At 50.0% G+C, this 63784-nt stretch overlaps 1 protein-coding gene and 2 long non-coding RNA genes across 4 annotated transcripts in view; 2 read left to right on the forward strand and 1 right to left on the reverse strand.

The window, feature by feature from the left end:
* LOC133361738 (uncharacterized) overlaps positions 1-218 on the forward strand; it is a 1791-nt gene extending 1573 nt beyond the window's left edge. The window contains exon 2 of the long non-coding RNA XR_009757414.1: positions 1-218. This exon is cut by the window's left edge and continues 128 nt beyond it. This is a non-coding gene — a long non-coding RNA (uncharacterized LOC133361738).
* Positions 219-26189: 25971 nt separating this feature from the next.
* Positions 26190-44523, reverse strand: LOC133361740 (uncharacterized). The gene is made up of 6 exons (XR_009757415.1): positions 44372-44523; positions 29675-29792; positions 28437-28620; positions 27803-27956; positions 27151-27287; positions 26190-26547 (listed from the first exon to the last, which is right to left on the reverse strand). It is a non-coding gene; the product is annotated as an uncharacterized LOC133361740 (long non-coding RNA).
* Positions 44524-44617: 94 nt separating this feature from the next.
* Positions 44618-59941, forward strand: LOC133361739 (coiled-coil domain-containing protein 68-like). 2 transcript variants are annotated; one of them, XM_061580737.1, is made up of 10 exons: positions 44618-44771; positions 46901-47071; positions 48328-48612; positions 49365-49611; positions 50009-50159; positions 50941-51094; positions 54911-55078; positions 56164-56316; positions 56772-58337; positions 58793-59941. In XM_061580737.1, the coding sequence occupies exons 1-9, from the start codon at positions 44703-44705 to the stop codon at positions 56838-56840; spliced, it is 1467 nt and encodes a 488-aa protein (XP_061436721.1). In that variant the 5' UTR covers positions 44618-44702; the 3' UTR covers positions 56841-58337; positions 58793-59941. The 2 variants fall into 2 exon arrangements, with proteins under 2 accessions (XP_061436721.1, XP_061436722.1); XM_061580738.1 differs by having other exon boundaries at positions 50941-51013.
* The last annotated feature ends 3843 nt before the right edge of the window (positions 59942-63784 follow it).

The following is a 63784-nucleotide window of genomic DNA, read 5'->3' on the forward strand; positions in this document are numbered from 1 at the left end:
CATATCGACTGACACACACACACACACATCGACTCACACACACACACACATGGACTTACACACACAATTACATACGGACTTATACACACATATCGACTAAGACACACACACACGTGGACTTACACACACACATGGACCCATGCACACACATCGACTTACACACACACATCGACTCACACACACTGCCCTACACACACACATACACATATGGACTCAAACACACAGACATCGACTTAAAATACACACACATGGAGTTACACACAAAGACAAAGATCCCCCGTATAGCAACAGACTGTAGGGGCAAGTGCTGTTAGCAAGCACCTATAAAGGCCGGAATAGCACACGAGGGGGTGGGTGGCCAGCACCACGCCCGGCCGGCTTTGTCTCCCCAGTGGCGATGTTTATGCACTGCACCAGGTACTCATTTCAGGCTGAGTCGACCTAGGGGAGGCCCAGGACTGGTTCAGATAATCGTCACTGGTGTTGGCCATGAGCGGGAATTGAACCCGGGTCGCTAGGTTCATAGCGCAGCGCGCTGCTACACTACCGCTCCCCACACAAATAGACAAATATCCCCAGTGTAGCCTTAACAGACTGTAGGGGCAAGTGCTGTTAGCGAGCACCTATGAAGGCAGGCACGGCACACGAGGGGGTGGGGTGGCTAACACCACGCCCGGCCGCCTTTGTCTCCCTAGTGGTGATGTTTACACACCGCACCAGGTACTCATTTTAGGCTGAGTCGACCTAGGGGAGGCCCAGGACCGGTTCTGACAACCGTCACCGGTGTTGGCCGTGAGCGGGAATCGAACTCGAGTCGCCGGGTTCACAGCGCAGCGCGCTACCCGCTACACTACCGCTCCCCACACACACACACACACAAACGTACACACACACATCGACTCACACACATATGGACTCATCACACACACATACACATCGACGTACACACATATCAACTGACACATATGTAATATAGCTCGCAGAGACGGCGTCGTCTCTTCTATTTGTTTATTATCAAATAAATATCAACCAATAACTCAACGTGCAACTACGAGTGACTATATACACACGGGTGTTTCACACGACACGATTCTGGGATAACATAACTTCCTCTTGTAAGACAACTCGCGGACGATGAAGACGGCCCGGACCCAGAGCACGACGACGCAGTGCCCCACACCAAGCACAACCCTGAACCTTCACTCACACTGCTATTTATCCTCGCCGGGCCCGACCACACCCTATGCCTTAATACAATTTGTTCCCGTCTAAGGAATGCTTATTAACTCGTCCTTCCCTACCATTGGCTCCCGTCGCGTGAATGCTCATGAACTCATTAGCAACCATGGTCCCGGTAATCCTTCCATTAGTGACCATGGTCCCGGGGAGCCACACCATCCGCCATCGCCCCACACTGTCATTACAACACCCCCCCTTTGCAACGTCAGTAACGTCTTCCGAACGCCGAGATGTAATAATTTGGTTTCGTGTACCACTTGAGTCAACGCACCCCGTAAAACCGTAAGAACCACCAGGCCGTAGCGTTGAAACCCTCATCCCATCTCATAAGCAACCCGTCCCTCAGCACAATCTTTGAGGACTTCGCCAAGCTAGGGTTCGTTAGTTCCCGCTCCGCACGCCCCCAGAGTCACAACAAGGACGCGTGATCCATTTGCAACCGACCCCATTCGGCAAGCGTGAGGCCCAGTATTCCAGCTACCGGTGCAACGTTACCAATGGGTGCTGCGCTCTCCACTGACGCCACTACCCCAGATGGCTTCGCGCCCCGTGGCTTACATCGTCCTGCGCCCGTTAAACAAGCACAGCCCTCCCCCGTCGGCATTCCTTTTGGTTAAATCACCCGAAATGAAAATTCCTGTAATATCTCCAAGCAACGTGACAGTTGGCCCGAAGGTTGAACCACACGCAAGGAGTATTGAAGGGCCGCGTGGTCCGTGTGGACCACGAATTCCCTACCGTACAGGTAAGGCCTGTACTGTTGCACAAAGTGCACCATGGCCAAGAGTTCCCTCCTGGTCACGCTGTAACATCGTTCCGCGGATGACAGGATGCGGCTCCTGTACGCTACCACCCTTCCAACGCCGTTCTTAACTTGGGACAGGGCAGCCCCAAGACCCGTGTCACTGGCATCTGTATCTAAGGTAAACGATAGGGGAAAATCCGGCTACTCCAGGGGAGGCGCATCGGCATGGCTTTTGCGCAGTGTAACAAAAGCGGCATTCTCCTCCTCTCCCCACCTAAACTTTTGGCCTTTAGCCATTAAAGCATGAAGAGGCGTAGTGATCATCGCGAACTGCGGAATGAAACTTCGGTAATAGGGCGCGAAACCGACAAAACTGTGCACCTCCCCCACCGACTGAGGAGTCGGCCAATCGCGCACACACGCCGTCTTGTCGGGATCCGTTGCTATTCCGGAATCGCCCACGATGTGACCCAGATATCGCACAGAGGTTTGCAACAGGTGACATTTCGCAGGTTTCAACTTAAGGTATGCCGACCGTGTCCTCAACAACACGGAATGCAACCATTGCAAATGTTCCTCGAAAGTGCGGCCAAACACAATCATATCGTCAAGGTAAATGAGAAGTGAGTCCCATTGCAACCCCGCTAGGACTAGTTCCATCAACCTCTGGAAGGTGGCTGGGGCTGAGTGTAAGCCCATGGGAAGGCAGTTGAAATGGTACAATCCTTGAGGTGCTCTAAATGCCGTTTTTGGTTTGGATGACTCATCCAGGGGAAGTTGTCAAAATCCCGACAAAAGGTCTAAGGTGAAAAACAATCTGGCCCCCGATAGCGCATCCAACGAGTCGTCCATACGGGGGAGTGGGTACGCATCTGCGACTGACACTTTATTCAACTTGCGGAAGTCTACGCAGAACCCGCACCATGCCATCAGCCTTTTTTACCAACACTACGGGAGCACCCCAAGGACTCGGCGAGGGGGAAATAATATCTGCCGCCAGCATTTCCTCCACCGCCAGTTGCACGCTTTCCTTTTCCCCCGGGCTTAACCTATACAGATTCTGTCGAATGGGGGCAGCCGTTCCCGTGTTAATATGGTGTTGCAGAAGGGAAGTGCGCCCAATATCAAACTTACCCTTACTGAACACCTCCGAATATTCACGTAGGAGGGATCACAACACGGCCCGCTGCTCCATGGACAACTTCGGGTTTTCCCCACACAGCTTTTCTATCCATGCTTCATCCTCTCCCCCTGTCTGCACCACTCCGCCTCCCACGGCATCCCCGGTGGCCTTGAGGGAATCTCTCCCCATCAACATTGCATGGGCTAACACCGTTCCCGCCTGAACCACCACCGGCTCTACCCGAACATTGCGGACTTGTAAGAACGGCTCCTGACCAACTCGCAACAGCGTCAACGCACCCACCAATGTAAGCCCCCGGGATACCGCCTTAGACAGGGTAAGGAGGACACCTGCCTCCAGGTCAGACAGGTCCAACCGTCTACGGTAACGCAGCGGGACCAAAACTTGAGTACCGGGCAGAATCTCCAAAGTTTCCTTAACCAGAACCTGGACCGACAACCCCTGTATTTCGCGTCGATGCGGGGAATAAAAAAAAAACAACCGCCGCCCTGACGGCATCTGAACACAACTTGTTCGGTGAAAATCAGTAGGGGCATCCTACTAAAAAAATCCGTTCCCAAAAGGCAGGGAACTGCTAATGTTCTCGAAATTAATACTGGCCCTGGTATCTCAATCTCCCCCAATGAAATGTGAGTATCTATTTGACCTACAATACCCATACTTCCCCTGTACGCCGCCACGCACACGTCAACCACCGGCACCACACGATGATTCGCAAAAGGCAACGTTTCAAAAACAACCTCCGATATGATAGCAGCCGATGCGCCCATGTCAACCAGAACCCAAACGTCCACCCCTTGTACGCGCCCGACGATAACCGACGTGCCTGCCGCCCCTGATACCACTCTGTGTGCCAGCTGTCGCCATTGCGTGCGCGAGTTTGGCCACCCCTGCATTGACCGTGCCAATCGATCGTTGCCCCCAACTAGAGAGCCCCCTTGTCCCGAAGCGTAAAATCTGGGCGATTCCTAGCTGAAACCTGATTCTCACCACCATCTGGCACAGAAGAATTCCCTGATCAAAACACTAAACCATAGGGCCCCACTGCATTTCTGACCAACACCACCTAGCCAGTGAACTGGAACACGTACACTAGGCCCTGAAGATGAATGGATATTCGGACCGCATTATCCGCAAAGCTGTTTCTCCAACCATGGAGAAACAACCCCCTGAGACGCCGATCAAAACCATCACGTTACCATACATAGCAGGCGTTACCAAAAAGATTTCCAAAATCTTAAACAAACACAAGATCCAGGTCCGATTCAGGACAGTACACAAAATCCGTGATCTAATCCCATCTGTGAAGGATGCGATTCCTGACATGCAATATCCTGGAGTCTACAAACTTGTTGTACCTGTGGTTATGGGGAAACGAAACGTCATCGCTCGGACCATGTTAGCGAGCACAAGGCAGATCTGAAACACGGCAGAACTAATACCTCCGCCGTGGCTGACCATTGCTATAACGCTGTGGGCTCTCATGATATTGTTTTTTACTGAGACCAAGGTGCTCTGCAAACCTTCGGGCAACTATCAAAGGTTTGTTCATGAAGCCATCCAGATATATAAACATAGAAATAACTTCAACTGGGAAGATGGATACAGATTGAGCAATTTGAAGGATGTTATTAACAGAGGTGTAAAGTACTTGAGTAATTTTACTTGATTACTGTACTTAAGTATTATTTTTGGGGATTTTTACTTTACTTGAGTACGAATAAAAATCAATACTTTTACTTTATTACATATTTTTAGAATAAAAAAAAGTACTTTTTACTCCTTACAATTTTATTTAGTCAAAAAGTACTTATTTTTTGGAGATCACTTCATCTATTTTCCCTTGCTATTACCAAACCAATTGAATTGCGCTGATGCCCAGTTTAATTTAAATGTTATGTATTCTGCCTATGAAAATCGTTTTCACATTACATGAAATTGGTCAGACATGTTCATTGGTCATTTGGAAGTGACGTCATGTCACATCTATAACCACAATGCACAGCACCTTGACCTCGAAATTAGAGAAATTATAACAGTCAATCAGTGGAAGAAAATGGAGGAAGAACGTGATTCAGCTGCGAGCACAGTCCAAAATCAGCCAAAGGATCAAGAGCACCCGTAGCCGTATCTTAGCGAATTCTTTTCTTTTAGTGGTATTATTAAGGATTCATTCAAGATGAAATGTGTCCTTTGTCTCCTGCTTAATAAGGAAATATCGGCCTTCAAAAGTTCGTCATCAAACTTAAGGAAGCATATTGAGGTAAGTACGTTAAGTATTTTGTTTTACTGATAGTTTTTTTTTTGTGCATGTTTTGACCTTGACGGCGCGCCTTTTATATGTGTAGTAGGCCTATTTTCACTAATGCATGCGATTGACAATATAAGGCTCACGTAATAAAATGCTAAAATGCATTTGTAATTGTCTGTAAATTATTTGCTATGGTAACGTTAGGTCCACGGGAAATGTGGCGCCTATAGCAGTATTGCTTTGAATCATCATTATCGTTCCGTGCTCTCATTGTGTTTGAATTCATGCACAACACAAGAAAACCAAGCGAGAAATTTTTTATTTTTAATAATTACCAAACCATCATGTTGTATTGTCAAAACGGTAACACTTTACAATAAGGTTCATTAGTTAATGTATTAACTAACATTAACTAACCATGAGCAATACATTTGTTACTGTATCTGTTAATCTTTGTTAACATTAGTTAATAGAAATACAGCTGTTCATTGTTTGTTCATGTTAGTTCACAGTGCATGAACTAATGTTAACAAGATTTTAATAAAGTATTAGTAAATGTTGAAATTAACATGAACAAAGATTAATAAATGCTGTATACGTGCAGTTCATTATTAGTTCATGTTAACTAATGTAGTTAACTAACGAACCTTATTGTAAAGTGTTACCGTCAAAACTAATGAAATCAATTCACCCTGTCATGTCAGCCTTACAGTCCTGTGTTTTTGTCAATATAATCAGAAATAAAATGAATGTTTGATAGTCACTAAATGCTACTGTATTTCTAAAATCAACAAGTATTTAACATTATAAAGTGTGCAATTGGATGCAAATGTCAGTTTTATTAATGCTGTAATTGTTACATTTATATTGAATATAAATATTTATTTGTTGTTTTTACAGAGAATGCACCCAAATCACCTCAAAAACTACTCTAAATTGACAGCACGGAAGAAAAAGATCGGGACCTCCACCCATGCTTCCAGCAGTAAGCAACTGAAAGTTGACTCAGTTTTCCTAGTCAAACATGTGTCTCCAGTCACTGTGAACAAAGCTATATTAAGGTACATCATTCAAGGACTTCATCCTTTCAGCACTGTTGATCTGCCATCATTTAAAGAGCTGATTAGTACACTGCAGCCTGGCATTTCTGTCATTACAAGGCCTACTTTACGCTCCAAGATAGCTGAAGATGCTCTGATCATGAAACAAAAAGTGACTGCTGCCATGAGTGAAGTTGAATGGCTTGCAACCACAACGGATTGTTGGACTGCACGTAGAAAGTCATTCATTGGTGTAACTGCTCACTGGATCAACCCTGAAAGTCTTGAAAGACATTCCGCTGCACTTGCCTGCAAAAGATTAATGGCCTCTCATACTTTTGAGGTACTGGCCAGTGCTATGAATGGTATCCACTCAGAGTATGAAATACGTGACAAGGTTGTTTGCACAACCACAGACAGTGGTTCCAACTTTCTGAAGGCTTTCAGAGTTTTTGGTGTGGAAAACAATGATATCGAGACTGAGGCAAGAAGGTGTGAAAGTGATGACACTGATTCTGAAGGCTGTGGTGAGGGAAGTGATGGTGTGGAATTCCAAGATGCCTCTCGAGTCCTGGACCAAGACGATGGCTTCGAATTCCAGCTACCAAAACATCTAAAGTGTGCCTGTCACTTACTTATCCTAGTCTCAAGCGTTGATGCCCAAAAAGCTCTCTCAAATGAACACTACAAGAAACTCTACAGCTCTGTCTTTGGCAAATGCCAAGCTTTATGGAATAAAAGCAGCCGATCGGCTCTAGCAGCTGAAACTGTTGAAGCAGAAAGCAGGCTTCAGCTTTTAAGGCCAAACCAAACGTGGTGGAATTAAACTTTTATGGCTGTTGACAGAATTCTTCAAATTTGCAAAGAAGCAGGAGAAGGCGCACTTAGGAATATATGCACCTCTCTTGAGGTTCCAATGTAAGTGTTTTTCCCCTCTATTGATGTAAACAATGTGGGTTGTTGTTGTTGTATACTCTTTGATTATGCCGATTTCTCCTGTAGGTTTAATCCAGCAGAAATAATGTTCTTGACAGAGTGGGCCAACACAATGCGTCCAGTTGCAAAAGTACTCGACATCTTGCAAGAGAAAACGAATACACAGCTGGGGTGGCTGCTGCCTAGTGTCCATCAGTTAAGCTTGAAACTTAAGCAACTCCACCATTCTCTCAGGTACTGTGACCCACTTGTGGATGCCCTACAACAAGGAATCCAAACACGATTCAAGCATATGTTTGAATATCCTGAGATCATCGCAGCTGCCATCCTTCTCCCTAAATTTCGGACCTCTTGGACAAATGATGAAACCATCATAAAACGAGGTAAAATGAATGCAAGCAACATACACTTGACGAATTCTAATCTGGGCAACATTTGAGCCATACCAATATTTTTTATTTTTTTGCACTTTTTAGGAATATTATGATCCGATCTTTGGCTGTGATCTCAATATGAATATTGATGTATAGTATTCTTGCAGCAGGTTGTAGTTATCCCCCAGTGTTTCTTGAAACAAAACTCTCGTATCATTTGTGGCTTGGAAATGCTGTTAGAATGTATGCTAAAATAAGGGATTTGCATGATTTTAGACATTTAGATGTAGATGACTGCACGTAAATGTAGTTAATGACAAAATCCATAAAATTTGTTCCCAGTCAGAAGCCCCTCAACCAAACCTTTCTTTGTGTCTGCTCACTCTGCTTGTAGGTATGGACTACATCAGAGTGCATCTGGAGCCTTTGGACCACAATAAGGAATTGGCCAACAGTTCATCTGATGATGATTTTTTCGCTTCTTTGAAACCGACAACACGTGAAGCCAGCAAAGAGTTGGATGGATAACTGGCCTGTGTTTCAGACACCAGCGAGTCTCTGCTCACGTTCCCTGCTATTTGCAGCCTCTCTATCAAGACTAATACACCTCTTCCTGCATCGGCTGCCTGTGAGAGGATTTTCAGCACTGCAGGATTGCTTTTCAGCCCCAAAAGAGCTCGGCTTGACACTCACATTTTTAAAAATCAGCTTCTGCTTAAGTTAAATCTGAGGTTTTACAACTTTGAGTAGCATGTTGCATACTGGCATTACATAGACTTATAGTTTGATAATTAAATACAAACAGTTCTAAAGCAGGATAAAACATTGTATGCATTTCATTTAATGTTTTTTGAGATTAAAAGCTTAAACAAGAATCTCTAGTTTTCATTCTTGCTGTTACTTTTACTTCTTTAATACTCAAGTACAATTTTAATGTGGTACTTTTTTACTTTTACTCAAGTAAGATTCTAGCCAGATACTTTTACTTTTAATTGAGTAAAATTTTCCCTCAGTACTTGTAGTTTCACTTGAGTAACATTTTGAGTACTTTTTACACCTCTGGTTATTAACCAGGTGTAACGGGTTCCGGAGACACTTGTAGAGGTAACTTCTTTATTACAACACAACACTCCAACAGTCCTGGTACTCTGCTACAGCTTAGGTACACAGCCTAGCTACACAGCCTAGATACTCTACTCTGGCTACGCTCCGGAACTCGCCCTCACAAGGTCGTAGCGTCGGGAGTTCCAGAGTCCCAGCGCTGGCTCTCACAGCATCCCAGGGTCTTCAGATGGCTGGTCGTGGGTCTTGGGTCTTGAGTTACAACTGGGCCCCGATCGTCCAGGGAGCTCCGCTTATATGCCCAGTCCCCAACGAGGGGTGGGGCCGTGTGCGCCACCAGACATCCCACAGAGCACACACAGCCCCCCCGTTGGCGGCGCCCAGAGGCTTAAGCGTCTGGACCTCCTGGGAACCCAGCGCCTGGCGCCCAGGGGATTACGCGTCTGGACCCACCTGGGAACCCAGAGCCTACAGTAGCCCCTCCCTTCTTATGTCACTACATTACCCCCCTCTACGTAGCCTCCAGCCGTCCCGGCTGTCAATAATTAGAAAGTTTAAATTAACGAAAGGGAGAGAAAGAAAAAAATATGCGAGCCTCAACAGGAAAAGAAAAGAGAACAAGAAAGCAACCATAAAAACCATAACCAACCTGTACAACTCTACACTATATACAAGCATCAATCAACAAAAAGGTGAAGCAATAACACGTGAACAAACGACCCGCGGCACACCTAGCCCTCCTCGGGATCTGCATAGAAAACGGGGAATTAACAACAAATATACAGATTCCGACGCGTTGGATGCACAACCAACACCGGTAATCGAACCGAAATCACACAACCACCGCATGGATGGCAGGGATCCACACCACTCTGCCAGCCTCCCATCCGTCAGGTGGAGAGAAGGCGAAGACCAACATGTCGAGCATCCCTCTACATACACTTATCCGGACGTCTGTCTACGTCCCGGGTCGAGAAGTCGTACTTCAGGGCCGACCCATGTACTGGGCAAAGAAGTCGCACTTCAGGGCTGCTCCAGTATCTACATTTTTAAATATATAAAATTTACATGACACAACCAAAATAAATCTGCCTGCTCCTGTCCATAAATGGTGGCCGCACGCGCGAACCGCATCTCCAAGGCATCCCGTGCTTGCGTCCCAGCAGCCCTCAATGAGGACCACCACCGACATTACATGTCAACCGTTTGCACCCCCCGCCTTTCCAACGTGGCGTCTCCATCCTAAAACCGCGCACGTCGGCCATATCAGGGGGGACTTCAACCCAGTCTCTCTCCAAGACTCGCATCGCAGCATATAGCTGTACCGACCGATCTGAGACCCAATCTTTCTCCAAGACTTGCATCGCAGCATATAGCTGTACCGACCGATCTGAGACCCAACCTCTCTCCAAGACTCGCATCGCAGCATATAGCTGTACCGACCGATCTGAGACCCAACCTCTCTCCAAGACTCGCATCGCAGCATATAGCTGTACCGACCGATCTGAGACCCAACCTCTCTCCAAGACTCGCATCGCAGCATATAGCTGTACCGACCGATCTGAGACCCAACCTCTCTCCAAGACTCGCATCGCAGCATATAGCTGTACCGACCGATCTGAGACGACCCATTGTTCACTCCCTGCACAACATGCACCCTGACAACCGAGGGATACAGTCCCAACGTAACGGGACAGCTACACCTGAACACCACGAATCTCCAGCCCACTGTTTCAACGCGCCTCGGAGTGTTTCAATCTCCGGGCCGTCAGGGCGAGCCTACAGCTCCAGACGTACCACGGAGGGTCTCAACCTCCGGGCCGTCAGGTCAAGCCGTCAGCTATTCTATGACGGGACCACACTCTCCGAGCCCTGTGAGCGTGCAGCCCACTAGGCTAGACATGCCACGGAGTGTTTCAATCTCCGGGCTGTCAGGTCAAGCCGTCAGCCATAGCATGACGGGACCATACTCTCTGAGCCATGTGAGCACACAGCCCACTAGGCTAGACATGCCACGGAGTGTCTCTATCTCCGGGCTGTCAGGTCAAGCCGTCAGCCATAGCATGACGGGACCACAACTCTCGTGTTAGACACGCAACACCCGCTGGGCCAGTCAACATCTGAAGATAAATGCCCCATACAGTATATACATCGTTAACAATGACAGCACAAGCTATACATTAACAATCACGAACAAAGCTCAATACAAACCATACATTGTTAACAATCACAAGCAAAGTTTCGCACACACATTGACAACACTCACGACCAAAGCTCCACACAGTTTACCCAACAACAGTCACGACTCCCCGACGACAATGAAGAAAATATCAACAAAAAAATCATTAATCCGGAGCGCGTAAAATGTACGAAGTGTCAGGGGCCTGGTCTCCAGACCTCCAACCTTTGGCCAGAGCAGCACAGGCGGCGAGCAGCGAGCCGGTCCATGTGCCGGCCCCGGCGCTGGTTACAGTAAGAATGGCGCCCTCACTGTCCGGTCGCAGCGCTGATGACGCGGTATGCTTGGTTGAAGCCAGCTGTCACCCGGCGGTGAGGGACGCAGCGCTGATGACGCGGCGTCGTCGGGTTGGCACACGCTGGGCCCGGAAGTGACGTCGCTCCCAGCGGTCACTGCTCCTCTGGTGGAAGTGACGACACACCCGGAAGTGTCCCTCACATCCGTGGGGGGAATGGCGGCGGCGGGCTCGGGCGAGTGCCGCGCCGCCTCTCTCCCTCCCGCCATCGGCCGCGAGCACCGCAGCTCGCCCAGGAGGGAGGCGGTGGCGCAGAGCAGCTCTGCGAGGCGAAGCAGCGCCTCCTCTATCTCTGCTCCCGACGCTGGAAAGGGGACGGTCGGCGGAGCAGACAGCTGCTCAGCCGGCGGTGCGGCTTTGTTGTCGGCCGGCGGTGCAGCGTTGTTGTCGGCCGGCGGTGCAGCGTCGTTGTCGTCCGGCGTTGGCTGTCCCATCGCTGCCTGCTCCTCTTCATCGCCGTCAGGACTGAAGGTACGTGGCTTACTTCTTGTCTCCATAGCCACTTCTAACACCAAATGTAACGGGTTCCGGAGACACTTGTAGAGGTAACTTCTTTATTACAACACAACACTCCAACAGTCCTGGTACTCTGCTACAGCTTAGGTACACAGCCTAGCTACACAGCCTAGATACTCTACTCTGGCTACGCTCCGGAACTCGCCCTCACAAGGTCGTAGCGTCGGGAGTTCCAGAGTCCCAGCGCTGGCTCTCACAGCATCCCAGGGTCTTCAGATGGCTGGTCGTGGGTCTTGGGTCTTGAGTTACAACTGGGCCCCGATCGTCCAGGGAGCTCCGCTTATATGCCCAGTCCCCAACGAGGGGTGGGGCCGTGTGCGCCACCAGACATCCCACAGAGCACACACAGCCCCCCCCGTTGGCGGCGCCCAGAGGCTTAAGCGTCTGGACCTCCTGGGAACCCAGCGCCTGGCGCCCAGGGGATTACGCGTCTGGACCCACCTGGGAACCCAGAGCCTACAGTAGCCCCTCCCTTCTTATGTCACTACACAGGTAAAACTATAACTGCTTTTGGCCTGCCTTCATATCCGCATCTCCAGTTTCCTAATCCTCCCACTCCCAGCCCCGCCCACTTCTCCTCCCCACCCTGGCATTTTTTGCCTTGCTTCTAATCCTTCGAGCAGCGCTCAATTCCCTTACCCCACATCCCCCTCTCTATCTCTCCTCCCTGGCTCCTCCCCGATCTCTTACCTATATAGTCTCTCGTCACGGCAGCCCTTTTGCCCACTTCAGCAATTGTTTTTTGCTGTGGTTGTCCCACCTGATGACGGACGCTTGTGTTGCGCCCGAAACGTCGTGATTTAATGTATTTTATTTTATACCTACGTGACTTTACCGAAAGAACCAAAGAATATGGATCCCTGCAGTCACGAAAACTGCAAAACGAGATTTAACACACACACATCGACTGCACACACATCGACTGAGACACACACACATGGTGGCAGACACGCACACGGACTCACACGCAGACAAGAACTTAGACACAATAATACATATATTAATACTGACCAAGTAATTTTTTTCGAAATATTAGTTGTCAGCACACAAAAAAAATATTTTTAGATTCCCAAGGTGATATTATCACAACCCACCCCCACCAGCACCTCCCCTTCCTTACAGGGCGTCGCGGTTTAATAAACACAATCCTGTGGAGCTGGTAGAAACGTTGGGTTGCTCGGTCAATGGCCAGGGTCAACGGCGGCGTGGTGTATTCCGCAAATATGGCCGACTGAGGGCGGGCACAAGCCGGCGTGAATAGGTTAAACGTTGAGTTTTATAAGGGCACCACGGGGTGACCAGCCCCTCCCCACCCAGCCCCACCCCTCCCACCCCCACCCAGCTCCCCCCCCCACCCTCCTCTCTCCACCCAGCCCCACCCCTCCCATTTTTGGATGCACGACGGACGGACACAATAATCCCTTGTGGGCTGGTGTAACCAGGAGGTTCCTACCAGTATAAGCTTTACTACCCGGCTTCGCCCGAGACTTGGATTCTTGTCTTGGATTAATACACGGCCTATGCGGAGGGTTTGGGGGGTGGGGATGCGTGACATCAGCAGACACACTGTAATGCTTCCGCATGTGGGTGACATCACAGATGTGACGTCACCCCTGACTTGCCGTGCAAAATATATCCATTATTGCGCCCCCCCCCCCCCCCCCCCAAAAATACAAGAGTCTATTTATATATTTTTTTCATTGTGTACAGTCGGGAAGCTACCCACATGCCAAATTTCAAGTTATGCATGTTAGGAAGTATGCTAAACATTTCGAACAGACACACGTATTCACAAATTTCCCTTTTATATATATGTAGAGGTGTTACATAACGGGTAGAAACAGGCAGTTACACTGGGGTGTCTACATCCACGTCCGCAAACGGTTACCACCCTGGGGGGCTGTGTCGGGGGGGAGGCTGGGATCCCACACAGCCCCACCCCTCGAGGGCATGTTGGTATATAAGGCGGAGAGCGAGAGAGCTCGAGGCAGTCGTTGGGTACAGATCAAGATGAAGAGCCAGTGAAGACTGAAGGCCAGCTAGCTAGACCTGGAACTACCCTGACTCGCTGTTCTTGTAAGAGCCGAGCAGGGCAAGCCAGTGGGCGACCTAAGAGCAGCGAGGTCTGATGTCCTTGTGTAATGCGAGCAAGGACAGGGTGGGCGCTGCCTCCGCACCACTCACACGGGCCGGTGTATTGGAGAGGCGGAGCCTGGTCGTCGGGGTGAGTGGGGGCGGAGACAGGGGCAGTAAGAGAAGGTGGAGTTTGGGTCACGTGAGAGAGGGGATATAAGGAGAGAGCCGGAAGAGGAGGGAGAGAAGAGAATGAACCACGGAGGGAGCCACGCTGGCAGTGGAGGGAGAAGTGGCGCCATTGCCACGTGGTCGGGGGTCATAGGCGCACTGGGGTCCAGCGTGCGCGGGGCAGCGGAGCGTGCGGGACCGCACGGAGATAGAGAGAGCCAGCAGCGTGTGCGAGGTACCCGAAGGGTGGTGTGGCCCGGGCGGGTGAGGAGAGAGCACACGGAGGGGCCGGAGAGACGGCGTGGCGAGAGCCACACGGAGCGTGCGCGGGGCGCACGGCGACGGAAAGAGAGAGCCACACGGAGCGTGCGCGGGGCGCACGGCGAGGGTCGGAGCGAGGACCAGCGGGTGCGAGGAAAGAACCCAATAAAGGACCAACGGAGAGCGACATTGTTGTATACTAACCCTTCTTCCAAAATTGAGATTAATAATATTTGATGATATTTTTATATATTATCTTTTTACTTGTTTTTTTAATGAAGGAAACACACCAAAGCGCAGCAAACTGCAAAACACCAGGTGTTGTTAAGTAATGAACTGGAGGAGGGCTAGGATGGCAGAATTTGCAACCTTGCTTGAAGGAAAGATAAGGCCTGATGAACGGGCACATGTCACCCGTGCAGGCGGCAGAGACAGTGGGAGTGTCAGCCAGACATAGTTAAGGCAAAAAGCCCAACCATCCTGCATGGTTTTAAAGTAACGTCAAAATTCGAAATTCAACAACAGAGTAGGCTAAATTATCGATCCTCGCGCTCGCTCAAATTGGAGACCAGGCTGCGAGCTACATCAATGAACCATTGCCCATTTGCTAATCCAATACTGAATGTTAATATTACTGAAGTCAAAACGAATTCTATGACCTCAGCACATGGGCAAATAATAGGGCAGTGTCGACTCAAAGGCAATGGAAGAAAGCAGAGGCGCCTTTGTCTAAATCACAACCACAGAAAGCCAGGAATCATCACTGATTGTGTGTTTAGGGATTCCGAGCTAGTTGGAACACGTGCACACAGGGGGGAGGTAGAAGTACGCCTTGTCCTCCTGCAGCTGAGGGAGCAAAGATAAACCCAAAAAGGCCAAGGAATTAAATTATTAAATCCAGGGTGAGTGGTCAAATGAAGTGGGTCAGCTCAAGGCTGTGTGCACAGGGGAGGGAGCTGATTTAAACAACCCTGCACGTCTGAACGTGAGGGGGCCTTTGACCTGAAATTAAGAATAACACTCCCAGAGCAGAAGGTTGGATGGCCACAGTGAGACGAGAATAAGAGTGGTGTATATCTCTCAAGGAGGCAGACCCAGCTGAACAACAAGGCTGCGGGGGTCACCAGAAGTTCGCGTTCGCCTAGTTAAGACAAAAAGCTCAATTATTCTGTATTGCTATTAAAGTAACGTTAAAGTCGGAATTTAACAACAGGGTAGGCTAAAGTTATTGATATTCACACCCACTCCAATTAAACCAGGCCACAAGTTACGCCTACTGAACCATCACCATCATTAAGTCAATATGAAATGTTATTTCCATACTTTAATACTTTCTATACAACTCGACCCGAAGCATATGACAATCAGAACCTTCCTAAGTCAAAATTGAATCGCACCCAGACAGGAGCGAATAGTCGATATAAGGTTGAAGAGGGAAGGAAATTAAGAGCACGGCGAACTGCAAACGTAAGCAAAAAGCCGGGAACGACACCAGCCCAGCAACAGCGAGTCGGGCTTCGACAGGCCATAAAAGTAGAAATAATAACTCCCGGGGTCAGGGGACACAAGAAGAAGCAGGCAGACAAAAACCAGAACTGACTCCAAGGTTCAACCGCCCTCACCTACAAGGAGTGACGGAAATTAATGAGGCCTTGAGTTAACGGCGTCAGCTGGACAGCAACAACAACGGCGAGCAGAGATAGGGTGGGGCAAAGACTGCGGGGCTATGGAATGCAACTTCGTGTCAGTAAAGCCCTGACAAACAAGTTAAGTTAAAGACATCACAATACATAATATCGTACATAACATCAATGTTAACGCTATTCACCGTAAACTATATTCCGCTTATATAACCATGCAGACACCAAGGAATACGAATTCCTAGGATCAAGAAACTTACCCCTTAACCTAAGATATCGGAAATAAATTAATAATAATAAGCATATGCATGAAAAGACAAAAGTAAAACTTATGGAAAAGCCAGGATAACGGGATGAATCACCACCAGGTCGAATATAAATACATAATAAAAAAAAAACGATGTTAAACCCAGGGTCGGAGAGAAAGGGAGATCCCGGCCGTCTTTGTATCCCCGCAGCGCGGGATAGGAGTGTGTATACGCTCGGGGAAACACCTCCACTTGAGTCAAGCACCACGATGGGAAACGACAGACCTTAGGTTACATACAGAATCATAACTGTGAAATAGTAAGGGACAAATGTTAACTTAAAACTTTTTAACCATTTCTTTGTGCGCCGGGTCGGAGAGAGTGTTGCCCCTCCCTCCAGGTTGTGCAACACGAACAAAGACGCCTATGAGACGATTTGTAACGTCTGTGTTTTGGGTTCATGAAGAAGGCCAGACAAGAGATAATATTGCACCCAGACAGAGAGACGACTTCGAGGCAATTTGTAACATCTGATTGTTTGCTCGTGGGTTTTATGGAGGGAGTGTGACAACGGAATATACCGTGGGTGATGCACACAAGGACATACGGACGTACGGACACACACATGGACACACCTGCCTACGGACAGATCCTGACACAGCAAAAATCGAAAGAAGCCCCGCCTTGTGGGCGGGATCCAGGGGGATTTTTCGGCATAAAGGAAAGGATCCTGAGCATTGGAAACTAGTGCGACCAGCGGGTCGACTCAGGAGCGAGTGCGACCAGCGGGTCGACTCAGGAGCGAGTGCGACCAGCGGGTCGACTCAGGAGCGAGCTCGACCGGGAGGGTCGGCTCAGGAGCGAGCTGCGACCAGCGGGTCGGCTCGACTCATCTTCAGCTCGTCTGGGACTCAGCCGAGTTCGATCGGCTTACCAAAGCCGGCTCTCGGGGCTCGACTCAAGCGGCTCCCCATCTCCTCTGCAGGCGGGCAAGACCCGCTTGACAGCTCAACTCGGCCTGCGTGGGTCAACCTCTGCCGAGTCGGAGGTCTCTGCTGCCGCCGGAGTGGTGAGGGTCGCGGTTTGGCGACGAGGCTCCGTGCACACCCTGGTCGACGACCCAACACTGCACGCTGCGAGCGAGTTGTGGGCGCCACCTACCGACCGGGTTCCGAACTGCGACAGCGTATCAACGGGCATCCGAACCAGTTCACCACGGTGACAGGGGAGCGACTGATACGTATGACGCGCACCGCCCCCTCACCACACGACCACCAGGCGTCTGTTTGACATAAAGAATCGACTCCGAACACTGACTATTCAAGACAACTCTTACCACTCAAACACACTCGAACCCATAAGCCATCCGTGGCTGGGAAGGCATCACAACGAGACCGAGTGATGGCCATCCGTCGTTTATAAGAGTATTCGTAATTTTATCTTTAATATTTAGTGGGCTGTACTCTTAATCGCATAAATTCCCAACAGATCCATCAATACGAACTGATTCTTGGCACCTCCTTCCGCCGAGCCACGCTCACGTGGGGAGTGGTGGCCCACCGGATCCTTATCAGGTGATCTGGTCCCCAATTAGTAAACTTGGTATAAGATAACGATCTTCGGAAAAGGAGCACCGTCGCAGGCCCTTACTCCGAGCCGTTCTGTTGTCAGATAACCTGCCGATGTATCTGTTGAGATTGATGCCTTTAAGAATAATAACTGTTTTTGATTGTGTTTTTTTATCGCCGTATAATCTTTCAAGTATCTTTCAGTCATAATCGCCGCACGTACTCGCATCCTCTACAGAATATTCAACTGTCCCGTGACCCAAGGTGCTAACAACGTGATAAGGGTTGCGTATGATCAATAAGGAGTGCGGTACTGCGTGAACAATATTGAGTATAATCATTCATTAACGTTAAGGTTTTCTTAGCATAGTATTTGCATATTTTAACGACTCTCTCTCTCACTAACAACCATCGCGTTATGCGGGATCCATGTGCCGTTGTCAAAGTGAAATCAGACAATCGTAGATGATACTGTATTGATGCCGTGTTGACGTTCCGGGATTGAGAGTTCGCATACTATATCATAGTTAAGGTTGAATTAGTAATAAATTGATCAATACAGAAGTGGTTGTGTGATTCTTTCCTGAAATCTATGCATAAGATCTGCTTCTGCGTTGAGATCTGAACTTGGTGACCTTAATAAACACACTAACACATACTCAGTAAATGTTAAAGCGATAACGGGGTGAACCGGGGACCTAAAATATAACCACGAATACACACTCTGGGAATGTTAAAGCGAGAATGAGACGAACCTAGACAACGATGCCGAGTTAATCTAAGTTAATCTTGCATACTTACACCACACCTGCATAACTGCATACGATTAATTGCCTTATTCCGATCGATAACCCACCCTCGTCACCGAGGCGGGGTCTGGTTATCATAACGACTTGCATTATCATAATTACACCCACTCGCATAATTAATACGATTACCTCTCGAATTGGCATAATTAGAATGTGCATAATTACATAAATTAACATATTTCCGGATAATTACACATTTGGCCAAATTTCATTTAATTATTATTATTTTCACTGAATATTCATAACCCACATATACAACATAATAATTTCACCCACGCACGCATACAACATAACAAATTTTGATAACCAACATATACAACAACATCTTGTGAAGGAGTCCTTTATTACACTTGTAAGGGCCAGACTCGTGTGGCTGAGGGTCGGAACCTGCGCCGAAGCTGGGCCAGGTTAGCTAGCCTACATTGAGGAAGGTCTGGGATAGAGGGAAGTAAGGAGTTAACGGGGAGCGTTAGCTGGGGAACACTTCCTCTAATAGACCGGGTGAAGAGGCCGATACACCTCTTCGAGTGTTAGAGTTGTTACTCTACTGTATTACATTTTATTGTAATAAATACGTGTTGCCTCCATCAACTTCTCCTGCATCACATACGCCCGTTACATATAGATTATCACCACCCACCCCCACCAGCACCTCCCTTTCTTCTTTACAGGCGTTGCGTTTAAATAATAAAGGTTTGTTATTAATATTATGGCCTCGTCTCAATGCTTTTGAGTGTCTGGGACACACCAGTGGGCTCACATTTCCCACGCTAAGGGCTATTTCGACAGTGTGGCTGTTGCGGAGCTTCTAGAAACCACATGTGAGGCAGAGTTCTGTGTTCCTTGTGAAATGCCAGCCCTCCAAGGGGTTTGCACAGCTTGAGTAGGGGGCGACAAGCACAAGGTTGTGGAGGTGGTAATGTTGGTGGCAATTTAGGACGGTGAGGAGGAGATGTCCATGAATAAACTAGTTGGCCACAGTGGAACCAGGAACCATCGTCGTTCCTACGTCCCCTGATGTGAGCGGCGGCGCTGGAGAGCAATTCCAAGATCTCAGGCAGACGTGGATACTCATTCCCATAATCGAACAGTTACTTCACCTTGGACAAAGTATTTCAACCAAGAGATTTAGATCGAATTAATTTATAAAGCAATAATTACTTTCATAATAATATCCCATATAAATATATAAAATTAGGATGATGCTGAAATTGTGATGTTTGCCTAATATGTGGAACTGCCCTACATGTAGGGCCAAACACTGACGCTCTGAAAAATATTTCTGCAGCGAATCTGTAGCCCTATCCCCAACTCAAAGCCTGAATAGACTATGGAACATATGACAATTCAATGTCTGATTCACAAATTCGAAGGAGGCATCATCACAGCGATGCACCGCTCTTCTACTCCTTACGTAACCTCAATGCAATATAGTTTTTGCTGTACATCAATGTCAGCCATATGAAGAACATGACTCCAAACCGTTTGTCCCCTTGTGCAAATTTAAATGTCCATCTGTCCTAGTTTTATTGGAGGTCGCATTGCTCAAGACAATGCTTTTCCATGTAGTTCTCCCCTCTTCGGGTTTTGAGAGATCCTTCTTCCCAAGATGTGTCCCAGGTTGTGTATGTCAGAGGTGGCAATCCTGACCCTCGTACACGGACAGTCACATAGCGCCCCTTGTCTCCTCCCATCAACCAGCACCAGCCATCCCATCCCACCCCCCCCCCCAACGTGATCCCTCAAAACCAACTGTGATTGGCTGCAGCAATCTTTTTCACAGCACTGTTGTGTATATGCCCCTTTTTCCAAAAAATAATATTACAAATAATTCGGCCAATAATTTTTTTTGGTTCACATAGTCACTCGGAAGCGCAAACACCCATTTCCCCACCTCCGCGAGCAACTGCTCAGACACGCTCGCAACAAAAAGCCAGAGGGCAGGAGATGAATCATAAATGGTCATAAACCCCTCCCCGTATACCCGCAGAGAGAGATGGGGGGAAATCGCAAATGGGGTTAAAACAGTCACCTACACTTCAAAAGGCCCCCACACAATACAGGCAGTAGGCGCCACGAGATATATATAATAAAAAAATGTAACGGTTAAAAGTTCTAAAGTTGCCAACAGGGAAAGCAAACAGGCGGGTTTTGAGCCATATTAGTTAAACAAAGTTACCAACTTAGCCACGAAGATTAAGCAAACATTATCTATCCTCATCCTCACTCCAATTGAAAACCAAACTACAGTCTGCACCAGGGGGTCGTGAGTCCTCAATTGTTAATTCAATACTGATATTATTTACCTTTAATCATTTTCTACGCGACCTGACCGAAGCATCAAAGAATAATTATGGCAGTCAGGGTCGCTCTTAAGCCAAAACAAATTCCCTAGCCCCGTGATATCAGAAAAAAATAATAACTCAAGAACAAACAGCCAGAGAACCCACAATACAGGCAGTGGAACGAAGATTAGTAAAACCCTATGAAATACGTGGTAATAACAGGCTAAGTCACAAATCTTGAATAAACACAAACCAAATAATAAGTATGAAATTATCACTACCCCTATCATTACCCCAAATCCTATCACTACCCCAACCCCTATCACCACCCCTATCATTACCCCAACCCCTATCACTAACTCTACCCCTATCTCTACCCCTATCACCACCCCATCCCCTATCACTACCCCAACCCCTATCACTACCCCTATCATTACCCCAACGCCCAACACTACCCCTATCATTACCCCAACCTCTATGTCTACCCCTATCATTACCCCTATAACTACCCCAACCCCTATCTCTACCCCTATCACTACCCCAACCCCTATCACTACCCCTATCATTACCCCAACCGCTATCACTACCCTTATCACTACCCCTATCCTTTGGGTCTTTCGGTAAAGTCACATAGATAGAAAAATAATAATACAATAATAAAATAAAGTGAATAAAAAAAATATCACGACGTTTCGACGTTCTTTTTCCTCCCGATGACGATTGCTTGTGTTGCGATCGAAACGTCGTGACATTTTTATTATTTTTTATTAACTTTATTTTCATTTTTATTATTTTATTATTATTTCTATCTACATGACTTTACCGAAAGACCCAAAGAATATGAATTCCTGCAGTCACGAAAGCTTTAAGTTGTACTTATTAAAAATTTGCTTTACATTTAGAAAGCCCCCATCTCAATGGCCTCTTGGTTTTTATTAGGGTCTATAGTACTACTATTTTGGCGTCAGATGGAGCGACCCACCGGCCAAAGTATTTCTGTGTCGCATCTATGGCAACGTCAAATCAACTTGGAACAAGCTAGGGCGCCCCCCGGGGGAAACGCACGCCGCCCTCGCCCAAACGACGCGAGAAATGGACGAGGGCTACCTGCTCATGGACGGGGCAGGCTAAAGAAGTTAGTCCGACTACGGCTGGGAACACTCAACATCGAAACATTGACAGGGAGAAGTCGAGAATTGTCAGCTGCCCTAAAGGCCCGTCGTATCGACATCGTATGCATCCAAGAAACGAAGTGGAGTGGAGCAAAGGCCAGGGAGATTGGAGGATACAAACTGTTCTACAACGGTGAAAGAAACACCAAGAACGGCGTTGGAATCGCAGTCAGCCAAAATCTACGAGACAACGTCGTGGCCGTCCACCGTGTTTCCGACCGCCTCATGTCCATCGAAATCGACTCAAACGACCTACGCCTCCGGGTGGTATCTTGTTATGCGCCGCAGTCTGGCTGCCCAGCAGATACCAAGGAGGAATTTTGGGAACAATTTGATGGACACATGCAAACGATAAATGGAGAAGAGCAGTTAGTAATTGGTGGAGACCTAAATGGACACGTTGGAAACGCCCGGGATGGATACCCTCGAAACCATGATGGCCAAGGATATGGTACCCGGAACGATGAGGGAAACCGAGCCCTGGACTTTGCGGAAGCCCATGATCTTGTCCTCGCCAACACCTTCTTCAAGAAGAGACCGTCCCATCTTATTATGTACGCCAGTGGTGGGAGATCAACTCAAATTGATTACTGGCTTGTCAAGCGGGATAAGCTGAAAACGGTGACAAACACTAAAGTCATACCATCGGACAACATCGCCCCACAATATCGCATCCTGGTCATGGACATGAAAATGGACTTTGGCCAGCGACATCGCCCACCAACAACGGGACAGCAGCGAATTAAGTGGTGGCGGATGAAGGAATGCAAGGATCAGCTGAGAGTCGCCCTCAATCAGATTGACGTGAACACCAACTGACCAGCGAATGCGATTTGGGAAGATCTCGCCGGCCAACTGTGCACAGCAGCAACGGAAGCACTGGGGCTAACGAAGCCAGGAAAACGCTTCATTGACAAGCAAATATGGTGGTGGAACGAAGAAGTGCAGCTACCAGTGAAAGAGAAGAAGCTAGCTTTCAAGAAGTGGCGCCAAACGCTCGCATATCTGGATAACCAACACTACAGAAACTGCAAATCGGCAGCGAAGCGAGTAGTAGCAGCGGTGAAATTAGCTCAATACGACCAACTGAGATGTCGAACTGGACACCCCAGAAGGTGCCAATAAGATCTATCGACTGGCAGAGACGCGCCATCGTTCGACTCAGGATATTGGTCAGGTTAAATGCATAAAGGATGAGAATTACAGCACTCTCAGAGACCCGCCCGCCATCCTTCAACGCTGGAGCGACTACCTCTCTGGAATCTGCAACCAGGAATTTCCCCACCCACCAATTATTAGCGCTGAACACGTCCTCGGTCCCGTTTTGCTTATCACCATCATCGAAGTGGAACAAGCTATCAATAGAATGAAGAATGGGAAAGTGACTGGCCCGGACGATATCCCTGCTGAGGCCTGGAAGATCCTTGGCAGGCAGGGTGCTGCCCTCCTTACCCAGCTCTTCAGCACCATCACGAGCACCGGTGAGGTCCCAGAAGCCTGGTCGACCAGCACGACGGTTCCAATTTGGAAGGGTAAAGGGGACGTGGCAGAATGCTCGAAATACAGGCCAATCCGGCTCCTGTGTCATGCGATGAAGATCTTTGAGCGAGTTTTGGACACGAGGATTAGAAATATCATCACCCCATCACCCAACCAATGCGGCTTCATCAAAGGATGTGGCACTACGGACGCCATATTCGTGGCGAGGCTCCTGCTGGAGAGGCACAGAGAGAAGAACAAAGCTGTGCACGTGTCGTTCCTAGACCTTGAAAAGGCATCTGACAGGGTCCCCCACGACCTCATCTGGCACTCGCTTCGATCCCATGGAGTCCCTGAAACCTACGTGCATTGGGTGCAACTCCTATACAAGAACGTCACCAGTGCAGTCAGGTGCGCAGTGGGCATATCACCGCCATTTCCCATCAGCGTTGGAGTGCACCAAAGATCGGCCCTGTCACCACTCCTGTTTATCCTGTGCATGGACATGATCACTGCTGACCTGCACACGCCCCTGCCATGGTCAATTCTATATGCGGATGACGTCCTACTCTCAGATGAAGAGAGAGGAGATGTGGAAAGACAAACGCGCCTGTGGAAGGAACGTTTGGACGAAAATGGAATGAGGTTCAACATCAAAAAGACGGAGTATATGGAGTGTGGCACCCAAACTGACGGCACCATCAGCATTGACGGAGAAGATCTGAAGAAAGTGACGGACTTTAAGTACCTGGGCGCCACCATCAGCTCAGATGGAAGCATCACGACTGATGTGAGGTCACGAGTCAATGCGGCATGGATGAAGTGGAGGCAAGTCACCGGAGTCCTCTGTGATCGGAAAATGCCGGATAGGCTGAAGGGAAAAATGTACAAGATCATCGTCCGACCAGTGGCACTCTATGGATCCGAGTGCTGGCCAGCCACAACTGTACACGAACAAGCCCTCCATACCATGGAGATGAGGATGCTCAGATGGAGCCTTGGACTGACTCGATGGGATCGTGTCATGAACGAAGACGTTCGGAAGCGACTTGGTGTGGCCCCCAGTGCGGACAAGATGCTTGAGGCAAGGCTTCGGTGGTACGGCCATGTGATGCGAAGTGAAGAGTCATCAGTGGCCAAGACTGCCATGCGTATTGAGCCAGAGGGACGCCGTCCACGCGGACGTCCGAAGAAGCGATGGATGGATCGAATAAAGGAAGACATGAAGACGGTCAACGCATCCCCCGAAGATGCCCTGGACCGAGCCAAATGGAGAAGACAATGCCGAAAAGCGGACCCTGTGCCACAGCGGGAACAACGCTAGGAAGAAGAAGAAGTACTACTATTAATGTAGTACGTCACGATAAGAGGTAGACTTAGGTGCTACTAATCTTGATTTGAAGCTTTCGTGACTACAGTAATCCATACCCTTTGGTTATTTCAGTAAAGTTACGTACGTGACTTGAGTTAGGTGCTACTCTTTATACTTTTAGAACTGTATTTCAGGTTCATGTGTCAAAAACAAATTGCTCATACACTAGACTAAATTAAAAGGGGTAAATACATCACTTCATTCCGTCCCTGATAATGTCTCGACGTTTTCACTGGATGGCCTACTTCAGAATGAGTAAACTTAAATCGATATTAACACAATACATTACTGTATTATTATTAAATTCGGTATCACGCTGGCAAGTACGAGGTCTTCATAGTCGCATTGGAACAATTACCTTGTTAGGAAATTGAATTTGAAAATGACTGAAGAAGAAGCAAAATCCTTCAGCTTACATGCCAAAGTGAACGTAACTGAACGATACCATTAATATAAAATAAGAAATTACCCCAACACCTATAACTAGCCCAACCCCTATCACTACCCCAACCCCTATATTAACTCCTGTAGCTACCCCTCCTTAACCACTCACACCTGTCCTACCATAACTACAACAGCCCCTTTATTAACCCATCATCTTATATTATAATTGTTGTAAAGCACTTTGTAATAAGCCAAAATATAAATCTATATATAATAGGATCAATTGGAAGACCTTGAGCCAGACTGTTACCATCGAAAGACCTCGAAGGTGCGGTGTCGTCTCCAACAACTGCAGGAACTGGAAGAAGGAAGCGATGGCGATGCGCGTGGTTAAATAAACGCCACTGGCGACATCAACGATGTCATTCCCCTTCTTCATGAGTAACCGCATTCCAGTGACGTCACGGCGGTAGCGTTCTTGTCTATCGCGCCTGAAGTCTGTGCATAACATCGGCTCTGTAATGATTATTCTCCACCCCCCACACCCCGTCACGATTTTTGGTCCCCATTCAATTTGATGATTCTGATAACGATCATCTTATGATGATGAACACGATCCTGGTGGTTGAAATGTACGTTGAACTTCTTTCGCACCGTGCGCAGCCAACCGCGCGAGTCGGAGGTGCGGGGAAGGACAACAAACTAAACACAAAACGCATTTCTAAATAAATGAGTGTTCAATCTACATTTAACAGTGAAGAGCTTCAGCGGCTTCCTGATATCGGAAGAAAGAGTGCTCCAGACGGCCACACAAGCGGATCTGAAAGTGCGCGATGCAGTGACCAGTCTTTGTTTGATGGCTATCCAAAAGCCACTGCGAGGATGAGCGGAGTTCTCGTGATGGTTTACGCTCCTTGACGAGATCAGCAAGGAATTTGTGATATATTTGTGGCAAGCACTTTGTGTGTCATGAGTGCAACCTTGATGATAATGATGATGATGAACACGTTCATGATAGTTCACTCGATCACGATCATGGTGGTACCACTCTCGATGCTGATGATGGTGGTTGACTCATGATGTTGATGATGGTGGTGATGTTGAAGTCTCAGGGCTCGCACTGGAAGGTGGCTCCCCCGTGCACCTGCGGCAGCTCCGTGCAGTCGAGGCTCGCGATCAGCGTGAGCTCCCCGCGGCGCTTGGGAACCACGGGCACGCGCGTGTAGCCGTGCCCCTCCACGTTGCTGCGCCGAGACAGACACAAAGACAAAGGTCCCCTGTATAGCCTACAGCAAACTGTTGGGGCAAGTACTGCGAGCACCTGTTAAGGCCGGGACAGGCACAAGAACGGGTGGGGTGGGCAGCACGTCTGACCGGCTATTGTACCCCCAGTGCTGAAGCTTGCACACACCGCCTCAGTCAATTGAGGCTGAATCGACCTAGGGGAGGCCCAGAACTGGGTCGCGGGTGCATAACAAATCACACTCACCGCTACACTATCGTGAAGCGAGAGACACATACAGGCACGTGTTATCATCATCATCATCATCAGCAGAAGCGTGAGCATCAGGTATAATTGTCACTAAACACATAAACAGTATTGTGGGATTGCATTAGTAGTGGTGCATACGCACGCAAAAATTTTAACTCTCAATCGTCAATAACATCCTGGACTTAAAAAGAAAATTATATAATAACTGACGTTTCGGGCGATGATCCGTCTTCATAGCAAATGTGTTTGGTTCAATCGATAACACGTGTGTTATGAACAAGGGTAGTTGCCCGAAACATCGTCTATTTCCATTTGATCTTGTTATGATCGTGAACTTGTGACGACGGCACCATACCCGACAAGTATGTTGCCCGGCGCGGGCACGCCGGCTCCCTCTACGCGGACGCGCACGCGGTGCAGGGCGCGTGCCACGGGGTTCGTGAAGCAGAGCTCGGAGATGAGATCGCGACCCACGTGGGTCCCCTCCATCACCTGTGGGGGGATATCACACCATCTACCACTGCACCATTATCAGGCAATCACAAGCACAGCTTCTAGCATGAAACCACTATCATCATCTTGACACTATCATCGAGCATCGCACTATTATCACACCATCACACAAACACAGCTTCGAACATCACATTACCACCATCATCATGATGACACTTTCATGTAACTTCGCATTTTCATCATCACACCATCAATTACCACCACACCATTATCATGCCATCATCATCACACCATCATTAAACCATCATGCCATCGCAAACACACCTCCGTTAAGCACTGGTGTCTACGTACATTGCGAAATAAGTTCAACATACATCTAACATCACAGCATCATCTAACATTATACCATCATCATGCCATTATAAACACACCACCACCTACCATCGCACCACTGTGTCGGGTGGAGGAGGATTTATGATACCCAAAATAAATTTTGAGACGTATAGTTGTTGCTGCTGTTGTTATTGTTGATGCTGTTGTAATGTGCCACTCACGTGCAAGCGTGGGGAGCGCACACGGGTCACGTGCACGCGCGCGATCTCGGCGCCATGTCGAGCACCGGCGCACACGCCACCAGCACGAGTGCGAAGTGGTCCACGGCCAGGTGCAGGTACGCGCTCGCAGGCTCGCGCACCAGAACGCGCCGCTCTGTGCCGGACAACAAAGACAAACATCCCCTCGTAGATCCTTCAAACAGACTGTTGGGGCAAGTGCAGTTAGCAAGCATCTATGAAGGCCGGGACGGTACATAAACACGCATGCACACATGTGCACTTAACTATAATACTCATATAATTGCCCTCATTCTCTCCCTCCCCATCTCCATCCTTCCGTCTCACCCTCGTGCGGTCCCAGCTCCAGGATGGGCCTCCTCCTCCTCAAACCTGCCCAGGTTGACGCCCGTGTAAGTGGCCTCGTGGCCCGCACACTCACGCGGTGTCACGTGCTTGTTTTCGCCACGCGCACCTCGGCCGATAAATCCCAGCCCAGTGCAGTCTCCTCAAGAACTGGCACTGTCACCTCGGGGGGTAGTGGGTCCCCACCTGGGTCCCTGCCCATTGGGGCCCCAATAGGGTCCCCGTCGAGGGATACAATCAGGTACTAATCGGAGTTTACAATGGAGCGTACATCCAGAGCCCTGCCAATATCCGCTGCGTCTCCTGCCCTCTCGACCCCGCCAGGACGCCGCTCGCTTTGTTCCCCCAGGAGGACCCTGTCCCTCCTGTCTCCACCTCGTGGGGTCGCCTCTCTGCACTCCCGCGCTTCAGCAGGCTGAGTGCTTACACCACCACGCGGCGCTCCTCCTCGGAAACTGTGGGGGTGGACGAAGGTGGGTGGAGAGGGGCATCATCATTGTCAGCAGCAGATGCAGAATCATTATTATTCCAGCAGCTACAGCAATAGTCGCAGCATCGTAATCATCATCTAAAGTACCACTACTTAGCAGGAGCACTATCATCACCATCTTCAACTTCCCCAGCCATCACCAGATTGATAGTTCCCTACCATCACCATGCGTAAAGACATTAGCATTATCATCACTATCTCCTGCATATCCTAATCTCAATATAATTATCGTTAAACATTATAATCAACATCATATCGATGATTGCACACTTGTAAATTGTTCTAGTTGTATTCAATAAATATCAGTTAACATTTGCATCACTAGAACATTCCGCGCCACTGACCCATTCCCCGCTGCCCTTCTCCATCCTCCCCTTGCTCCTTGGCCCCTGACCATCTGCCCACTTCCCCCCTGCTGCCCGGGCTCATGGTTACCCGCAGAGGGTTTGTATTTGGCTGTGATATCGAGGCTGCAATACATATCCACGTGATAAGCCACTTCGTTGAGCTATCATTTGTGATTGCCAGGTAGCTTCTGAGAAACACCTATATAGCTCATTGAGCTTTACCGAGTAAAATAAAAAAATGTTAAGTTTTTGTTAATCTGATGGGGAGGTACCACACGAACCACGACCACCGCCATCATCATGACCACTGTCAGGCTTCGTAGAGCAGGGTGCGTGTTTGTTGTCATCGTCTACGAGAGCTGCACGTGGCAAACCGGGGGCGCTGTCGCATGGCTCGGCGATTGCGCACTCGCTGAATGAACCTAGCAAGGGCCACGTGGTCAGCAAACGGGCAGTACAGCAACATGAACCCTTGCATAGTGCCCCGCTTCCCACGCCTGCAACCAACCCGCACCGACCAGCGTGGTGAAGTATGGTCAACGATCCACTAGGTCGTGGCGGTGAGGAGGTCCCTATACAGCAACGGATTCGTGAAAGGGCGTGGACGCACATGCATCGTCCCACGTGATACCACCTCCGGGGCATGCCTCGCGACGCTCAGGTGAGCGTTACCTGCGCTCGCTTCCTGCGGGATAGCATCAACCGCCTGCCAGCCATCATGTCCCGATGGGAAGTCGGGTCTCTTCATTCGCGCCTCTTCATTCGTGCGTCGCTCCACGATTGGAAGTTCCTGGCACAGATGCGCGAGGTGGATGAATTGCAGTCCTGTCTGTGAGTGTGTGGGTTTATAAAGCTGCACTATGATGAATCCAATGACCCGATTCCCGCTTACGGCCACCATCACCAGTGGCGATAATCTGAACCGGTCCTGTATCTCCAGAGGTCGGCTTTAAATGAGTATCTGGTGCAATGTGAACACATTGCAACTCGAGTGACAAAGGCGGCCGAGGATGGTCCCGGCCAAGCACACAGAACACGTGTGAAACATAGAGATCATGCGTGAACCACGTGCAGATCATTCAGAAAGCCGGCAAATATGTTGTTTGATGTCACATATGGATCGTGTGTAGAACGCATACCGATCATACATAAGAAACAAACACCCAGGTAATGTATGAAACACACTCGTATGCTGTTGTAGGATACGTTGGTTCAGCAGGCGTATAGGGTGATTGATTACAATGTTAGTTTTTTTTCAATGGCGATAAAGAATCTTGTTCATTCATTTGCTGTCCACCTGTACACTCATTCATTCATGCGCTATCATATTCATCTGTGCATCTGTCAATCCACAAGGTACCTGCTATGATTACAGCAGTGATACTGACTGTGGTGGTAGCTGGTATGATTACAGCAGTGCATACAGTGGTGGTAGCTGCTTTAACTACAGCAGTGCATACTGTGGTGTAACCTGCTATGATTACAGCAGGGCAAGCGACAGTGGTGGTACCTTGTATGAATAAAGCAGTGCATACCGACTTTGGTGGTACCTGCTTTCACTGCAGCTGTGTATACTGTGGTGGTACCTGATATGATTACAGCTGTGTATACTGACTGTAGTGGTACCTGGTATGATTACAGCAGTGTATACTGACTGTGGTGGTACCTGGTTTCACTACAGCAGTGTATAGTGACTGTGGTGGATACCTGCTAGCACTACAGCAGTACATGCTGACTGTATAGCAGTATATATCGAATCTATAGCACAAAGTAGTAAGCAGACAGAGTGCCGAAGTGAGGCCTAGTCCCGTGCAGAGCCCCGGCCTCGCCTAGATTTCCCAGCCCGCCGAGGTGCGACCTTGGCAGGCTGGACCGCTCCCCTCGGCCGCGCTACAATAATGGCATGTACGCGCTAGAAGAAGAATATGTAGGGGCTCTATAGTAGTTTCAGGACGCATTGGGGTATCATTGGGGTGGGGTGAAGAGGACATCGCACTGTGAATAACTTACGTGTTCCGTGTGTTTTTGCTGCATGTTTAAGGCAAATTAAAATTTGCGCCGATCGTGTGCGCGTTGCTAGGGGCAACCCATGTGAGCAGTGCCAAGTGTAATTACACAAATGCTTATAGTACTAATGTGTGCGACTTACGTCTTGTATCTATTCTAACCTATAAACGTCACTTTTTGTCTGTCCGTCTGTCCCTCTGCGTACGCTCGTTTGCGAGGGATTTGGCGCTCGGGCCGTGGGGTTTAGGAAGAAATATTTTGCAGATGGGCACGCCCCCGGCCCCGCGGTGAATGTAGGCATTTCCGATTTTTCGTCCGTCGCCTTTAAATCGGTCCGATTATCGATTTTGTGCGATTTCTAGGGTCGGTAGATAATACAATTATAGCGATTAGACAGTATTTTTGTAGCGCGGGGGGGGGGGGGGGGAGGTGGCGGCCCAGCCCCTAGCCTCGGCCGGGCGATCTAGGCGAGGCCGGAGGCTCTGCACGGTACTAGGCCTCGACACGCCACACGTCTCAGGCGACGACTTTGTGTTATAAACTCGATATACCCAGCGGTGCCCGGGGGGAAAATACATTTAAAATCTTCTGAAAACTTTAAAACATTACATACCAATGAAAATACAACTGTGCAATTACTTTTAAACCCGACGCGCCAAGAATCGATTCTCTGAATCGCGCGAAGGAATCGATGGTTGTAGATTCATTTAGAATCGCCCTCTTCCCGTTTAAAATAAGTTGATTATAGAGTCGATATAAACTGCTACGAATGGGAAATATCCGGCGTTGACCGAGGCAAAAATATTATTAAAAACTCCTGAAAACTTTCAAACATAACATGGTCAGGGTGAATGGTGAGGGTGAGTGGTGAGCGGTGAGGGTGAGTGGTTGTTGTGAGGGTGAGTGGCAGTTGTGAGTGGTGATGGGTGAGTGGTGAGCGGTGAGGGGTGAGTGGTGAGCGTGAGTGGTGAGGGTGAGTGGTGGTGGTGAGTGGTGAGGGTGCGTGGTGAGGGTGAGTGGTGACGGTGAGTGGTGAGAGAGTGGTTAGTTTTGAGGGTGAGTGGTGAGGGTGAGTGGTGAGGTTGAGTGGTGAGGGTTAGTGGAGAGTGGTGGGTGGTGATTGGTCAGTGCTGATTGGTCAGGATGAATGGTGAGTAGTGAGGGTGAGGTTGAGTGGTGAGGGTGAGTGGTGAGGGTGAGTCGTGGTTGTGACGGTGAGTGGTGAGGGTGAGTGTTGAGGGTGAGTGGTGAGGCTGAATGGTGAGGGTGAATGGTGAGAGTGAGTGGTGAGGGTGTGATTGGTGAGGATGAGTGGTGAGTGGTCAGGGTGAGTGGTGAGGGTGATTGGTGAGCGGTGAGGGTGAGCGGTGAGTGGTGAGCGTGAGTGGTGAGGGTGAGTGGTGAGGGTGAGTGCTGAGTGGTGAGGGTGAGTGGTGAGAGAGTGGTTAGTTTTGAGGGTGAGTGGTGAGGGTGAGTGGTGAGGTTGAGTGGTGGGGGTTAGTGGAGAGTGGTGGGTGGTGATTGGTCAGTGGTGATTGGTCAGGATGAATGGTGAGTAGTGAGGGTGAGGTTGAGTGGTGAGAGTGAGTGGTGAGGGTGAGTCGTGATTGTGACGGTGAGTGGTGAGGGTGAGTGGTGAGGGTGAGTGGTGAGGCTGAATGGTGAGGGTGAATGGTGAGAGTGAGTGGTGAGGGAGAGTGGTGAGGGTGAGTGGTGATGGTGAGGGGTGAGTGGTGAGGGTGAGTGGTGACGAAGAGTGGTGAGGTTGAGTGGTGAGTAGTAAGGGTAAGTGGTGATGGTGAGGGTTAGTGGTGAGGTTGAGTGGTAAGGGTGAGTGGTGAGGGTTAGTGGTGAGGGTGAGTGGTCAGGGTGCGTGGTGAGGGTGAGTGCTGAGGGTGAGTGGTGAGCGGTGAGGGTGAGTGGTGAGGGTGAGTGGCAGTTGTGAGTGGTGATGGGTGAGTGGTGAGTGGTGAGCGGTGAGTGGTGAGTGGTGAGCGCGAGTGGTGAGGGTGAGTGCTGAGTGGTGAGGGTGAGTGGTGAGAGAGTGGTTAGTTTTGAGGATGAGTGGTGAGGGTGAGTGGTGAGGTTGAGTGGTGAGGGTTAGTGGAGAGTGGTGGGTGGTGATTGGTCAGTGGTGATTGGTCAGGATGAATGGTGAGGAGTGAGGGTGAGGTTGAGTGGTGAGTGGTGAGGGTGAGTCGTGGTTGTGACGGTGAGTGGTGACGGTGAGTGGTGAGGGTGAGTGGTGACGGTGAGTGGTGAGGCTGAATGGTGAGGGTGAATGGTCAGAGTGAGTGGTGAGTGGTGAGGGAGAGTGGTGAGGGTGAGTGGTGATGGTGAGGGGTGAGTGGTGACGAAGAGTGGTGAGGTTGAGTGGTGAGTAGTAAGGGTGAGTGGTGATGGTGAGGGTTAGTGGTGAGGTTGAGTGGTAAGGGTGAGTGGTGAGGGTTAGTGGTGAGGGTGAGTGGTCAGGGTGAGTGGTGAGGGTGAGTGCTGAGGGTGAGTGGTGAGCGGTGAGGGTGAGTGGTGAGGGTGAGTGGCAGTTGTGAGTGGTGATGGGTGAGTGGTGAGTGGTGAGCGGTGAGTGGTGAGTGGTGAGCGCGAGTGGTGAGAGTGAGTGCTGAGTGGTGAGGGTGAGTGGTGAGAGAGTGGTTAGTTTTGAGGATGAGTGGTGAGGGTGAGTGGTGAGGTTGAGTGGTGAGGGTTAGTGGAGAGTGGTGGGTGGTGATTGGTCAGTGGTGATTGGTCAGGATGAATGGTGAGGAGTGAGGGTGAGGTTGAGTGGTGAGTGGTGAGGGTGAGTCGTGGTTGTGACGGTGAGTGGTGACGGTGAGTGGTGAGGGTGAGTGGTGACGGTGAGTGGTGAGGCTGAATGGTGAGGGTGAATGGTCAAAGTGAGTGGTGAGTGGTGAGGGAGAGTGGTGAGGGTGAGTGGTGATGGTGAGGGGTGAGTGGTGACGAAGAGTGGTGAGGTTGAGTGGTGAGTAGTAAGGGTGAGTGGTGATGGTGAGGGTTAGTGGTGAGGTTGAGTGGTAAGGGTGAGTGGTGAGGGTTAGTGGTGAGGGTGAGTGGTCAGGGTGACTGGTGAGGGTGAGTGCTGAGGGTGAGTGGTGAGCGGTGAGGGTGAGTGGTTGTTGTGAGGGTGAGTGGTGACGGTGAGTGGCAGTTGCGAGCGGTGATGGGTGAGTGGTGAGCGGTGAGTGGTGAGTGGTGAGCGTGAGTGGTGACGCTGAGTGGCAGTTGTGAGTGGTGATGGGTGAGTGGTGAGCGTGAGTGGTGAGGGTGAGTGCTGAGTGGTGAGGGTGAGTGGTGAGAGAGTGGTTAGCTTTGAGGGTGAGTGGTGAGGGTGAGTGGTGAGGTTGAGTGGTGAGGGTTAGTGGAGAGTGGTGGGTGGTGATTGGTCAGTGGTGATTGGTCAGGATGAATGGTGAGTAGTGAGGGTGAGTGGTGAGGGTGAGTCGTGGTTGTGACGGTGAGTGGTGAATGGTGAGAGTGAGTGGTGAGTGGTGAGGGAGAGTGGTGAGGGTGAGTGGTGATGGTGAGGGGTGAGTGGTGAGGGTGAGTGGTGACGAAGAGTGGTGAGGTTGAGTGGTGAGTAGTAAGGGTTTGTGGTGATGGTGAGGGTTAGTGGTGAGGTTGAGTGGTCAGGGTGAGTGCTGAGGGTGAGTGGTGAGCGGCGAGGGTGAGTGGTTGTTGTGAGGGTGAGGGGCAGTTGTGAGCGGTGATGGGTGAGTGGTGAGCGGTGAGGGGTGAGGTGAGTGGTGAGCGTGAGTGGTGAGGGTGAGTGGTGAGGGTGAGTGGCAGTTGTGAGTGGTGATGGGTGAGTGGCGAGCGGTGAGCGTGAGTGGTGAGGGGTGAGGGTGACTGCTGAGTGGTGAGGGTGAGTGGTGTGAGAGTGGTTAGTTTTGAGGGTGAGGGTGAGTGGTGAGGTTGAGTGGTGAGGATTAGTGGAGAGTGGTGGGTGGTGATTGGTCAGGATGAATGGTGAGTAGTGAGAGTGAGGTTGAGTGGTGAGGGTAAGTGGTGAGGGTGAGTGGTGAGGCTGAATGGTGAGGGTGAATGGTGAGAGTGAGTGGTGAGTGGTGAGGGAGAGTGGTGAGGGTGAGTGGTGATGGTGAGAGGTGAGTGGTGAGGCTGAGTGGTGACAAAGAGTGGTGAGGTTGAGTGGTGAGTAGTAAGGGTGAGTGGTGATGGTGAGGGTTAGTGGTGAGGTTGAGTGGTAAGGGTGAGTGGTGAGGGTTAGTGGTGAGGGTGAGTGGTCAGGGTGAGTGGTGAGGGTGAGTGGTGAGTGGTGAGGGTGCGTGGTGAGGGTGAGTGGTGACGGTGAGTGGTGAGAGAGTGGTTAGTTTTGAGGGTGAGTGGTGAGGGTGAGTGGTGAGGTTGAGTGGTGAGGGTTAGTGGAGAGTGGTGGGTGGTGATTGGTCAGTGCTGATTGGTCAGGATGAATGGTGAGTAGTGAGGGTGAGGTTGAGTGGTGAGGGTGAGTGGTGAGGGTGAGTCGTGGTTGTGACGGTGAGTGGTGAGGGTGAGTGTTGAGGGTGAGTGGTGAGGCTGAATGGTGAGGGTGAATGGTGAGAGTGAGTGGTGAGGGTGTGATTGGTGAGGATGAGTGGTGAGTGGTCAGGGTGAGTGGTGAGGGTGATTGGTGAGCGGTGAGGGTGAGTGGTGAGCGTGAGTGGTGAGGGTGAGTGGTGAGGGTGAGTGCTGAGTGGTGAGGGTGAGTGGTGAGAGAGTGGTTAGTTTTGAGGGTGAGTGGTGAGGGTGAGGGGTGAGGTTGAGTGGTGGGGGTTAGTGGAGAGTGGTGGGTGGTGATTGGTCAGTGGTGATTGGTCAGGATGAATGGTGAGTAGTGAGGGTGAGGTTGAGTGGTGAGAGTGAGTGGTGAGGGTGAGTCGTGATTGTGACGGTGAGTGGTGAGGGTGAGTGGTGAGGGTGAGTGGTGAGGCTGAATGGTGAGGGTGAATGGTGAGAGTGGTGAGGGAGAGTGGTGAGGGTGAGTGGTGATGGTGAGGGGTGAGTGGTGAGGGTGAGTGGTGACGAAGAGTGGTGAGGTTGAGTGGTGAGTAGTAAGGGTAAGTGGTGATGGTGAGGGTTAGTGGTGAGGTTGAGTGGTAAGGGTGAGTGGTGAGGGTTAGTGGTGAGGGTGAGTGGTCAGGGTGCGTGGTGAGGGTGAGTGCTGAGGGTGAGTGGTGAGCGGTGAGGGTGAGTGGTGAGGGTGAGTGGCAGTTGTGAGTGGTGATGGGTGAGTGGTGAGTGGTGAGCGGTGAGTGGTGAGTGGTGAGCGCGAGTGGTGAGGGTGAGTGCTGAGTGGTGAGGGTGAGTGGTGAGAGAGTGGTTAGTTTTGAGGATGAGTGGTGAGGGTGAGTGGTGAGGTTGAGTGGTGAGGGTTAGTGGAGAGTGGTGGGTGGTGATTGGTCAGTGGTGATTGGTCAGGATGAATGGTGAGGAGTGAGGGTGAGGTTGAGTGGTGAGTGGTGAGGGTGAGTCGTGGTTGTGACGGTGAGTGGTGACGGTGAGTGGTGAGGGTGAGTGGTGACGGTGAGTGGTGAGGGTGACTGCTGAGTGGTGAGGGTGAGTGGTGTGAGAGTGGTTAGTTTTGAGGGTGAGGGTGAGTGGTGAGGTTGAGTGGTGAGGATTAGTGGAGAGTGGTGGGTGGTGATTGGTCAGGATGAATGGTGAGTAGTGAGAGTGAGGTTGAGTGGTGAGGGTAAGTGGTGAGGGTGAGTGGTGAGGCTGAATGGTGAGGGTGAATGGTGAGAGTGAGTGGTGAGTGGTGAGGGAGAGTGGTGAGGGTGAGTGGTGATGGTGAGAGGTGAGTGGTGAGGCTGAGTGGTGACAAAGAGTGGTGAGGTTGAGTGGTGAGTAGTAAGGGTGAGTGGTGATGGTGAGGGTTAGTGGTGAGGTTGAGTGGTAAGGGTGAGTGGTGAGGGTTAGTGGTGAGGGTGAGTGGTCAAGGTGAGTGGTGAGGGTGAGTGGTGAGGGTGCGTGGTGAGGGTGAGTGGTGACGGTGAGTGGTGAGAGAGTGGTTAGTTTTGAGGGTGAGTGGTGAGGGTGAGTGGTGAGGTTGAGTGGTGAGGGTTAGTGGAGAGTGGTGGGTGGTGATTGGTCAGTGCTGATTGGTCAGGATGAATGGTGAGTAGTGAGGGTGAGGTTGAGTGGTGAGGGTGAGTGGTGAGGGTGAGTGTTGAGGGTGAGTGGTGAGGCTGAATGGTGAGGGTAAATGGTGAGAGTGAGTGGTGAGGGTGTGATTGGTGAGGATGAGTGGTGAGTGGTCAGGGTGAGTGGTGAGGGTGATTGGTGAGCGGTGAGGGTGAGCGGTGAGTGGTGAGCGTGAGTGGTGAGGGTGAGTGGTGAGGGTGAGTGCTGAGTGGTGAGGGTGAGTGGTGAGAGAGTGGTTAGTTTTGAGGGTGAGTGGTGAGGGTGAGTGGTGAGGTTGAGTGGTGGGGGTTAGTGGAGAGTGGTGGGTGGTGATTGGTCAGTGGTGATTGGTCAGGATGAATGGTGAGTAGTGAGGGTGAGGTTGAGTGGTGAGAGTGAGTGGTGAGGGTGAGTCGTGATTGTGACGGTGAGTGGTGAGGGTGAGTGGTGAGGGTGAATGGTGAGAGTGAGTGGTGAGGGAGAGTGGTGAGGGTGAGTGGTGATGGTGAGGGGTGAGTGGTGAGGGTGAGTGGTGACGAAGAGTGGTGAGGTTGAGTGGTGAGTAGTAAGGGTAAGTGGTGATGGTGAGGGTTAGTGGTGAGGTTGAGTGGTAAGGGTGAGTGGTGAGGGTTAGTGGTGAGGGTGAGTGGTCAGGGTGAGTGGTGAGGGTGAGTGCTGAGGGTGAGTGGTGAGCGGTGAGGGTGAGTGGTGAGGGTGAGTGGCAGTTGTGAGTGGTGATGGGTGAGTGGTGAGCGGTGAGTGGTGAGTGGTGAGCGCGAGTGGTGAGGGTGAGTGCTGAGTGGTGAGGGTGAGTGGTGAGAGAGTGGTTAGTTTTGAGGATGAGTGGTGAGGGTGAGTGGTGAGGTTGAGTGGTGAGGGTTAGTGGAGAGTGGTGGGTGGTGATTGGTCAGTGGTGATTGGTCAGGATGAATGGTGAGGAGTGAGGGTGAGGTTGAGTGGTGAGTGGTGAGGGTGAGTCGTGGTTGTGACGGTGAGTGGTGACGGTGAGTGGTGAGGGTGAGTGGTGACGGTGAGTGGTGAGGCTGAATGGTGAGGGTGAATGGTCAGAGTGAGTGGTGAGGGAGAGTGGTGAGGGTGAGTGGTGAAGGTGAGGGGTGAGTGGTGACGAAGAGTGGTGAGGTTGAGTGGTGAGTAGTAAGGGTGAGTGGTGATGGTGAGGGTTAGTGGTGAGGTTGAGTGGTAAGGGTGAGTGGTGAGGGTTAGTGGTGAGGGTGAGTGGTCAGGGTGACTGGTGAGGGTGAGTGCTGAGGGTGAGTGGTGAGCGGTGAGGGTGAGTGGTTGTTGTGAGGGTGAGTGGTGACGGTGAGTGGCAGTTGCGAGCAGTGATGGGTGAGTGGTGAGCGGTGAGGGGTGAGTGGTGAGTGGTGAGCGTGAGTGGTGAGGGTGAGTGGTGAGGGTGAGTGGCAGTTGTGAGTGGTGATGGGTGAGTGGTGAGCGTGAGTGGTGAGGGTGAGTGCTGAGTGGTGAGGGTGAGTGGTGAGAGAGTGGTTAGTTTTGAGGGTGAGTGGTGAGGGTGAGTGGTGAGGTTGAGTGGTGAGGGTTAGTGGAGAGTGGTGGGTGGTGATTGGTCAGTGGTGATTGGTCAGGATGAATGGTGAGTAGTGAGGGTGAGGTTGAGTGGTGAGGGTGAGTGGTGATGGTGAGGGGTGAGTGGTGAGGGTGAGTGGTGACGAAGAGTGGTGAGGTTGAGTGGTGAGTAGTAAGGGTGAGTGGTGATGGTGAGGGTTAGTGGTGAGGTTGAGTGGTCAGGGTGAGTGCTGAGGGTGAGTGGTGAGCGGCGAGGGTGAGTGGTTGTTGTGAGGGTGAGGGGCAGTTGTGAGCGGTGATGGGTGAGTGGTGAGCGGTGAGGGGTGAGGTGAGTGGTGAGCGTGAGTGGTGAGGGTGAGTGGTGAGGGTGAGTGGCAGTTGTGAGTGGTGATGGGTGAGTGGCGAGCGGTGAGGGGTGAGCGTGAGTGGTGAGGGTGACTGCTGAGTGGTGAGGGTCAGTGGTGTGAGAGTGGTTAGTTTTGAGGGTGAGGGTGAGTGGTGAGGTTGAGTGGTGAGGGTTAGTGGAGAGTGGCGGGTGGTGATTGGTCAGGATGAATGGTGAGTAGTGAGAGTGAGGTTGAGTGGTCAGGGTGAGTGGTGAGGGTGAGTGGTGAGGCTGAATGGTGAGGGTGAATGGTGAGAGTGGTGAGTGGTGAGGGAGAGTGGTGAGGGTGAGTGGTGATGGTGAGAGGTGAGTGGTGAGGCTGAGTGGTGACAAAGAGTGGTGAGGTTGAGTGGTGAGTAGTAAGGGTGAGTGGTGATGGTGAGGGTTAGTGGTGAGGTTGAGTGGTAAGGGTGAGTGGTGAGGGTTAGTGGTGAGGGTGAGTGGTCAGGGTGAGTGGTGAGGGTGAGTGGTGAGGGTGCGTGGTGAGGGTGAGTGGTGACGGTGAGTGGTGAGAGAGTGGTTAGTTTTGAGGGTGAGTGGTGAAGGTGAGTGGTGAGGTTGAGTGGTGAGGTTGAGTGGTGAGGGTTAGTGGAGAGTGGTGGGTGGTGATTGGTCAGTGCTGATTGGTCAGGATGAATGGTGAGTAGTGAGGGTGAGGTTGAGTGGTGAGGGTGAGTCGTGGTTGTGACGGTGAGTGGTGAGGGTGAGTGTTGAGGGTGAGTGGTGAGGCTGAATGGTGAGGGTGAATGGTGAGAGTGAGTGGTGAGGGTGTGATTGGTGAGGATGAGTGGTGAGTGGTCAGGGTGAGTGGTGAGGGTGATTGGTGAGCGGTGAGGGTGAGCGGTGAGTGGTGAGCGTGAGTGGTGAGGGTGAGTGGTGAGGGTGAGTGCTGAGTGGTGAGGGTGAGTGGTGAGAGAGTGGTTAGTTTTGAGGGTGAGTGGTGAGGGTGAGTGGTGAGGTTGAGTGGTGGGGGTTAGTGGAGAGTGGTGGGTGGTGATTGGTCAGTGGTGATTGGTCAGGATGTATGGTGAGTAGTGAGGGTGAGGTTGAGTGGTGAGAGTGAGTGGTGAGGGTGAGTCGTGATTGTGACGGTGAGTGGTGAGGGTGAGTGGTGAGGGTGAGTGGTGAGGCTGAATGGTGAGGGTGAATGGTGAGAGTGAGTGGTGAGGGAGAGTGGTGAGGGTGAGTGGTGATGGTGAGGGGTGAGTGGTGAGGGTGAGTGGTGACGAAGAGTGGTGAGGTTGAGTGGTGAGTAGTAAGGGTAAGTGGTGATGGTGAGGGTTAGTGGTGAGGTTGAGTGGTAAGGGTGAGTGGTGAGGGTTAGTGGTGAGGGTTAGTGGTGAGGGTGAGTGGTCAGGGTGAGTGGTGAGGGTGAGTGCTGAGGGTGAGTGGTGAGCGGTGAGGGTGAGTGGTGAGGGTGAGTGGCAGTTGTGAGTGGTGATGGGTGAGTGGTGAGCGGTGAGTGGTGAGTGGTGAGCGCGAGTGGTGAGGGTGAGTGCTGAGTGGTGAGGGTGAGTGGTGAGAGAGTGGTTAGTTTTGAGGATGAGTGGTGAGGGTGAGTGGTGAGGTTGAGTGGTGAGGGTTAGTGGAGAGTGGTGGGTGGTGATTGGTCAGTGGTGATTGGTCAGGATGAATGGTGAGGAGTGAGGGTGAGGTTGAGTGGTGAGTGGTGAGGGTGAGTCGTGGTTGTGACGGTGAGTGGTGACGGTGAGTGGTGAGGCTGAATGGTGAGGGTGAATGGTCAGAGTGAGTGGTGAGTGGTGAGGGAGAGTGGTGAGGGTGAGTGGTGAAGGTGAGGGGTGAGTGGTGACGAAGAGTGGTGAGGTTGAGTGGTGAGTAGTAAGGGTGAGTGGTGATGGTGAGGGTTAGTGGTGAGGTTGAGTGGTAAGGGTGAGTGGTGAGGGTTAGTGGTGAGGGTGAGTGGACAGGGTGACTGGTGAGGGTGAGTGCTGAGGGTGAGTGGTGAGCGGTGAGGGTGAGTGGTTGTTGTGAGGGTGAGTGGTGACGGTGAGTGGCAGTTGCGAGCAGTGATGGGTGAGTGGTGAGCGGTGAGGGGTGAGTGGTGAGCGTGAGTGGTGAGGGTGAGTGGTGAGGGTGAGTGGCAGTTGTGAGTGGTGATGGCTGAGTGGTGAGCGTGAGTGGTGAGGGTGAGTGCTGAGTGGTGAGGGTGAGTGGTGAGAGAGTGGTTAGTTTTGAGGGTGAGTGGTGAGGGTGAGTGGTGAGGTTGAGTGGTGAGGGTTAGTGGAGAGTGGTGGGTGGTGATTGGTCAGTGGTGATTGGTCAGGATGAATGGTGAGTAGTGAGGGTGAGGTTGAGTGGTGAGGGTGAGTGGTGATGGTGAGGGGTGAGTGGTGAGGGTGAGTGGTGACGAAGAGTGGTGAGGTTGAGTGGTGAGTAGTAAGGGTGAGTGGTGAGGGTGAGTCGTGGTTGTGACGGTGAGTGGTGAATGGTGAGAGTGAGTGGTGAGGGAGAGTGGTGAGGGTGAGTGGTGATGGTGAGGGGTGAGTGGTGAGGGTGAGTGGTGACGAAGAGTGGTGAGGTTGAGTGGTGAGTAGTAAGGGTGAGTGGTGATGGTGAGGGTTAGTGGTGAGGTTGAGTGGTCAGGGTGAGTGCTGAGGGTGAGTGGTGAGCGGCGAGGGTGAGTGGTTGTTGTGAGGGTGAGGGGCAGTTGTGAGCGGTGATGGGTGAGTGGTGAGCGGTGAGGGGTGAGGTGAGTGGTGAGCGTGAGTGGTGAGGGTGAGTGGTGAGGGTGAGTGGCAGTTGTGAGTGGTGATGGGTGAGTGGCGAGCGGTGAGGGGTGAGTGGTGAGCGTGAGTGGTGAGGGTGAGTGGTGAGGGTGACTGCTGAGTGGTGAGGGTGAGTGGTGTGAGAGTGGTTAGTTTTGAGGGTGAGGGTGAGTGGTGAGGTTGAGTGGTGAGGGTTAGTGGAGAGTGTGGGTGGTGATTGGTCAGGATGAATGGTGAGTAGTGAGGGTGAGGTTGAGTGGTGAGGGTAAGTGGTGAGGGTGAGTGGTGAGGCTGAATGGTGAGGGTGAATGGTGAGAGTGAGTGGTGAGGGAGAGTGGTGAGGGTGAGTGGTGATGGTGAGGGGTGAGGGGTGAGTGGTGAGGCTGAGTGGTGACAAAGAGTGGTGAGGTTGAGTGGTGAGTAGTAAGGGTGAGTGGTGATGGTGAGGGTTAGTGGTGAGGTTGAGTGGTAAGGGTGAGTGGTGAGGGTTAGTGGTGAGGGTGAGTGGTCAGGGTGAGTGGTGAGGGTGAGTGCTGAAGGTGAGTGGTGAGCAGTGAGGGTGAGTGGTTGTTGTGAGGGTGAGTGGTGAGGGTGAGTGGTGAGGGTGAGTGGCAGTTGTGAGTGGTGATGGGTGAGTGGTGAGCGGTGAGTGGTGAGCGTGAGTGGTGAGGGTGAGTGGTGAGGGTGAGTGGCAGTTGTGAGTGGTGATGGGTGAGTGGTGAGCGGTGAGGGGTGAGTGGTGAGCGTGAGTGGTGAGAGTGAGTGGTGAGGGTGAGTGCTGAGTGGTGAGGGTGAGTGGTGAGAGAGTGGTTAGTTTTGAGGGCGAGTGGTGAGGGTGAGTGGTGAGGTTGAGTGGTGAGGGTTAGTGGAGAGTGGTGGGTGGTGATTGGTCAGTGGTGACTGGTCAGGATGAATGGTGAGTAGTGAGGGTGAGGTTGAGTGGTGAGGGTGAGTGGTGAGGGTGAGTCGTGGTTGTGACGGTGAGTGGCGAGGGTGAGTGGCGAGGGTGAATGGTGAGAGTGAGTGGTGAGGGAGAGTGGTGAGGGTGAGTGCTGATGGTGAGGGGTGAGTGGTGAGCGTGAGTGGTGAGGGTGAGTGGCGAGTGGTGACGGTGAGTGGTGAGGGTGAGTGATGAGGCTGAATGGTCAGGGTGAATGGTGATAGTGAGTGGTGAGTGGTGAGGGATAGTGGTGAGGGTGTTTGGTGATTGGTGAGTAGTTACGGTGAGTGGTGAGGGTGAGTGGTGAGGGTGATTGGTGAGTAGTTACGGTGAGTTGTGACGGTGAGTGGTGAGGGTGATTGGTGATTGGTGAGTAGTGACGGTGAGTGGTGAGGGTGAGTGGTGAGGGAGATTGGTGAGGGAGATTGGTGAGTTGTGAGGGTGAATGGTGAGGGTGAGTTGTGAGTGGTGAAAGGTATTGTCAAAGCCCACCGGGCTTTGACAATACCTTAGTATCTGTGTGTATATGTAAGGTTATTAAGAAATATATTTTTCACCCGGGCAACGCCGGGTACTTCTGCTAGTAAATGCACATAATACAAAAGTGTGCGCCTGACCTTTGGCGACGGCGCGTGCGGATTGCTGCTGGGGGGTCACCTCGGGCGCGTTGTGCGCAAGTGCAGCTGGCTGCGTTGTCAGCCCGCGCGCGGCGAAGGGAAATAAATAAACAATCGCGAAACTTTATCTTTAAATAAAGAAAAATCGGCAAAAGACGCTAACTGAACTAATTTTAAGGTGACGGGCGTGAAAAGGGAATCGCCTATGCCAAGCACGGGGCTTCCGGCGTGGTACCTGGCTAATTTTTGTTTACGCGAACCCCACCGTTTGAGAGCCAAATCCCTCGCAAGCGCGTGAACACTCACAGACAGGCAGAGACACAAAATTACATTTATATAGGTAAAAAACAGATTGTACGTGTCTGCTACTTACAGGATAGGAGGATGAGGTGAGGAGTGAAGATAACGAGCAGAGGGGTGAGGACGAGGTGAGGTCAGTAAGGGAGGTGCCCGTCTCAGGAGTGTTGCATATTTGTTGCTTATTCTCGATGTTTGATTTGTGACGAAACATTGAACAAAGTACTTAATACATTCGGAATTTTAGTAAATTATTCGTGTCTGCTACATCTACCTACACGCGTGCGCGTGTTTATCCCGGAGGGATCTCATGAGCTTGACGTCCTCTTTCACACACGCCCAGAAGGGACGGGTCAGCCGGTTGCATCAACAACAAAATGTAACAAAGGATACTTGAATTTCGATTTAAAGCTTTCGTGACTGCAGGGATTCATCTTCTTGGTTCTTTCGGTAAAGTCACGTAGAAGGGAGATAATAAAATAATACAATTCTCACTGTGAGAATTGTATTATTTTATTATGTTTTATTTATCACACATTCTCACTGTGAGAATTGTATTATTTTATTATGTTTTATTATTTTATTATCTCCCTTCCACGTGACTTTACCGAAAGAACCAAGAAGATGAAAGGATACTTGAGTAAGGATTGCGAAAATGTCATCAAGTCACAAATAAATATGTAGTGCAAAAACAAACTGTGCAGCACAAACCTTCCTGTAGATTTGTCAACATCATATCCAAGCTTGGGCAAGACGGCAAAACACCGACAGTCAAAGGAGCACACCAAGACCAGAGACAGTCGCCTCGTGAGTGAATTTCACTGCGACATTGACCTCTCGACACGTGGCGAGGAGGCTCCGAGTCTCAAGTCGCAGGGAGCTTCCTCTGCCCCCATTGGGTGTCTGAGGGGGCGGGGTTCACGGGCTCTGGCTCCGCCCACAGTAGGCGGGGCCAATGACGTCACCTCCGGCTTTGACGTCACTCCGACAGGGCGAGCGAGCTGAGCGGCTGCTTCTATCTCTTGCGCCCCCAACAGGAACTATGAGGTTCTTCAAGAGAGCGCAGCAGTTGCAAGCGACGCTGGAGACTCCGAATTCGTCAACAGTGGAGGTGAGTGGCGCCACCTCTTGCCTTTCAGCGGTATCGATCGGAGTTATACGAAATAAATACCGTGATCATATCGAGAGAAAAAAATATCGATTTTTTTTCCGTTATTTAAGTTAAACTTTAAAATTGAACGCTTGATATGTAGGTAGGGAGGTTCATAGTTGAATATCACAGATTGAGAGTTTCATCAAGGATTTTAGTCGGAAGGAGCTTTCTCTGGGCAAGGTGGTCCTTGTTTGCGTTGCCATGGTGACAGCATCTCGGACCAACTGCCGTTGTCCAGCAGCTGTGCCTGGGGGTCACGTGGCATTTGGTGACGCGATAAGGACGAGCCGTAGGCTCCGCCCATATAGGGTTGGCTCCGCCCACATAGGGTGGAGCCAATGACGTCACCACTGTAATGTCTGTTACGTCATTCATATCGGGTTTTGGGTGAGATCGCGTTATTATAAATGCGTCGCAACCCTCCACCACCCGACACGGCCAATCAGTAAAAAATGTGTCACGTTAACAAAACGCCAATTAGTTACTTCTTCAGCCCACGGGTGTGTTTGAAGTGAATCCACAACATTTAGAATTTGAGTACGACGTTTCGCTGGTAATTACATTACTAATCTTGACTTAGGGGCCGTCCATAAATGACGTCACGCAAATTTGGGCGATTTTTAACCCCCCCCCCCTCGTCACACGGCGTCACCAAAAGTCAGACCCCCTCAAATATGACGTCACAGCTCTGCCCCCCCCCCCAAACCATATTTCCATTTTGAAAATAAAACATGCTTCAAATCACTTTAAACTATTGTCATTGTAGTGCGCATTTAATGTGGCGCTACACTCTGATGTTGTAGGAGAAAATACGTATTAAAAAGGAGGGGTTGGAAAGCTGAAATTTAGCATAAAATTCACTTTAAAATATTTAACGTCCAACTAAAACTGCAGATGTTCAGAATATTATATTGAAATTCTCTTATGATTATAAAATTTTAAAAGTAATTAAAACAAAAATACTTTAAACTGTGCAGTAGAACGAAGCAAAATGGAGAGTACAATTATAACAATCACGTATTCATTTCACAGAATGTTTTGATGGTAGAGTTGTACTTGGCAAGAGAGGGGAGACAAAGCTAGGCTGGAGTGGAGGCCACCGCTGGAAACCTGTATGGAATTAATACAGGCAGTCCTCACTTAGCGCTCAAGATGCGTAGGTGGAGAAGTGAGCATTCATCATAATAAAGGCATTCATCGAATCAGCGCTTGAAGGGTTATTATACCATTGTACATATGGGGATGCCTTCCCGACAGTGTTGTCTCTTATGAACAATAAATGAGGGCTTCATTGGGGTGTCAGTATCAGGGCAATTTAATTACAGTAATAAAACATGGTAAACATTGTATCAAAACAAATACATATTTATTATCAATAAGTATTATGTAATGTACTCGCCTGATGCTCACCCACCTCGACCGGCCTTATCACTTGCATGTTACCATTCTAAGTGATACTTTTCCTTGACCTGTTGGTCTCATTTCCAGCACTAACACATTTGCAGGCCTCTTTCCAGACATTTTGGGGCTAAGATGCTCACTAAAAATATGAAAACAAGGCAAAGAGAGACCAAGGAATAGCAAACACGTCGGCGGACCAGGGTGTCTTTTAAAAACTGGCGAGCGCTGCGGTGGCTCAGAGCGTAATGTGATAAAACTGAATAAAAAATATTGTAACAACACTGACAAAATTATCAAAACTTTTTTTTTATGTACCTGTGACCATACATCGTCATAATTGAATCGCGGGGGTTGGTTGCTGGTTGCCCCAGAGCGTTCGTCACTCTCATTGGCTGAGCGAATGTAAACAGAGATGGCGGTGGGTGAGTTTCTGAGACCAACGCTGCTGCGTGTTCTACCACGGTGTTTAGGCTGTGAGGAATCGTGTTGTCTTGCGTGGGTGTGTGGGTGTCAGCGTATCTGTCCGATGTGTGTCTACCTGCGTATGAGGCACTTCACTTGCCATGTGCAATGGTGTTGTCTCCACCATCCGTGTCAAATGGCGTCCGTCACGATGCGAATTAAGGCAGGATTTACACTGGGAGGAGCTAACGTGCCCATGCCATGTGCCCTTGCTCCCGTCGCAGTTGCCAATGCCGGAGAACGATATGCACCAGCTGTCTCAGGAGGTGTCGAACCTGCGGGCCAACCTGGGCAGGGCACGAGCGCACTTTAACACCCTGCGTGGCGCCCTGAGCCAGAAGGATAAGAGCCTCCACGAGATGCTGCACCAACTAGAGATCCAGCGATCTGAGGAGGTATCCTGGCTGCCGCCAAACCCCCCTCCCCGTCCCCTTGTTGCACGGAGCGCGGCTAAAATTAAACGTGTTCTCGTTGTGAAGCTCCGTGGCGCACAAGCATGGATAACAAAACCTCAACATATTCGTCAATAAGACTGCAATGGATATTGCTGTAAAGAAGGACCATTGCCTGAAACGTCGCCTTTTAGATGTTCTGCCCTATTGAGTACATCGTTTTTGATTAATGTGTTGAGTTTTTATTCAGAGTGCGATCTGAATGTCAAGGAAATGGACCATTAAATAAGTGCATTCTGGGAGGTGGCTGTGCCAGCACTGCTGAGATGCCAGGATCAAATCCAGATTACAGCCGCCCAACCAGTGATTTAACCGGGTTCCCAAGCGTAATGAGTTGGTGGTCTCAGCCTGGTCGCCAATGAGTGCACAAAAAAACCCAACGAATAATATTTTGGTTCTGTACTTAATTTGGCTAAATTTGACTCCTAATACTGTTGAAAATGAAAAAGAAAAAAAGCAGATCAAACACAATTTTTGTATCATAGCATCTCCCCACAGAATGAGCATGAAGTATGTTTTACTGATTAATACACCTGTATGGGGCTGACCAGCATGGGGAAGTATAGTAAAACACATCCCCATGACCGACATGGCATTGTGAGTTGTCCTGAATATTGACTCCATTTGAAGACGATAATTTGGGTGCTTGGAATTTCTTCATAATCTTACGATGAAGAGTGTATCCATGTTATATGCATGCTTACAAATGGTTGATATATCATGGTTATATTTTTGGAATTTCTTTTATTATTTGAAATATTTTATATTCTCTTTAAACGTGATTGTGGTATGTTGATGACGACCATGGGTGTGTGCCACCTTTATGGGCACATGTGCGTCTCTGTACTCGATCCCCGTGTCTCTGCATGCTTACGTTGTCTCCCTGTACATGTTGTGCCTGTGGCTATGTACATGTCTCTCCATATGCACTGTGACTTTCCGTACATGTGTCCAAATTTCTACATGTGCCTTGCTTGTGTCTTTGTGTGTATATGTCTCTGCATGTTTGTCATTTCTATATTTCTTTTCGTGTGCCTCCTGCCCATGTCTCTGTCTCTATTTCTCTGTACAACTACATACTGCGTGTGTCAGTATGTCTCTACCTGTCCTCATCTGCACGCTGCACGTGTCTGTGATGAGGGGCTGCCCACCTATGCATACACGTGCCTGTGCCACTGTGCCCATCTGTCCGTGAGCAGCTACGGGTGCACTCGCAGGCCATCGACAGCCTGCAGGCGGAGTTGGAGGCAGCACGGCGGGGTGAGCGGGAGGCCGAGGAGCGTTCCGTGCACGACGCCAACGCCGCGTCATCGGAGCTGGCAGAGTTCACGATTAGGACTGAGCGGTTTCAGGAGCAGCTGAGACAGGACCACGAGGAGACTCTGAATCTGGCACGCATGGAGCTGGCCGAATATCGTGCATCGCACACGCACGCCGACTCAGAGTACGACTCTCACGTCGTGCACATCGCGGTCCTGCAGAAGGTGAGGCCTCCACTCTCGCAGCAGCCCCCCCCCTACCCACACTCTAGCTCCCTTGTCATTCGGGGCCATTGATTGGTGTCCTGGAAAATACTTCATAAGCCACATAATCCCTTGGAGCTCTTTTCATAATTGGCCAAGGTTCATCCATTGCTGGATGTAAGCCTCCCTTAAGCCACCACCACAACCTCTCACGATCTTGCAATTGTAGTGGTGTTAACTACTCGCTGTTCGCAAACTGTGAGAGAGCGGATCGTAAACAAGGTTATCCCGCTCAATCAAACGGTCAGGGTCAAAGGGGGTGAGGTAGGATCCAAACGCCAGATTGGGAAGGACCAATCGAAGGGTCCTACAAGGTGGCCGGGGATTGGACAACCAGGCCACGAACAGGTAGAAAAGCCAGAGCGCTGAGAGCTCTTGGCCGAAGACATCTAGGACCCTGGACCAAGCCCTCCAGCCCTTATCAGGGCTAGGGCTCAGTGTAACCAGTGGTTGGGGAGAGATCCCCTAGGTCCAGCCAGAGGACGCTAGGATAGCAGGGAGATTAGATAGCCTGCAAGGTCCGGAGGCTGTGTCTACTCAGGGTAATGGGTGAGGGGACCATATACCCCCTTTGTGTGATAGGGACTGTGTATTAAGATAATAAACAGTGTGTGCCAAAAAGAAGTTTACAAGTCCGTCCTTTACAACACTACACAATGATAACAATCCACCTAGTACCTGTAATTTAGATACTGCCCATTCTCCTCCCGCAGGAGCTGAAGGAGCGTGACGAGCTGCTGCAGCGCTCTGAGGCCGACCTGGTGGTGGCACAGGAAGTGGCACAAGAGCGTGGCACTGAAGCCGAGCGGCTGGGCGCTGAGGCCGCGGAGCTGAGTGCGACCGTGCGTGACCTCTATGCCAACCAAGAGGCGCAGCAAACTGAGGTGGACACCCTGCGGCATGAAGCGCTGGAGTTGCAGCAACGGCTGCAGGAGACCAACACTTGCTTCGAGGAGACTGGTGGGTAGGGGCCTGTGCTCCCAATCTTTCTAAATCCACGGACCCATTGAACACTCATTTTTGTAGACCACTATGCACCAATAACTTATTTTTACGAGTTTAAATGAGTCTAAGTACTAGAAACATTTCACATGTGGACCACTTCCACTGTCTAACATGGTAGGACTGCACTGGGTTTACTAAATGCTCTCTCGCTAAGTCCTTCCTGTGCATGTATTGTTATTTTGGACCCTGTTTGAATGAAAGCTGGTGAATAGGTCTGAGGTACCTAATTCCTCTTAGCCCTGAGTCTCTGCTACTACTCCCGCTGCTGTTACTCTTCCTCCTGATGCTTGCTGCTCTTTCTCCACCTGCTGCCGCTGTCTTCATCGCCGTGGTTTTGTGTCCCTTTCGACAGCCAATTCTCTGGAGCAACAGCATCAGCTTGCAGAGCTGTCTCAGGCAGAACTGGTGGCGTTGCAGGCGCGGCTAGGCGAGCACAAGGTGGAGTGCGAGCGGATGCTGCAGAATGAGAAGTGCCGTGCCCAGGAAGAGCTCGACAACACCAGGTGCGTAGCGCAGGCACCGGTGGGAGCGACGGTGAGATTGGGGGTATGGGGGGCGTGATTAGGAGGGTGCTCAGCGGGTGTGGGAGTGATGGGATGGCAGTCCGTAGCGAGGTGGCAGAGGTGAGCGGTGGTGGGATGGCGGTAGAGTCACGTCAAGGACTCATGGCACGAGGACAAATACGTGCAACGTCCAAGGTGTTCAGATCACGCATGTGCGAGCGTGTTCTTCCGAAAAGCAGAACACAGGGTGACTGAGGTTGAGTGATGGATACACGGGAAAGTAGAAAATCAAGGAACAATTTGTAATACAATCCACGTTTGAAAAACGTTCCCAGGCTGCTCTGCTTGTCGCGCGAGTCGCACCATGCCCATGGAATTGATTTTACTGACATTTCGTGATCTGCACATACGCACCGCGGCCTTCAGCTTACCGCTTCTCGAATGCCCATTCTGTTCCTCTTCACTCCCCTTGCCCCGCTGTTTCCTTTACCTCCCCTACCCATTCGTGATCCTGAAGTACCCTATGTCACGGTCTCTCATTCTTTAACCCTTGTATGCCCCTGCCATCTAAATTATTAAATTCTGTCACTTTTTTTACTATGTCAAACGCTTTGAGTGAATTCGCTTCATAAATATACAATTAGATCAGATATATAGGACAGTGCAGTGTGAGATCTTCCACGGTTCTGTGTTGGATTCTCAGTGCGAGTGAGCGAGCGAGTTAGCGAGCGTGGGCGTGCCCGTGCTTGACGCCGTGCTGCCTCCTTGTGGTGTTGTACAGGGGCAAGATGGAGTTCATCAAGGCTGAGCTAGGAGTCTCCAGGGCAGAGGAGGCTGCGACGGCACAGGAAGTGGTGCGGCTGCAGTACACAGTTCATCACACGGATGCGGAGATGAATTTCATGCGCGGCCAGATTGACGGGCTGCAGCACCAGGTAACTAGAGGCTTAAGCTGCAGCCCCACACCTCTATTTGGGTGCACGTGGGGTCTGTCCTCATCCGCTGAGCAGTGCACCATCGCAGGTTAGAGAATGGTCCACAGAAGCATATATCACAGAACTACTTCTGAGAAATCTTTAAGTGCCCTCTGGTTCACACAATAGGAGGAAGTACTTTGATACATGCTATGCTATGGAGGGTAATGAGTAATGTTCATCACAAAACAGTCATATCTTTGGTTTTCAGAGTTGGAATTTAGCTCGATTTAGTGCAAAGCCAACATTGTTTTCCTGAGCTTTTCTGTGCAGTCATTGATGACCAGGCTAAGTTGATTAACTTATTGCACATATGTACCTGGCTTAATCACAGGTGGCTGAAACCTGAAGGGGTTATGAAGTAACGTAGATGCAGCCAGGAAGGCAATCAGCCATTATTATTTTTTTTAATGTAGTATGATAATGCATTTCTATATGGCAAAATGTATAATTGTGACCACAGGATCGGTTCCCCCATCATGCCTTTTAATTTTGCCTGCAGATAGGTGAATGTTGGATGAGGTAATTACATTTGACTAAACAAGACAAGCCCTGACTAGGCCTGTAACTAATTTACCCCCTCTCGCAAGGGCACGCGTGACGAAGCCATGATTGGCACTGAAGAGGGGCGCCATGGTGGCGAGATGTTAGATTTCGATTTAAAGCTTTCGTGACTGCAGGGATTCATCTTCTTGGTTCTTTCGGTAAAGTCACGTAGAAGGGAAGTAATAAAATAATAAAAATAAAACATAATAAAACAATTCTCACGACGTTTCGGCCACAACGCAAGCAGCCGTCCTCAGGTGAAAACCAGGTCCGTCGAGGCGACAGAGTCTGAATGAAACAGCACACGAGCTTGGAACATATATATAAGCTGGGCGCATTGACAAAGGAATTTGCATATCAAAAGGAATTTAGCATATTTATGGGAAATGCAGGAATGTGATTAGTACTGCATATGCATGTGCATTATGCAGGATTAACAGCATCAAAAGGAGCTGCAGTTACTGCTGCTGCTGCAGTTGCTGCTGCTGCAGTTTCTGCTGCTGCTGCAGTTGTTGCTGCTGCTGCAGTTGCTGCTGCTGTTACTGCTGCTGCTGCACTTGCTGCTGCTGCTGCAGTTGCTGCCTTATCCATTTTAATATAACACTATGTATTATTCTACCCACCCTAATGTGTATCACACTGCTATATGTTTACTATACAATTACGACACCATACATTACTCTGCACACTGCACCATGCCAGTGAGTGGAACGCGGTCTGAAAGTCACCGTAAACGTGAACACAATCAGTTAAGATCCGAAATGGTTTATTACGTCCTTAGCAATCATTGGAAGGACGTAATAAACCATTTCGGATCTTAACTGATTGTGTTCACGTTTACGGTGACTTTCAGACCGCGTTCCACTCACTGGCATGGTGCAGTGTGCAGAGTAATGTATGGTGTCGTAATTGTATAGTAAACATATAGCAGTGTGATACACATTAGGGTGGGTAGAATAATACATAGTGTTATATTAAAATGGATAAGGCAGCAACTGCAGCAGCAGCAGCAGCAGCAAGTGCAGCAGCAGCAGTAACAGCAGCAGCAGCAACTGCAGCAGCAGCAGCAACTGCAGCAGCAGCAGAAACTGCAGCAGCAGCAACTGCAGCAGCAGCAGTAACTGCAGCTCCCTTTGATGCTGTTAATCCTGCATAATGCACATGCATATGCAGTACTAATCACATTCCTGCATTTCCCATAAATATGCTAAATTTCTTTTGATATGCAAATTCATTTGTCAATGCGCCCAGCTTATATATATGCTCCAAGCTCGTGTGCTGTTTCATTCAGACTCTGTCGCCTCGACGGACCTGGTTTTCACCTGAGGACGGCTGCTTGCGTTGTGGCCGAAACGTCGTGAGAATTGTTTTATTATGTTTTATTTTTATTATTTTATTACTTCCCTTCTACGTGACTTTACCGAAAGAACCAAGAAGATGAGATGTTAGATGTTAACTACCTCGCCTGACACCTGTATATTTGGAGTTTGCATGTTCTCCCCGTGGTCGTGTGGATTTTCTTTGGGTCCTCCGGTTTTTCCCTCCACATTCAGAAACGTGTTTAGATTATTTGGCTGCAAAAGATTTCCACATGATTAGCCACTTCTTTGAACTTTCATTTGTGACAGGTCGCTTCTGAAATAGAGTTATATAGCTCTGTGGTAAAATAAGGATAATGACAGTTTTAGTTTGAAGACATCTGTGGTAGCGTTCACAAGAGGGCAAGGCCCTTGTGCGGTTGTCGTGCTTGAATCGCCAAATATAAAATGTGCCAATGACAATTTGGCCGGGGATACATTTGTCGCCCCCCCCCCCCCCGCGATTATTAAATCGGTGCCTTGATCAAAAACAATGTGATCATGGAACATGAAAGGAGTAACCGAGACCAGAATGGTCATTGTGCAGTCGAAATAATAGTACACAATGCAGAAATTAAGTTTTATCATGAACAAAGTAATGCACAAACAATGCAATACAGGGAGTTAAGTAACTAAAACAGACCACACGATGTAACAGATTACAACAGGGAGAACATACGGCATTTGAAACCAATGGAAGTTATATACAAACAGGTAGAAAGAAAACTAAATATTTGTGATTATATACAAAAAAGTAATTTAGTGTGATTCGTCTTCTGCACTTTGAACCAAGCCGTTGGAGTTTGATTTCCAGCCATGGGTAGCATCGATGGCCAGTGATATCTGAACCAGTCTTGAGTGTACCACCTCTTGCTGACCAGTGTGATGAAGTATGATCAATCAATTCCTATGACCGGTATGGCTCAGGGAAACCTTCATCCAGCAGTATCACAAAAAGTACAATCATTCAGAGGTGGACGGATCATGGCTGCTCATGATGACGATGCTAATGATGACGATGGTAAAATGATCGTTGTCTGTAATAAGGCTCAGAAAGACGAGGCAGTATTTATGCAGCTGAGGGAGGAGCTCAAGGCGCTCTCCACACATTCACTTTCATACACACACACGTGCGCCCGCGCACACACACACACACAAAGCCTCACTCCCAGCACGAGCTTGAGTCATTACATTTCGCGGGGGATCGCTACACTGAACAAAATAGCTCCGCGGTTAAATTTTCAAGTGTGAGCTCGCGTTTAAAGTCAATGTTAAAAAAGATATATATATTTCATGGAAGCAGGTTCTTAAATGTGGATGTTCGTAAGTCCGGTGTTCGTAAGCTGAGGACTGCCTACATCCACTTATTTTTCACACTGATGTATAGATGCGCGCTAGGTTACTGAACATCCTCTGTTTAGGGACTGTACCACATTACGATCCATCATCCCACCTCTAGTAGAAGTACCTACTACTACTAGACCATCTCCCTGTGGCTACGTGCATCTCGATCCCATCCCTTAATTTTACCTTTTAATGCACCTATTGGGTTAATTGATTCATATATATGGGCTTTTATAGGTGTTATTTTGGGTTGTATGGATGGTGGTCGCCCATCGAAGCACTATCAAAGTTCAACCGTGCTTTTTTTCTAAGATATAATATTGGGTGTATTCTGGGTCATTTGGTCATGGGTGGTATGGTGTATCGACATATGTGAAAGAGTTTCATAGCTGTTCAGATTCATATATTTAAAATAAAGATACTGGTTCTGTATGTCTTTGTTATATCTGAATGTTCTATCGTAACTGCACGCAGTCATTAAAACGCTTTGCCATATTCCTCTGCTGCTTTATGCCCGTGGCCCACACAGCTCATCGAGAACAACAAGCAGCTGGGATCCCTGCAGGCGGGGATTCTGGGCTACCAGCGCATGGTGGCAGAGCTGCATGCTGCGCTGGGACCATCCCACGAAAACCTGCAGAGCTTGCACGCACAGCTGCAGGATCTGCAAGTGCTGTACCAGCAGAGCGAGGCGAAGGTGAGCGCACAGCATTCGGCGTCACAAAGATCCCCCGTATAGCCTTAATAGACTGTTGGGACAAGTGCTGTTAGCGAGCACCATGAAGGCCGGCATGGCATGCGAGGGGATGTGTGACCAGCACCACACCCATTTGCCTGTGTATCCCAAGTGGTGATGTTTACACACCGCGCTAGGTGCTCATTTGAGGCTGAATCGACCTAGGGGAGGCCCAGGAACGATTCAGAAAATTGTCACTGGTGTTGGCCATGAGTGAGAATTGAACTGGGTTCGTAGTGTAGCGCGCAAACTGCTACAGTGCCGCTCCCCACACACTCACATTCACATACACACACATGTGCGTGTGCACACCCACATTCACTCCCAGCACGAGGCTGACTCATGGCATCTCGTGGAGGATCGCTGCACTGAACAAAATAGTTCCACAGTTCAGTTTGCAAGTGCGAGTTTGCGTTTTAAGTCAATGGTAACCGAAAATTTCATGGAAACAGGTTCGTCGGTCGGGTATTCCGAAGTCAGGTGTTCGTAAGTTGATGACTGCCTGTATCCACTTCTTTTTCATACTAATGGTTGTACAGTATGGATGCGTACTGGGTTACGGAGCATCCTCTGTTTAGGGACTGTACCACGTTACGATCCACCATCCCACCTCTAGTAGAAGTACCTACTACTACTAGACCATCTGCTCCCCTCTGCTACGTGCATCTCACTCCCCGTGTTTGGTTGGAAAGCGATCTTAATCTTATATTTTAATGCAGCTTTTGGGTTAATTCATATATGTGGGCTTTTAGAGGTGTTATCTTGGGTTGTATGGATGGTGGTCGTCCATCCAAGCACTATGGAAGTTCAGCCATGCTTTTCTTCCAAGATCTGAGATGATTGGGTGCATTCTGGTCAGTTGGTCATAGGTGGTGTATGGACATCTGTGTAAAAGGGCTTCATAGCTCATTACATTGCTCAATTATTAATAAAGATTCCGATTCGATGTGTCTGTTGTTGCATCTGTATGTTATACAATAACCGCACGCAATCGTTAAAATGCTTTTCTGTGTTTCTTTGCCACCGTTTTCCCGTGGCCCACACAGCTCATTGACAGGAATTGGCAGCTGGAATCTCTGCAGGCAGAGATTCAGTGGTACGAACGTGTGGTGGTGGAGCTGCACGCCGAGTTGGCGCCCTACCGCGACAACAGGCAGAGCGCACACTCAGAGCAGCAGCATCTGCAGAGCGAGGTGGAGGTGAGCGCACAGCACTCGTGCGTCGCACACACACAAGTACATAATTTGCGTTTAACGTAAATAATATATTCATACACACACGATTCAGTGTATGATGATAATGATGAGCTGGTCTAACCATCTCGTTAAGCCGTCATGGTCCTCATTTACAAATACAGATTATCTATCTATAGACAATTCCATTATTGCTGTAAACAATGATAACGATAAGAATGATTTAGCACCTTTATGTTCACCGGGGCATCTCAGAGTGCTTTACATCACATCTCATCTCAACACGTTTGAAAGGGCACCCTCAATGACAGATGTCCCTGTGGGCACAAGGTGACTCAGCACCTGGCGTGAAATCGACATTTGTCTGCCAGTAGGAGGTGCTGATTGTTGTGTGTATTCACAGTTGAGCTGGTATATGTACTTAGTTGTGTGTAGTGTCTAATGGGTCGGTTTGTCCACAGCTTCCTACGGTTGAGGAAGAGGACATCTCTGGCTGCTCACTGGAGCCCAGCGTTCAAGAAGCCTCCTAAGACCTGCCCCCCAAGGCCTCCAACACCCTCTGCGCCTCTCACATTGACTAACACACGCACATATCGACTGACACACACACACACACATCGACTCACACACACACACACATGGACTTACACACACAATTACATTCGGACTTATACACACATATCGACTAAGACACACACACACGTGGACTTACACACACACATGGACCCATGCACACACATCGACTTACACACACACATCGACTCACACACACTGCCCTACACACACACATACACATATGGACTCACACACACAGACATCGACTTAAAATACACACACATGGAGTTACACACAAAGACAAAGATCCCCCGTATAGCAACAGACTGTAGGGGCAAGTGCTGTTAGCGAGCACCTATAAAGGCCGGAATAGCACACGAGGGGGTGGGTGGCCAGCACCACGCCCGGCCGGCTTTGTCTCCCCAGTGGCGATGTTTATGCACTGCACCAGGTACTCATTTCAGGCTGAATCGACCTAGGGGAGGCCCAGGAACGATTCAGAAAATTGTCACTGGTGTTGGCCATGAGTGAGAATTGAACTGGGTTTGTAGTGCAGCGCGCAAACTGTTACAGTGCCGCTCCCCACACACTCACATTCACATACACACACATGTGCGTGTGCACACCTACATTCACTTCCAGCACGAGGCTGACTCATGGCATCTCGTGGAGGATCGCTGCACTGAACAAAATAGTTCCACAGTTCAGTTTGCAAGTGCGAGTTTGCGTTTTAAGTCAATGGTAACCGAAAATTTCATGGAAACAGGTTCGTCGGTCGGGTATTCCGAAGTCAGGTGTTCATAAGTTGATGACTGCCTGTATCCACTTCTTTTTCATACTAATGGTTGTACAGTATGGATGCGTACTGGGTTACGGAGCATCCTCTATTTAGGGACTGTACCACGTTACGATCCACCATCCCACCTCTAATAGAAGTACCTACTACTACTAGACCATCTGCTCCCCTCTGCTACGTGCATCTCACTCCCCGTGTTTGGTTGGAAAGCGATCTTAATCTGATATTTTAATGCAGCTTTTGGGTTAATTCATATATGTGGGTTGTATGGATGGTGGTCGTCCATCCAAGCACTATGGAAGTTCAGCCATGCTTTTCTTCCAAGATCTGAGATGATTGGGTGCATTCTGGTCATTTGGTCATAGGTGGTGTATGGACATCTGTGTAAAAGAGCTTAATAGCTCATTACATTGCTCAATTATAAATAAAGATTGCGATTCTATGTGTCTGTTGTTGCATCTGTATGTTATACAATAACCGCACGCAATCGTTAAAATGCTTTTCTGTGTTTCTTTGCCGCCGTTTTCCCGTGGCCCACAGCTCATTGACAGGAATTGGCAGCTGGAATCTCTGCAGGCAGAGATTCAGTGGTACGAACGTGTGGTGGTGGAGCTGCACGCCAAGTTGGCGCCCTACCGCGACAACAGGCAGAGCGCACACTCAGAGCGAGGTGGAGGTGAGCGCACAGCACTCGTGCGTCGCACACACACAAGTACATAATTTGCGTTTAACGTAAATAATATATTCATACACACACGATTCAGTGTATGATGATAATGATGAGCTGGTCTAACCATCTCGTTAAGCCGTCATGGTCCTCATTTACAAATACAGATTATCTATCTATAGACAATTCCATTATTGCTGTAAACAATGATAACGATAAGAATGATTTAGCACCTTTCTGTTCACCGGGGCATCTCAGAGTGCTTTACATCACATCTCATCTCAACACGTTTGAAAGGGCACCCTCAATGACAGATGTCCCTGTGGGCACAAGGTGACTCAGCACCTGGCGTGAAATCGGCATTTGTCTGCCAGTAGGGGGTGCTGATTGTTGTGTGTAATCACAGTTGAGCTGGTATATGTACTTAGTTGTGTGTAGTGTCTAATGGGTCGGTTTGTCCACAGCTTCCTCCGGTTGAGGAAGAGGACATCTCTGGCTGCTCACTGGAGCCCGGCGTTCAAGAAGCCTCACTGCCCCCCAAGGCCTCCAACACCCTCTGCGCCTCTCACATTGACTAACACACACACATATCGACTTACAAATACACATCGACTCACACACACGCATGGACCTACACACACACGCATGGACCTACACACACATATGGACTTACACACACATATGGACTTACACACACACACACACGGACTCACACACACACAAATACATACAGACTTATACACACACATATCGACTAAGACACACACACGTGGACTAACACACACACACACTGCCCTACACACACATACACATATGGACTTACACACACAGACATCGACTTTAGATACACACAGAAAGACAAAGATCCCCCGTATAGCAACAGACTGTAGGGGCAAGTGCTGTTAGCGAGCACCTATAAAGGCCGGAACGGCACACAAGGGGGTGGGTGGCCAGCACCACGCCCGACCGGCTTTGTCTCCCCAGTGGCGATGTTTATGCACCGCACCAAGTACTCATTTCAGGCTGAGTCGACTTAGGGGAGGCCCAGGAAAGGTTCAGATAATCGTCACTGGTGTTGGCCGTGAGCGGGAATCAAACGCGGGTCGCCAGGTTCATAGCGCAGCGCGCTAACTGCTACACTACCGCTCCCCACACAAATATCCCCCGTGTAGCCTTAACAGACTGTAGGGGCAAGTGCTGTCAGCGAGCACGGCACACGAGGGGTGGGTGGCTAACACCACGCCCGGCCGCCTTTGTCTCCCTAGTGGCGATGTTTACACACCGCACCAGGTACTCATTTTAGGCTGAGTCGACCTAGGGGAGGCCCAGGACCGGTTCTGATAACCGTCACCGGTTTTTGCCGTGAGCGGGAATCGAACCCGGGTTGCCGGGTTCACAGCGCAGCGCGCTAACCGCTACACTACCGCTCCCCACACACACTCACACACACATAAACGTACACACACACATCGACTCACACACATATGGTCTCATCACACACACATACACATCGACGTACACACATATCGACTGACATATGTAATATAGCTCGCAGAGACGACGTCGTCTCTTCTGTTTGTTTATTATCAAATAAATATCAACCAATAACTCAATGTGCAACTACGAGTGACTATATATACACGGGTGTTTCACACGACACGATTCTGGGATGACATAACTTCTTCTTGTAAGACAACTCGCGGACGATGAAGACGGCCCGGACTCAGATCACGACGACGCCATTCCCCCACACCATGCAGTGCCCTGAACCTTCACTCACACTGCTACTTATCCTCGCCGGGCCCGACCACACCCAATGCCTAAATCAAATTGGTTCCCATCTAAGGAATGCTTATTAACTCGTCCTTCCCTACCATTGGCTCCTGTCGCATGAATGCTCATTAACTCATTAGCAACCATGGTCCCGGTAATCTTTCCATTAGTAACCATGGTCCCGAGGAGCCCCACCGTCCGCTATCGCTCCGCACTGTCATTACAACACCCCCCCTTTGCAACGTCAGTAACGTTTTCCGAACGCCGAGATGTAATAATTTGGTTTCGTGTACCTCTCGAGTCAACGCACCCCGTAAAACTGTAAGAACTGTAATGCGAGCGTAAACGGCCTCGCGGATATGACGTAACAGGGGGGAGGAGTTGGGTTACGTGGGGGGAGAGGAGAGCTTTTAAGGGCAGGAACCGGAAGGGCTGGGGGAGAGTGTGGGAATAAAGACAGGAGGAGGCCACGCAGGGCAAGAGGTGGAAAGTGGCGTGATCGCCACAGGTCGGGACTCGGCACCGTTGGCCAGCAGTGTCCGGGCACAGAGGAGGCGGAGAGCCAGCAGCGGGGCTGCATAGAGAGCAGCCGTGGGGCTGCAGGTCGGGGATAGAGAGGCTGAGGGAAGAGCCAGCAGCGGGGCTGCATAGTGAGCCAGCAGCAAGTCTGCAAGAGCAACGGCAGCAGTGGGGCTGCCGAGCGGGAGACGGAGGAGACTCTGAGCGAGACGCCATGCGGGCAAAGTTGTACGAACCACAATAAAGGACAACGGAGACAGACCCAGTGAAAGAGTCCTTTATTACAGAACCACCAGGCCGTAGCGTTGAAACCCCTCATCCCATCTCATAAGCAACCCGTTCCTCAGCACACTCGTTGAGGACTTCGCCAAGCTAGGGTTCGTTCATTCCCGCTCCGCACGCCCCCGGAGTCGCAACAAGGACGCGTGATCCATTTGCAACCGACCCCATTCGGCAGGCGTGAGGTCCAGCGTTCCGTCTACCGGCGCAACGTTACCAATGGGTGCTGCGCTCTCCACTGACGCCACTACCCCGGATGGCTTCGCACCCCGTGGCTTACATCGTCCTGTGCCCGTTGAACAAGCACAGCCCTCCCGTGTCGGCATTCGGGCTAATGCGTCCGCATTACTATGCCGCAACCCTTTTCGTTAATCACCCAAAATTAAAATTCCTGTAAGATCTCCCACCAACGTGACAGTTTTCCCGAAGATTGATCCACACGCAAGGAGTATTAAAGGACCGCGTGGTCCGTGCAGACCACGAATTCCCTACCGTACAGGTAAGGCCTGTACTGTTGCACAAAGTGCACCATGGCCAAGAGTTCCCTCCTGGTCACGCAGTAACGTCGTTCTGCGGATGACAGGACGCGGCTCCTGTACGCTACCACCCTTGCAACGCCGTTCTTAACTTGGGACAGGACAGCCCCAAGACCCGTGTCACTGGTATCTGTATCTAAGGTAAACGGTAGGGGAAAGTCCGGCTACTCCAGGGGAGGCGCGTCGGCATGGCTTTTGCGCAGTGTAACAAAAGCGACCTCCTCCTCTCCCCACCTAAACTTCTGGCCTTTAGCCGTTAAAGCATGTAAAGGCGTGGCGATCACCGCGAACTGCGGAATGAAACTTCGGTAATAGGGCGCGAAACCGACAAAACTGTGCACCTCCCCCACCGACTGAGGAGTCGGCCAATCGCGCACACACGCCGTCTTGTCGGGATCTGTCGCTATTCCGGAATTGCTCACGATGTGACCCAGATATCGCACAGAGGTTTGCAACAGGTGGCATTTCGCAGGTTTCAACTTAAGGTATGCTGACCGTATCAACAACACGGAATGCAACCGTTGCAAATGTTCCTCGAAAGTGCGGCCAAACACAATAATATCGTCAAGGTAAATGAGACGTGAGTCCCATTGCACCCCGCTAGGACTAGTTCTATCAACCTCTGGAAGGTGGCCGGGGCTGAGTGTAAGCCCGTGGGAAGGCAGTTGAAATGGTACAATCATTGAGGCGTTCTAAATGCCGTTTTTGGTTTGGATGACTCATCCAGGGGAAGTTGCCAAAATCCCGACAAAAGGTCTAAGGTGGAAAAAAAATCGGGCCCCCGATAGCACATCCAACGAGTCGTCCATACGGGGGAGTGGGTACGCATCTGCGACTAACACTTTAGTCTACGCAGAACCGCAGCGTGCCATCAACCTTTTTTTACCAACACCACGGGAGCGCCCCAAGGGCTGGTCGAGGGGGAAATAATATCTGCCGCCAGCATTTCCTCCACCGCCAGTTGCATGCTTCCCTTTTCTCTCGGGCTTAACCTATTCGGATTCTATCTAGATTTGAAGTTTTTGTGACTGCAGGGATCCATACATATGGATTCTGTCGAATGGGGGCAGCCGTTCCCGTGTTAATATGGTGTTGCAAAAGGGAAGTGCGCCCAATATCAAACTTACCCTTACTGAACACCTCCGAATATTCACGTAGGAGGGATCGCAACTGTGATTGGCTGCAGCAGTGTTATTCACAGCCACCAGTGTTTTTTTAGAAAGTGCCACTTGGAGGTTGTTAAATGCGCTGAGTGTGGTCCAAGTGGCGGCCGGGAGTTGGCGAGGAGTGGCGGCACGGTTAGACTTTTGTTACCACGCCCGGTCGACCCGCACCGGTGTGGCTGAATCGCCACGCGGCGTCTCAGTGAGACGAGATTTCACCGTTCTCGACGAGCACGTGGCAACTATCTTGAAGTTCCGTGGGGGTGAGCAACCGATAGGGTGGTCCATGCCAGGTCGTCATTGGTGCCCATGAAGACTACGATCTGGGGGGGCAAGCACTATACCCTGCCCCTTGTCCCTGCCCTACCGTCTCCGCGAGCATGGGGTCTCTGCCACACCACATTGTGGGACCAGCGTGATGTGCTGCTCACAAGTGCAATTTTAATGCAGCGACTTGTTTAATGCGGCCACATAACCTTATGCAGGACCCCGGGGTCCCGAATAAACGGAAGTAGAAATCATAATTAATAAAAAGAATATTGCGACTCTGTCCCACCCCGCACATAAACGCCGCGACCCACCTGGCGCAGATCATTCTGTTGTAATGTCGTCCAAGTGCAGCAGCGAGGACGAATGCGCAGAAGAAACAAAACTTTGAAACTTTAATTAGCGCATTGTGTCGCGCTCACCGAGAGGAACAGGTTGCCGTATTGTTGGCCTTCAACAGACATGAAATGACGTCACAACGCAGTTTATGCGAGAGCTGGGGGCGTATGGGACCCCGGGGTCCTGCCATGAGGTTCAAAGAAAAGTATTGAATTTTTCAAGTACTGTGTACATACATTTTTTTACAGGGGAAATAAATAATTAAGTGACACGATCAATGTGTTTATACGGATATATTTCACTGCTTAATCGTCTGTGTATGCAGGTGGCGTGCGTCGCACACACAGTCAGCTGGAGACGAGGTGGTCACATGAGGCACCGCTCTGCCCTTTTATTGTTGCCGACCTCACGCCACCACTCGGGCCCCCCTCTCTCTCCCACACACGACTCCGCTGCCGCACGCCCCGTCCCAGACACGAGCCTGTCCACGTTGTACCGACAGCGTGGACAGGGAGAGTCAACTACTGTCCGGCCGCGCAGATCGGGCGAAGGGGCAGCGACCAGGGCGGTGACGACGACA

The sequence above is a fragment of the Lethenteron reissneri genome, unplaced genomic scaffold (assembly GCF_015708825.2).
Source record: "Lethenteron reissneri isolate LAM-NWPU_2019-01 unplaced genomic scaffold, ASM1570882v1 scaffold_1213, whole genome shotgun sequence".
Taxonomy (NCBI): Eukaryota; Metazoa; Chordata; class Hyperoartia; order Petromyzontiformes; family Petromyzontidae; genus Lethenteron; species Lethenteron reissneri.

What these genes read in the sequence shown, in the direction of transcription:
- LOC133361739 (XM_061580737.1), top strand. Translation starts at nt 44,703, where the DNA reads ATGAGGTTCTTCAAGAGAGCGCAGCAGTTGCAAGCGACGCTGGAGACT. An exon ending in AGATCCAGCGATCTGAGGAG is followed by an intron (nt 47,072 to 48,327) that starts GTATCCTGGCTG and finishes GTCCGTGAGCAG; the next exon opens with CTACGGGTGCACTCGCAGGC. An exon ending in TTGACGGGCTGCAGCACCAG is followed by an intron (nt 51,095 to 54,910) that starts GTAACTAGAGGC and finishes TGGCCCACACAG; the next exon opens with CTCATCGAGAACAACAAGCA.